General features: G+C 40.5%; 1 protein-coding gene and 1 long non-coding RNA gene across 2 annotated transcripts; both read right to left on the reverse strand.

The window, feature by feature from the left end:
* Positions 1-7,042: 7,042 nt before the first annotated feature.
* Positions 7,043-15,313, reverse strand: LOC122689160. The gene is made up of 3 exons (XR_006339731.1): positions 15,207-15,313; positions 11,194-11,230; positions 7,043-7,812 (listed from the first exon to the last, which is right to left on the reverse strand). It is a non-coding gene; the product is annotated as an uncharacterized LOC122689160 (long non-coding RNA).
* Positions 15,314-16,541: 1,228 nt separating this feature from the next.
* On the reverse strand, positions 16,542-49,391 carry LOC122690311 (fibrous sheath-interacting protein 2-like). Its single transcript, XM_043897370.1, has 12 exons — positions 49,293-49,391; positions 47,046-47,207; positions 46,259-46,348; positions 45,914-46,053; positions 44,698-44,839; positions 43,961-44,071; positions 43,396-43,543; positions 23,834-23,902; positions 21,014-21,114; positions 18,298-18,343; positions 17,118-17,203; positions 16,542-16,574 (listed from the first exon to the last, which is right to left on the reverse strand). Exons 1-12 carry the CDS (start codon positions 49,389-49,391, stop codon positions 16,542-16,544), a joined length of 1,227 nt encoding a protein of 408 aa, XP_043753305.1.
* Positions 49,392-72,089: the final 22,698 nt, after the last annotated feature.

The raw sequence follows: 72,089 nt of genomic DNA on the forward strand, positions 1-72,089 counted from the left end.
GCAAGTTCATGTTTATTTCGGTTTGAAGAGCTTTCAAAATAGTACTTGACACTTTCTTTGCATGCCTGTATAAAGTCGACTGCAATCGTTTTTCATGTGTGTTACCACAAATGTTGGTATTTTCACTTTCACAGTATGTCTTGTTCTTTTTATTTCCACCAAGATTTTCTAAATTTCTATTGGCAAACCCTTCCAACGTAGCAAAAACCATTTCAAAGATGTCCGAAGCTAAGGTTTTCAGTTTATTCAGATGCTTTTCTTTTGTGGTTACTATTTTGGGGGCAGTAGTTTTCCCCTTATTAGTTACCTCTTGGTTACCTGGCCAGGTCACACTGGATGCTATGCTTGAAATTACATCATAGCATCTGCTCATTTCCTCAAGAAGCAAAGCAAATGACAGGCTGTCAGTGTCAATATGCTCTGAGATAGCTTTAAATTCTGAATTTTTGAAAATGCCATGTGTGTCAACACCACATAGTTTTGAAACAATACCTTCTAGAATTGTATGAGAAATGAGCTTAATACTGGACCGCAGTGTACTGGTTGTTCTCAAATTCTTATTGATCCCCTCTGTATTTTGCTCATCAGATAGGGGAGAATGTGGGTGGTCTCCAGTGAGCTTGCATAACATATCATACAAGGCATCTCCAATTCTGTCTAACACTTGAAATCTAGTACACTGGTGAACTTCTTCCTGCATGCAAGGGCAATGAGAAGGCAAAAGTTTTTGTTGATCAATGCCATCAGTCCCATGTGAGATTTTAGACCTTAGCTTATCTGAAGGGACTAAAATATTACTTTTATCTGTATTTCCACTTAACACCTCACAAATGCAAGTAGCTAATGAACTTGTCATAATGTCATTATTTAGCTTTGTGACAACAGAGTCTAATTCATTTTCAGCGTCAGCAAAAAATCCTGTATCTCTAAAGTTCTTGGGAGGGCTATTCTTCCTAACATTTAGATTTTTCTTATTGTGTCGTAGTTCTTTATGGATAGCATCCAAAACAATTTTTACCACTTTAGTTGTGAAAGTACTAAGGTGAGATCGAAACGAAGATTTCTTGTCGGGAGCAGGCTTTGAATGGGTAGCATGGCTTTCTGGTTTGAAGCAGGTTTGTAATTTTGGACAAATAAATGAGTTCAACTTCTTAAAAACTGTGTTAATGATTTTATCAATAAGGTTATCTACAGATTCTGATGTTGAGCCACTTGTTCCAGATTCTACCCAGGGAAGTTTTGTAGGGTCCACGCTAAGTGCAGATAAAAATTTCATCTTCCTTTTACTGTCAAACCATATTTGTAATGACTCTTTGTTTGGTACGTCAGCATTATTTAGAGAAGTTTGATGTACTGATGAAGAATGTCCGATAATATGACAAGAAGTTATGTGAAGTATTTTTAATATATCATCTACAACATCTTGAGATACCGTATGGATTTCTGACACAGAGAACATCTGGTCCATCCATTCTTGATGTGATGGATCTTGTGGTTTTCTTGAGGTAAGAAGTGAAGCCTCTCTACCATCTTCATAATCTGAGTGATCAGATGGCCCAGAAGATAGATCTTTGAGTATCTCTGCTAAGATACTCCTAATTATATCTTCTGAGGCTTTTTGTATTTGATATGTTTCATCTTGGCTGAAAGGCAAAATGTCTTTATTCAAACCTGGCTTGTCCTTTAAAGGGTCCTTATTAAAAGTTGGAAGGTCAGTATTTAATCCCTGATCATGAAATGCTACTTTGCGTCGATAAGCAGGCTTTGTAGGTAAGTTCATATTTCTTTTGCGTTTAAAATCAGCATTTGCCCCAGTTAACCAGTAGTCAGGAACCTGTTCTTGTAATTTTGCTTTTTCGTCTTTGGTAGATGAAATCAATACATTTTCTACAATTCTGTCTATTTCTTCCTTTTCGTCTTCAGAATAAAGGACCATACCAGGAACATTAATAGGTGGAAACGGGCTCCTACACCTAGGAGCACTAGCTACTCCAGTGCTGGTGAGTCTGTTCCTTTCTTCTGTGCCAGAGGGACTGCTCATTCTGGAGTGTCTGCTCTTTCGGACATCTGTTTTCACTGGTTTCTGATGGAGCTGAGCCAAGAGAGCATCAAGTAGCTGTAGGATGACCACTGTTTCTTTGGTTGCAACTAGCCTTTCATTATTAAGTCCAACTTGTATATAACCTAGTATAGTGCTGATTGCTTCCTTTATATAACCAACCAGAGAGGACTGGGAACAAATATTTGACACTAAATTTTGTATTTCTTCTTTGCCAATCAAACTGGCAGCATCAGTCTTAGCACTGGATTTCCGTTTGCTGGCTCTTTGAAGGAACGTATACGTTGGATCTTCTCTGTGTTGCTGATAAGCTGGGTCAGTAGTGATTTTAAGATGAGCCAATTCACTTTGCTTAGAAGATGCAAGGACCGTCAGCTTTTCTAAAATCACACGAACCATATCCTCTGCAACATCATTCATGTTCTCCAAAGCATAAGGCAGCGAAACTTCTGAAGTTTTTTCTTTTGGAGAAATACAATGTTCTCCACTGACTAAATTTGATTTAAAGTGAACTGATACATTTTCTGGTGAAAATTCCTCAGTACATGTTTTCTTAACTGCAGACTGTAACTTTTCAAACACATTTTCCATAATTTCAGCAGCTGCTGAGGAAATATCAACATTGGAGAGCAAGTCTTCTTTGTCAGTGTCAGTTTGGGCAGGCAAAGCTTCGGTCGTAACAGAGGGAAGGGTGGGGATGGTCTGGGTTAGTTCAGACACCATTTCCTGAAAAATGTTTCCTAAAATCAACTCAACTTCCTCTTTTAGATGATGGTGAAAGTTAATAAAAACATTATTTAACTCCTGCATCTCACTGATAGCTTTTGCTTTTTCATCCGAAGATAGTGGGCATTCTAGGCCATCTGTTTCAGTGGTAGCATCTTTACATTTCCTAGTGCCTGTTTCAATCCGTACAACAAGGTGACTGTCGGATTTACAGGGTTTAAGGTTGGGGGATTCAGATACCTCATTATATTTAGGTTTGGGTGCGTTAGGTTTGGGGGCTTTAGGTTTGTTTTCCAAGTGTTCTTTCCTGTGATATGTTGTTTCTACATCTGTTCTTTCTTTACGGGCAAAAGATGATTCTGATGGCGCCACTCGTTGCTCTATTGACCTGTCAGCTGCCTCTGTACAGGGCCCTGCCTGAACCATCTTACTTGTTTGATACAGAGATGTCTCACAGCATGTGCTGCAGCAACTCTCACTATCAGAGGAGAGGGTGGAGTTATCAGGCATTGGGCATGTAATATTTTGCAATCTTTCTTCATATTTTGTGATGGCTGGGTATAATATACTGGTCACTGCAGCCACGACCCAGGTCATTATATTTTGAATTATACTGTTCAGTTCTTCAGAAGTTACCTAGAAAGGAGGTGAGTGGGGATAGAAGGGAAATCATGTATAAATTACTCTGTTTTAGGGATAGCAACTAACTTAATTCCTTATATCAAACAATGCATAGTTAGAATCCAGCCATGGTGTATAAAGAGAACATAGGAAATCTATTTAGAACACCGGATTAATTTCAAGTTTGTTTATTCTCTATGGCTGTGATCTATTTTTTGAATAAGATTTCCTTTGATTCAAAATCTCTTGGATGCTATACTTGTGCTCCTAAATGTATACTTATACCATCCCCTAGATTGTCTAATTGTTGAATATTTATTTTAAAGCTGTCTGTCCGTTTTATCTTTATTTCAAAAATCTGAACATATGCCTAGCATATACTTGAGCTCACTGTTGGTGAAATTTAAATGTTAATAAAGTAGTACACCCATTGAAAAATAAAGCAGAAAAAAACAAAAAAAATCCCTTGGAACTATATAATAGTTTATTACTGAAGGTAAATGGTTTCTTGGTTAGAAAAAAATAGCCAAGCTCATAGAAAACAAATGCTCTAGCAAGAGGTAAGACTATTTTATGATCCAAGCGATACTTAAAAAAAACCAGATTGCCTCTAACAAACTATCTCATGAAACAAATTTGCAGTTCAAACATGTATATGCCTTTGTGGACAGAGCCTCCTTTTACTTAGGCATCTGTTTAGCTAGGAGATGAGGGTGAAAAATAAAGCCTCACTGTGGAAAGGTCAGCCTGTGGGCTCCCTGGCTGGTCTGCTGCTGCCTTTCTTGGTCAATTGACTGTGTTGATTTGCATATGCAAATCACCACAGCTACTTAAGTTTAATCAATGGGCAACAATTAGCACTGATGATTTAAGGGAAATGAACAGGCTTAGGTCCAATAAAAGATTATCAGTGCAAACTGTCTTAGATTGGGAGGCAGAGGACAGCTCAAGAAACAAATACATTGTTGTGCAAAAGCTTTTAAGTTTAATTAGGTCCCATTTGTTTATTTTTGCTTTTATTTCCAATATTCTGGGAGGTGGGTCATAGAGGATCTTGCTGTGATTTATGTTGGAGAGTGTTTTGCCTATGTTCTCCTCTAGGAGTTTTATAGTTTCTGGTCTTACATTTAGATCTCTAATCCATTTTGAGTTTATTTTTGTGTATGGTGTTAGAAAGTGTTCTAGTTTCATTCTTTTAGAAGTGGTTGACCAGTTTTCCCAGCACCACTTGTTAAAGAGGTTGTCTTTTTTCCATTGTATATTCTTGCCTCCTTTGTCGAAGATAAGATGTCTGTAGGTACGTGGATTTATCTCTGGGCTTTCTATTTTGTTCCATTGATCTATATTTCATAAGGAAACTATAAGCAAGGTGAAAAGACAGCCTTCAGAATGGGAGAAAATAATAGCAAATGAAGAAACAGACAAAGGATTAATCTCAAAAATATACAAGCAACTCCTGCAGCTCAATTCCAGAAAAATAAATGACCCAATCAAAAAATGGGCCAAAGAACTAAACAGACATTTCTCCAAAGAAGACATACAGATGGCTAACAAACACATGAAAAGATGCTCAACATCACTCATTATCAGAGAAATGCAAATCAAAACCACAACGAGGTACCATTACACGCCAGTCAGAATGGCTGCTATCCAAAAGTCTACAAGCAATAAATGCTGGAGAGGGTGTGGAGAAAAGGGAACCCTCTTACACTGTTGGTGGGAATGCAAACTAGTACAGCCACTATGGAGAACAGTGTGGAGATTCCATAGAAAACTGGAAATAGAACTGCCATATGACCCAGCGATCCCACTGCTGGGCATACACACTGAGGAAACCAGATCTGAAAGAGACACATGCACCCCAATGTTCATCGCAGCACTGTTTATAATAGCCAGGACATGGAAGCAACCTAGATGCCCATCAGCAGATGAATGGATAAGGAAGCTGTGGTACATATACACCATGGAATATTACTCAGCCATTAAAAAGAATTCATTTGAATCAGTTCTAATGAGATGGATGAGACTGGAGCCCATTTTACAGAGTGAAGTAAGCCAGAAAGATAAAGACTGATACAGTATACTAACGCATATATATGGAATTTAGAAAGATGGTAACGATAACCCTATATGCAAAACAGAAAAAGACACACAGATGTACAGGACAGACTTTTAGACTCTGTGCGAGAAGGCGAGGGTGGGATGTTCTGAGAGAATAGCATTGAAACAAGTATACTATCAAGGGTGAAACGCATCACCAGCGCAGGTTGGATGCCTGAGACAAGTGCTCAGGGCTGGTGCACTGGGAAGACCCAGAGGGATGGGATGAAGAGGGAGGTGGGAGGGGGGATTGGGATGGGGAACACATGTAAATCCATGGCTGATTCATGTCAATGTATGGCAGAAACCACTACAATATTGTAAAGTAATTAGCCTCCAACTAATAAAAATAAATGGGAAAAAAAAAGAAACACATTAATATCAGAAGGAAAAAAGGCTGAGCCCAAACTTGGCTCAAACAGACAGAAGGTGGAGCACTTGAGGGAAGCTGGGGTCTCTTTCAGTAAGTGCTGAAGTAGAAACCCAGGGCCTGGACTTGAACAGCCATTTCCTCATGGTTAATTCTGTTTATTGTTACAGCATAGATAGGGGACCAGGGGCAGATAACAAGTGCACCTGCCAGACTCTATAACTGTTTGTGTACATTTACTTGTTGCAGATATATTTGGGGGTCATAAAAATCCTTTTTCCTATAATAAAATAGCATTCTTTTTAAAGTTGTTATTATCCTCAATAACAGCCAGACCAAGCATGTGTACCTTCCACAGGAACTGTTTCTCAATGCTATGGCTATAAGCCAGTGGCAGCAAAGGCTGGATGCCTGGCATTTTAGCTGTGCATTGTTTGATATCCTGGCATTTGGGCACCGGATTCCCTATCATGTGGTTGTTACTTCACAATTATCTCTGAAGTTAGCCTCAGATTGTTCAAGGTTAGGCCAACATTCAGAGAAAAGTTAACACCTTGCTGAATGCAGCATATTCTCTCCTGACCAGTTAGAGAAGGTTTGAAGGACACCTCCTGGAAAAGTCGTGTTATTAGAATCCATTTCCCAAATCTCTTAATGTATGTTTTATTGTGATAAAATGCACGTAACATAAAATTGACCATTTTAAATTATACAGTTGAGCAGCATTAAGTACATTCACAGTGTTATGCAAACATTACTACTATCTAGTTCTTGTAATGCATTTTTTTTTCACCTACCGTGCAGACCAGAAAATGGCTACTGAGTTTGAAGAACATATTAACAGTTTGAAATGACAGCATATGGTTGAAAAACACTTGTTTTACATAAACATGACCTAAATCAGACATTTCTAAGAATCACATTTAAACATTAATAAATAAGTTACTCACCTTCTTGGTCTAAATTGATCGAAATCTGTTCCAATACATATGAGCTAAGCATTTCAATACATATTATTTTCTTATTACCAGAGATAATGTACAGTAAGTAGACCTACATGATTGCTCTTAGGGTAGCTGAGAAGAAGTATGTCCAACTCTGACATATAAAATTGGGACATTTGTCAAGTTTTTAATGAAGTGAAATGTGATAAGTAGAATCTGATTTTTAGCTCATTTTCACTATACTATTAAATCAAGAAATATCTTCCTGGTGCCAGTATGTCTCAGCCTTTGTGTTTGTTGGACAGTCTATGAAACTCTCATGTACGTGTGAAAAAGTATGTGAATGTGCTACTCCCCTGAACCCCTTTCTAGTTCATGATCCCTCTGTCTAGCCCCAAAGTTGGGGCTTATCAGACTTACCTTATGCTCTTCGCCTGGTCCAAGTTGCAGCTCTCTTTGTGATCCCCTTCTTTTGATGGAGTAGCCATCCTAAGATTCTTCTTACTCCCAGGAGAATTATGAAATAGATCTAGGCATCCTGGTTCACTTACCTAAGGGGCAGGGTGCTCAGCCCTTGAGCCAGATCTGCAAGGGTCTGCAAAGGCATTTCCTGTAATGCCTTCCCATTATGGAGTGAGTGTGTAGTATTGGATATTTTCTTTGTGATGATTAAACCTCCCAAAGCTCCCCCAATCTACCCTCCTGAGGCCCCTGGGCAAAATGGCGATAACAGTAACTTTGTACCCCCCAATAACAATAACTCTTTGAACAATAATTTCAGACCTTGGCAAAATTCAAGATTAACAGAGAGTGAAAGTCAAGGAAGAGAAAAAGGCAAAGAGGAAAACTGACTACAATCAACAGATGATCTTGCTGGTTGTCTGATTCACAGATTTTTCTCTAATAACATATTAGAAAATATCCTTAATTGCTCTATAGTGAATTTCATCATACATACTTTTTCTTGACAGCGATTTGGATGGTAGTCTTGTCTGAAAAAGTAAAAAGAGATTGATTTTATTACTTATGGTTAATCATTTATGTAAGTTTCCTCCAAATTCCTAATCATCGAATCAGATTACCTGTTTTGTGCTTGGGAGTTTTGTTTTCTCCCCAGCAATTCACAAAGAAGAATAAGCTTTATTTTTTTAATCTAATCCCTCAATTTAGCCTCTTATTTAGATATTGGCCCCTGGGCATAGGACATGCTCTATTACCCAGAAGAATTATTATGCAGAATAATTGCTGCATAAACAGTAGAATAATAGGTTCTGTATAAACTAACACTTGATATTGCCACTCTTGATCCACCTTAGCCATGTTTGTTCTGTAGTGAGCTGAGAAGAGCATGGGGTTGGAAAGACAGGGAATGGGCTAGTTCTTTCCACTTGCCCTGCTTGATCAAAGCTTTCTGATAATTCACTTTCTACTCACCCCCTCAAAATTCCTAATCTCCTCTCCTCACCCCACAGTAGGAAAAGATCTATGTATGATTATGGACAATGACATTAAAATAATGGGTTTCAGATCACATGTAAAGCCAAATTAGATGGAGCCCCTTTCTGGTATCACAATATTCTCTTCTATGTTCTAATCAGGGTTATTTATTCTGATCTACTACATGGAACCAAAATTATATTTTATTAAATTGTAGCGAGAAGAACAAAATCATGTAGATTATAGGATAACAAATTAAAAAAAAACAAAGCTTAAGTCTGATTTACTTTCATATTTTACTGCTTCCATGGACCGCTTGCCATAACCTCTTGACCCTCTTAAAGGAAGCATAGTGCTCTATTTTCATTTTTACTTGGCCTGCCCTTATGTTATCAAATTTACTTTTTTCTATCAAGGCCTAACAATCCAATTTTGAGACATACAGTCAGACTGCGTAATGACAACTTAAACACTAGTAGGAAAAGGTCTCTCAGCTAGGGTTAGGCAGCAATAGCCCATCCTCAGATTAATACTTTTTTGCAATATGGAACCTGGAACATGAAGGCTCACCATCAGTGACATAGTTCCTATCCTTTGGCTTTATTAATTTTTCTGAGACCCAGTTTCTCAGGCCATCTCCAGCACAATTTCCTTTTTGTAGATCCTCTGCAATCTAACGCACCCAGATTCTTTTTTTTCCTGCTCTCCCTAACCTCATACCATAGGCAGCAAGTGGAGTCCTGTGTGTGTTTCTACCTGTTTCCACAGACTTTCTGTCCCAAAGGCATACTTTTAGATAAAAGGAAACAGCACAAACCTAAAAACAAAACTAACCATATAGATAAAAAAAAACCTTATATAAGACCACTAGAAACTAGTTGTAATATTGGATACAAATCTGCAGTTTGCCACTAATTATCAGTTTCTCATTGGAGTCAACTGAGCAGAAACATGCAAATGAACTCATTGTTATGTGGCAAGGTTCCACCACAATCCTAGGAGTGCCATGATATTACATCCACTTTTCTCTAGTCTTCGGTGGTTTTCCCTGATAGGTTGATACTACTAAAGTGTCAAAGGTTTAGGTCATTTGTGCTGCCAACTCTTTACTTCTTAAATAAAGAGGGCAGTGATATTAATGACAATTAGTTTAGAAGGCCCAAAGATAAGGCCCAGTTTTTCACAGTTTAACTTGCCATGTTATAAAACTATAAACATAACCTTTCTGTTCCTAGACTTTTCCTCCATACAACCTTACTTTAGTCCAGAAAATGACTGGCCAACCACCCCTTGGAGATTAATGTAACAAGACTAAATTTTAGTCCATCTGCCTAATCCTTCTGAATATCTAAGTTTTAATCTAATTGGTGACCCTCTATTGGTACCTCAGGCCCCTAGCTTGGGGTGATGCCTGATACCTGCTGATCATACATACGTGTGGTCCATTCTATCGCCAAATCCATTTAATTATTACTACTGTTTACCCCATCACTATCTTATAACATTGGCATCCTCTTGTCCTGATTTTTTTGGTTCCTAATTCTATTTTATTAAGTTTACTGTGTATGTCCTTTATGTTAGCATTAGAAAAAATAGAGAACTGAGGAGGTGGAGGAAGAGAAGAGAGAGGAGGTAGGTGATGGAACAGACATAATGCACCCACACTTGAGTCTTAGGGAGCAAGGAGCTGCATCAGATCAAGAGGACTAAGCCAAAGGCCTTGAACCCATATTTTTTTCTGTAAGGTAAAGAGGTGTGGCATGGGTGCAATGGGCAGAGCTATACCAGATGGTATTCTAGTTGTGTTTTCTTGTGTTCTGGCTTGGAATTGTCCTAGGCTCAGCTAAAGGTATCTTAACCTGTGTATATGTGAGGAATGAGAGAGCAGCTCTGGGTCCTGAGCACAGTTCTTCATCTTAGCTGATTTTTATAATAAAGGGCTATCCAGAACATTTGCTGTTGAAAAGACGCAAGTGATTCTGTAGTTCTGTAGTCTAGGATGATAGTGGGGACAGGAAGAAGAGGCAGGCAAGAATTAACACTCTATAATGCACACATTCTCTCACCTTTATTTCTTGAAACTACCTTGATACTGAGCTAGTCAGTTTCCTTCCTTCAGCATCCTTGTACCCCATGAGCTCTCCATAAATCAAACTGACTGCAATTACTCCTACCTCAAAATCCTTTTCTAAGAAGCCTGGTCTGAACATCAACACCATTTACCACCATACACTACTTCCCTTTACCTAACCAATTCATCAGAGTTTGGGATTTATAAAAATTATCCTGAACCTAATTTGGTTTTGTTGAGGGTTTATAAAAGATGATAGTATTAGGTATATGTGTTCCATCAGGAGATATATTATGTGCATATTATTCAAGTTTGAGGGGAACAGGACATCAGCAGAATGGGTGGCCATCGGTGTTTGAGAGCTGAAAGGCCCCAGGCCAAAAGAAAACTTCTCCACTGGCCTTTATTTTAGATCATGAGAGATTGATTTACTTTGGATGAAAATGCAAATATCCTTAGGGAGTAACAGATTACATCATTAATACTACATGGTAAACTAATTTATCATCATTTGAAAACCAATAACCTCAAATGGTACAAGTAATGCATTTTTGAGTGGGGACAGGGGAAAAGAACAGATCCAGATCCTAGAAGTAGTAGTGCTACGTGAAAGGGGAGTCAAAGTATTGCCTAGGAGGAGAGCCCAGGACTAAAGTGAGATCAGAGAAGGAACTGGAAGAGCATGAATGATTAACTTTGCCTACTTTACAATTTTAGCTTAGTCCTGAGAGGTTGCAAAAGGTGAGAGTTTTACTACAGACAAGTAAAACCACAAGAGTAGAGGATTCAAGCAGCACTCTTGTGTAATAATGTAAATATTACTTTAAAATAACACATTCCTTTATTAGCTTTCTTAGATACTTACCTAATTGGTGAGTCGTGAATAAAGGAGACTCCAGGAGCTGCAGATGAATTTTCAGAGAGAAAAAGAAAATTACCATTTGTTGGTATCCTTCACAGGCTACTTGTAAAATTGTAATTGACATATCTTAGTAGGTCTTTTTTTTTTAAAAAAAAAAATGCTTTATTTATTTGGCTGTGCTGGGTCTTAGTTGCAGCCTCAGGATCTTCCATCTTCGTTGTGGCATATGGGATTTTTTTGTTACAGCATGTGGGATCGCGTTCCCTAATCAGGTATCGAACCTGCATTGGGAGCTCGGAGTCTTACCCACTGGACCACCAGGGAAGTCCCTTAATAGGTCTTTCATTCCCTGCTGTCAACACTCTTTTTAAATCCTCCAGGGACTACCAGACAGGCATCAAATATACCTTAAGATCTGGGGTGACTGCCTACCTCATCAGCCTCATCTATAGTCACCATTCTACATATATTCTCTGCTCCAGAAGTACTGAACAACATACAGTTCCTCTGCCTTCACTATTTCCCTTGTAACTCGAGTGTCCCTTTTTAAAACTTCCCATCCTTTAGGACTCATTCAGCTTGTGTCACCTCCTTCAGAGAGTGTTCCTTTATATCTGCCCAGATGGACAGGTGTTCTCTGTCAAGCTCCTGAAGCGCCCTGTACATCCCTCTGTTATAGGACTTACTATGCTGTATTGTACTAGTTTACAGCGCCTGGCATATAGTAAGCACTCAAGAACATTTGTCTGTTCAGTTAATTCTTTAACATATGTGTTGGCTCAATGTTTGTTCATTAGTCTTTCTGTCACTAATCTCTTCCCACTTAAATACTAACATGCTTTGTATGCCATCTAGCAAAGTTCCATACGTGGATTTTAATAACTATTTCTGGATAATGATACTAAAGCAAGTCTTCATGTAGAGTATGTCCATAGGAATACTGGTATGGTGTATGTCAGTTATGCATGTGTGTGCGTGCTAAGTCACTTCAGTCGTGTCCAACTCTGTGCAACCCTATGGAATGTAGCCTGCCAGGCTCCTCTGTCCATGGGATTCTCCAGGCAACAATACTGGAGTGGGTTGCCGTGCCCTTCTCCAGGGGATCTTCCCAATTCAAGGACTGAACCTGTGTCCCCTGCATTGCAGGCCGATTCTTTACCTCTGAGTCATTGAGGAAGGCCATCAGTTATGCATATACATGACTAAACAGTCATAGACAAACAGAACACTTTGAATAATAAAAAGTAATGTTACCAATTAAAAGTCAGTTCAAAGTCAAGGTGAATAGATGTTTTTCTCCCAATAAGTATAACATGTATTTTGAATAATCAATGAATTCCAATGATCTGCATCAAAGTTTACTTCAGTTCTGTGTATGTTCTTAAGTTTCTTTGTGAGTGTATGTTTGAGTGTATACAGTTTTGAAAGGAAGGAGCTGGAATTAATAGTGCACAAACCTGAAAAAAATAAGTGTAAAGATGATACTGTTGTGGTGTTTTTTAAATATGTCTACAAATTCTTTGATAATACTCTCTCCAAGTGGTGGAGGTTAATTCTTTCCCCCCTTGAGTGTGGGTTGTACTTAGAGACTTGCTTCCAATGAAGAGAGTGGAAGTGATGAGTGGAAGTGAGAGTGTGCTGAGACTAAGCTATAAAATATAGTGTGGCTTCAGCCCCTCTCTCTTGGACCACCCACTCTGGGAGAAGCCAGATGCCATATCATGAGGATACTCAGTGATGTATGCAGATGCCCACATGGTGAGGAACTGAGAGCTCCTGCCAACAGCCATGTGAGTAAGCCACCTTGGAAGTGACTTCTTCAGTCCCAATCAAGATTTAGATGACTGCAGCAGCCCTGGATGGCATCTTGACTGTAACCTCATGAGAGCCCCTGAATCCAAACCATCCAGCTAAGTTGTTTCTGTATTCCTAACCACAGGAACTGTGAGATAATGTTTTTTTAAGCTGCCAGGTTTTAGGGTGATTTGTTATTCAGCAAATAGTAGACCAAAAGATCAGTAAAGACGTATAACAGTTGAATAATATAATCAATAAATAGAATTTAAAATTCATTTAGAGCCTGACAGCCTTTAAATAGAGAATATATATTTTTTGTATGTCTATAGAACACTTTCAAAATATCAATCACATATTTGGCCACAAAGAAAACATCAACAACTTCAATGTGTCAAATATTTACAGGCTACATTCTCTGAATCTAACCTTTAAAATGTGACTGAAAATATGAAGTTTTTTATAATTAAGAAACATAACCTAAGGATAACTCTTAGATCAAAGATGGAATAAAGAGAAGAAAGTATAATCTACCTTAAAAAGAACATTTATATCAAACCTATGGGAACAGCTTTTATTATTTCCCATAGGTTTTGACATAAGGTGTTCCTTTCATTTCTTCTCCCATGCATCCCAGACAAATATCTATAACTGCCCCCTTGACTGCTACACTTAGATGTCCCACTTGGATGCCCTCAGGCAGCTCAAACTCAATATATTCAAAGCTGAACTAAATATTTGTCTTCCAAACTTGTTCATCTTTCTGTATTGCCTATCTATTGAGTGGCACCACAATCCATTAAGTTGCCCGTACTAGAAATATGGGCATTGTCTTCAATTCATTCTTCTCCCATATTCCGTCAGTAGCCAGATCTCATCCATTTGACTTTCTTAGTCTGAGTCAAATCTGTGCCCAGCCCTTCATCTTTACTGCCACTGACTTTGTTCAGGACTCATTTCTAGCTTTGACTATTATAATAGCCTCTTAATTGTAATAAGGGGCAGTGTGGTATTGTGGTTAGGATTGGTTGAGTAAGATAGACCTGGCTTTTAAAACCTTGGCTTTGCCACATATTATGTAAAATCTTGGGCATGATAATTTACAACTCTGAGACTTAGTTTATTCATGTGTAAAATGGTAGGTAAAATAGTTTTGTTGTTCAGAGGGTTAAATGAGAGAATACAGTTTAGCATAGTACCTGGTACATAGTAAGTGTTCAATATGCTATTATTTTTATTGTCTCATTGTCTTAAGTCTCCTTACCTCCAATTCTGCTTTCCTTTTTTAGAAAAGGCAAATTCTTTCTTTCTTTTTTGGGTCATTTTTTGAAGTATAATTAATTTACAATGTTGTGTTAGTCTCAGGTGTACAACAAAGTAATTCAGATATATATGTGTATATATATATATATATATATATATATACACACATCCCTTTTCAGATTCTTTTCCATTATAGGTTATTACAAGATAGTGAATATAGTTCCCCACACTATGCAGTAGGTCCTTGTTGTATATCTACTTCATATATAGTAGTGTGTACCTGTTAATCCCAAACTCCTAATTTATTCATCCCCCCAACCCACTTTCCCCTTTGGTAACCAGAAGTTCATTTTCTATCTCTGTGGGTAGAAAACGCAAATTCGGACCATTTCAGGTTCCTGTCAATATTCTTCGATAGTTGCACTTCGATAATAGAATAAAAGGTAGATCTCCTAGCACAACTTACCAGAATCTTAATGATCAACCGATATCTACCAGTCAAGCTTCATCTTCTGTAATTCTCTGACTTGAACTTTTAGCTAAAACAATTCTGAAAAAAAAATCTGCATTTCCACAGACCCACTAGGCTCTAATGTATATATCTTGGTAAATGTATTCCTTTCTCCTGAAAGTTCTCTTTCCATTTGTTTGCTTAGAAAATTCTTTCTCATCCTTCATGTCTCAGCTCAATTGTGGCATCTTCTGTAAAAGCTTCCTTGTCTCCCCTATGCTTCCAGTGGACTTTGTATTTACTTCCTTTATTGCACTTATTATGTTGTGTTGTGATTACTGGCATGACTGTTCTATACTACACTGTAAAATCCAGGGTAGGAACCATGGTTTCTCTACTTTGTTCAATAATTAGTACAGTGCATGGCGTGTAGCAAAAGCTTAGTAAATGTTAGTCGAGTGTATTAATGGATTGCAGGATTTCCTTAATAGCTGTTGATAATGTTTACCTGGCTCATAGTTTAAGCTTGATTTCTTGGCCTTTTCCTCATTCAAATCAGCACGTGTCACCTATACATGCCACAAGAAAAATGAAAACAAAAAAAAATCCTTAAAGGCGTTTTCAAAGAATTTGAACACCACCTATGTCTCACAGAAATTTAATAAAGTGATTTTAGAAGTCTATTTATCATAAATATTCATATTTTATTTGGATTCCATTACTTACATAATTCAAAGGCTTACAGAATTCCTAGTATGCTAAAATTAATTAACTGAAGTGCACTGACCAGCATGGAAGGTAATCAGTTGAACAGCTAAAAAGAATATGTGTGGGTTTTAAAGGAAGTTAAGCACAGGGGGAATGCTGTGAGGGAGTTGGAAGGCAGAGAGCAGCATTTCTGCCTAGGTGGGATGTGGCTCTCTCAGCTGGCCAAGAGCTCTATCTGCTTAGGTAATCATACAGGAAGAGAAATCCAACAGAGTAGACTTTGTTTGTCCCTAGGCCTGAGAACTGAACACAAACCACCAGAAGTACATTTCTTGACACTGATGGATGGGTGAGATAAGCTGGAAAATAGTACTGGATTTTGTTGTGATAAAAGTGGTCATACTATTTATCAAAATGAATTAGGTATTTGTGACAATTTGACTTATATTGTCCAATGTATTTTAAAGCATTAAAAAACAAATGGTCTAAATTTGTTTATTGCTTATTTTGGGGGTAACATATGTACTGGTAGTATTAAGTTTGCCATCCATACTACACTCAGAAAATACTTTTTTTTTCTGACTCTATAGTGAGGCATGGAGAAAGAAATGGCAACCCACTCCACTATTCTTGCCTAGAAAATCCTGTATACAGAGGAGCCTGGTGGGCTGCTGTCCATAGGCTCGCATAGAGTTGGACACGACTAAAGCGACTTAGCATACATGCACAGTGAGGCAAGTGAGAAAAGTTATTAACTCCTGATGTGCAACTAATATACTGTCTTAAGGCAGTTAAGATTCTTTCTTCAGATACTGAGAATACAGATTATGGATGTTAATACAGTAGCACAGTACCCTGGACATAGCAGGTGTTTCATAAATATTTGTTTATATAGAAAAGCATATCGTGGCTAACATGTTACATTTGAAGAGTTACATATAATTGAGTCTGTCACTTACTATGCATTTAACATAGGATATAGGAAAATCTGTTAACTTTTTAGAACAGGTGAGTCATTTAATACAGTGCTAACGGAGCCAAGGATGTGGGTTTGAGTCTGAAAGTGAATGACCAATTGGTGACCCACAGAGATGACAGATGTTGTGACCAGAGGCTGTACCCTAAATGTTTGTTGTCAATTTCCCACCATCAACTGAGTGATCACTGACTACAAAGGGGAGAGGATGAGGCAGTATGGCTGTTTCTGTACAACCCATCAGCATGAGAAGAGAAATGATTCATGAAAGTCCAATATGTTGCTTCCTGTGTGAATGGACTTGAAGCTCATCTTTTAAGAAGCCTACATACCTAAGAGCTAAGTGAGAACACTCACGTTGTTTCTGGTAATTTCTATTAAGAATTGAGACAAATATTCAAATTTTGGATCTATTTAACACATTTAAAATCTCAAGCTCACCATTTTTCTTTTGTTAGCTTACTAGTTGTTATTGATATTCCCTACACTTAGAGTATGGCAACACTAACCCAACAGATAGCCATAAGCATTGGAAGTCTGAAGTAACAGATTATTACTGCGGATTTGCATTTCAATTTTTTAAAATAAAATCTTACTATAGGATGGTTAATTTCAGGGGATAAGACTGTTCTGAATTGTTATTTAATGAATGAAATTGTGTTATGTCAATCTTGATCCTCATTTTATACTTCATTGGTTCTATGTGTATCTGGGACAAAAGAAAAGTATACTTGCCTGTTGTTTTGAAGTATCCTGTAGAGAGTATCTATAGACACCTGGTGTTTTCGCAGAAACATCTGGACTCTGAAGTGTAGTAGTTTCTAGGGAAAAGAAGAGGTAACTTTAAATATGAAAAAATTATGTAGTTCTTCTTGCTGGGCTGCCATAAAGTCTAAAATTACCATAATCAAGAATATATTTATTTATGGAAGTTAAGGCAGTATCTCTAAGTATAAGATGCCTTTTTTTGAAGTCCCCTGCTTACCAGCTTCCAGGGGCCCACTGCTGCCATTAGGGACAAGCCTGAACTCCCTGACTACTGGCTCTAAGTTACTTTGCCAGCTAAACTTCCCACCACTCCCCTGCCCTAGAACAAACTGTTCTGCACTTCATTCAGTAAGCAAAGGGGAACCATAGAGGACTTTTGGGTAGAGGAATTATATGTCCAAAGCTGTATTTCAGGAAGGTTACATTCATAGCAAAATGTAGGACAGATCAACAAGAAAAAGAGATTGGAGACTGATTATTACAGTGCTTAATGGCACAGGAAGTATGAATGGAAAGGAAGGGAAAGTTATGAATTTAAGGAAGCAGACTAGACTGGAGCAAATAGCAAAGAGTCAAAAATGACTCAGGTTTTGTGCCTGAATAAAGTTAAGAGGAGCAGAGCGCTGGTTTGGGGATGAATTTGCTTTTGCACGTGTTGGATCTGAGGTACTCATGGGCCGCCCAGCTGAAGATGTCCCAGAGCTCTTAGTAAGTGTGGAGGGTATGCATGGGAATCTTTTACGGAGATGAATAGAGACTTAGCTAATCTCTAGCCCAGCCCTGGAGATGGGAAACAGGGTGGATTTTTATGTCTGGGGAGAAAAGATGGTGAAAGAGACCTTCCTGGGGAGAATTCTCTTCACTGGCACTCTCTAATGGCCACATTGTCGGGAACTTACAGGGGCAGGCACAGCAGACTCTAACTTCCTCACACCTTGTCGATTCCAGAAGGCCTATTCTCCCAGCAATCACTTATAAAGGTGATGCTTATATTTAGCACCGTGAATAATTCTTCTATCTTCCTTTATCAAATTAATCATGTATCTTATAATCAGGGAAAAAAGCACAACTTTGAAGACTATATGACAAAATGAATTATTTAACCAAAAGATATCAGAGCAATTATAAATACTGTTTATTTTCTTACCTCCATCATTTGAAGAATATGATGTCCTAATTGTTTCTCTATCTTTCTGTATGGTTTAACATTCAAGAAAAAAATTAATTAGTACTTATTCTTCTAAAAGACACTTTTGCTGATTCTAAAGCAATCAGAATAATACAATATCTTATCTCCCCCTTCCCCTCATCTCTACCTCTCTACTAGGTGCTGGTCTCAATGCTAATACACATTATTAACCTCTTGCTGGATATCTTTTACAGGTACCTCACTTTAACTAGTTTAAAATGAAGCTTATATTGTACCCAAGTACAAAGCCTTTGACTGTGTGGATCACAATAAACTGTAGAAAATTCTGAAAGAGATGGGAATACCAGACCACCTGACCTGCCTCTTGAGAAACCTATATGCAGGTCAAGAAGCAAGAGTTAGAACTGGACATGGAACAACAGACTGGTTCCAAATAGGAAAAGGAGTATGTCAAGGCTGTATATTGTCACCCTGCTTATTTAACTTATATGCAGAGTACACCATGAGAAACGCTGGGCTGGAAGAAGCACAAGCTGGAATCAAGATTGCCGGGAGAAATATCAATAACCTCAGATATGCAGATGGCACCACCCTTATGGCAGAAAGTGAAGAGGAACTAAAAAGCCTCTTGATGAAAGTGAAAGAGGAGAGTGAACAGTTGGCTTAAAGCTCAACATTCAGAAAACTAAGATCATGGCGTCTGGTCCCATCATTTCATGGGAAATAGATAGGGAAACAGTGGAAACAGTGTCAGATTTTATTTTTTTGGGCTCCAAAATCACTGCATATGGTGATTGCAGTCATGAAATTAAAAGACACTTACTCCTTGGAAGGAAAGTTATGACCAACCTAGATAGCATATTAAAAAGCAGAGACATTACTTTGCTAACAAAGGTCCGTCTAGTCAAGGCTATGGTTTTTCCAGTGGTCATGTATGGATGTGAGAGTTGGACTGTGAAGAAAGCTGAGCACCGAAGAACTGATGCTTTTGAACTGTGGTGTTGGAGAAGACTCTTGAGAGTCCCTTGGACTGCAAGGAGATCCAACCAGCCCATCCTAAAGGAAATCAGCCCTGGGTGTTCATGGAAGGACTGATGCTGAAGCTGAAACTCCAATACTTTGGCCACCTCATGTGAAGAGTTGACTCATTGGAAAAGACCCTGATGCTGGGAGGGATTGGGGGCAGGAGAAGGGGACGACAGAGGATGAGATGGCTGGATGGCATCACTGACTCGACGGACATGAGTTTGGGTAAACTCCGGGAGTTGGTGATGGACAGGGAGGCCTGGCGTGCTGCGATTCATGGGGTCTCAAAGAATCAGACACAACTGAGCGACTGAACTGAACTGACGCTATCTTTTCCTATCTTTTCAAACTTGCTACTTGTCTGTCTTCCACAATTTGGTTATAGGTATAATAATCCTATAACCAATAATAATAATCCACTGCTCCATTCCGGAAAGCATAGAATTGTTCTGTTTATTTCAGATAAGGCCAGTTTAATCCAGTCTAATATTTATGGAGTACACTGCCTGGAACTAAGATACATAATTCCTGACCTCAAGAAGTTTATCACCCAGTAGAAAAGACAGACAAATATGATGGAGGATAATGAGTTCTGAGATAGAAGTAGGCCTCAGCACTATGACAGCATACAAAACCTGCACACAAAAATTAAATCATCACCATCATTGTCATCTCCTTTTGTCTGGGTCCACACATTTGTTGAGTCACCAAATCCTGAAATACTCTGACTCTGAAATATCCTAAATCTGTGGCCTCTGGTTCACCCTCATTGTCACAGCCTTAGTTCAGGCCTTTATCATTTTTATCTGGACTATCCCAGTAGACTCATAACTATCCTGCCTCTAATCTCCTCTGTGTAGCTATCTCACACTGCAACTAGAGTATCTTTTAAAACCCAAATCATTCTTATTTCACATCCTACTCAAAAACAGGCAATGTTTTTCTACTACTGAGAGAATAAATTCATACTTCAGCAAGGGATACAAAGCTCTGGCTTCAACCTGCCATTTCAGTCTCTTCTGTTCCACTGCTCTGGTTTTGCTGGCTTGAACTTTCATGCTTTTACTTAACACTGTAAGCCTGTCTGCAATACTGCCTCACTACATCCTCACATCTACTCATCTGAAAATGTCCCACTCATGTTTCAAGACCTTATTCAATGAAGCCCTCCTTTTATAAAGCTTTTTTAGATTTCTCTAGGCAGGGCTATTTCTCCACACTTTCTGTGCTTCATATTTTATACAAAATGAAAGTCTCCTCTCATTTGACTGTAAGGACTTTTGTTTATGTGTCTGATCCTTGGACAGTGCATCCCCAAGAGCAGTGATGTCTTTTCTATCTTTGTATCCTATGTCACCTACTTTCCCCCCTTTCCCTTCCTTCCACCTTCCCCTACCTTCTACTAGGACCTGGCCCACAGCAGGTTGTCAATAAACATTAGCTATCGTCATCATCATCGTTATCATCATCAAATATTTGTTAGTTTCTGCTCAACTACATGGTACATTTAGCATGAAGCTGACTCAGAACCTTCTCTACCAGGAAGACAGTTCAGATCTGTGTAGAACTCCATTATTTCTAGCCAATCAGCACCATGCCCAGTGAATGGGGATATTCCCCTAGGAAGAAAAATTAACCAGATAAATGAGTGGCCAATACAAAGCACCTGAGACATACAGCTTTCTACCTTTTGTTCTGTTGTGTTACTCTGTATATCATGTGGAGAATGCAAGGAGGTTGATCTTCTTTCAGGAGTCTTTAGAGAACTATACAAATGCTGGGATGGTCCTATAGGCAAATGGAAGAGAAATCATTTAATTTTTAAACTTGAGTGAACTGTAACTGAAATACAATAAACTGAACATATTTTAAATATATACCATTTAGCTTTGGCATATATATACATATATATATAAACCCTTGAAACCATCACCATAATCAAGGTAAACATTTACATCATCCCCAAAAGTTTCCTTGTGTCCCCTTATAGTTCATCCCTTTCTCTACTCCTATCTCCCAGGCAATCACTGATCTGCTTCACTATAAATTAGTTTGCATTCTCTAGGGTTTGCTATAAATGGAATCAAACAGGGGTTGTACCACCCTTTTTTTGTCGGGGGAGGGTAGTGATCTGGCTTCCTTCATTCAGCATATTTTGATATTCATCAATATTGTTGCCTGTATTAACACTTTATTCCTTTTTATTTCTGAGTAGTATCCCATGGTATGGATACACTAGTTTATCCATTTGCCTGCTGAAGGGCATTTAGGTTGTCTCCAATTTGACTATAATGCTGCTATGGACACTGATGTACAAGTCTTTATCTGAACATACATTTTCATATCTTGTGGGCACCTACCTAGGAGTGAAATGACTGAATCACATGGCAGATGTAGTTTAACTTGAGCTGCCAAAATGTTTTCCACAGTGGTTGTACCATTTTACATTCCCATCTGCAATGTCAGACAGTTCTAGTTGCTTCAAGTCCTTGCAAATACTTGGTATGGTCAGTTACTTAAATTCTACTAGACATTCTACTGGGTGTGTAGTGGTATCTCATTGTGGTTTGATTTGTATTTCCCTAGGGACTAATGATATTAAGCAGTGTTTTGTGCGCTTATTTGCCATCTGTGTATCTTCAGTAAAATGTTTGTTCATGGCTTTTGCCCAAGTTTATTTCAGTGTCACATTACATATATTACATGTTTTTCTATATTTTACTTTTTTTTTATGGTGATCATGCCTTCTAGATGTAGGTCTGGAGACCACCTTTTGTTGTACTCACTTTTGGGGCTTGAGAAGTGAGAAAGAGCCATTATGCAACAGGGCTATATTTTAAATTTTATATTACTTTTTCATTTTTGACTCTCTAAGTACAAGATCTCTACCCTCAAGATCTCTACCCTCATCTTTCATAGGCTTTCACTTACTGGGGGTGGAGCTAGGGAAGGAAGGAGAGGTTAGAATTTTTAACAGGACAAATGCCATGATGAACATCCATGTAATATTCAGTATCTGTCATCCCCCAAAATGATGACACAACCAAGACATTATGCCTTGCAAGCCATGCAGTTGTCTCAATAATTTCCTTAAGTTTTATCTTCCTTTTTGTGTAGAAACATCCTGGAATACTTAGTTGAGAAAATTCTTCATAGTGTCCTGGAGATACCCTTAGCTTACCAAATAAGAGTTATCAGTGGCTCAGGAAGAAAAAGGATATAACTTTAGGAAAGTTAGGGGGAAAATGTCCACTCCTTTAGCATCTCAGAGGTGGTGGTAAAATGGGAAGGTGTGAGAGTGAGTGGAGACCAAAGAAATCAGACAGGGCTTCACATTTTACATACTTTGGGCCTTGGTGCTTCTGATAACTGAGGTTAATGGAGAGAAAAGAACTATTGCTCAGCTCTCTGTTTAAGACTCCAGAAAGAGATTTCCTTGGCTACCCCTACTCCGACTTCCTCCTCACCGGGGTCATGGACTCCAAACTTTGTAATACAGTGTGGTCAGGCAGAGCAAGGCTCTCGCTGAGGTTTTGCTTTCTTTTTCTTTCAGTTTTAAAACATTTCAGCTTTACTGACTTATATAATGGACACATAAAATTGTAAGATAGCTAAAGTGTACATTGTGGTGATTTGATATATATGTATACCGTGAAAGGATTTCTCCCCCCCATTTAGTTAATTAACACATCCATCACCTCACATATTTATCATGTTGTTGTTCTTAGCAAATTTCAATTATACAGTACAGTGTTTTCAACTATAGTCACCATGTTATACATAAGATCCTCAGACCTTATTCATCTTACAGCTGAAAATATGTACCATTTGACCCACTTCTCCCTATTTCCCCTTGAGTTTTTGCTTTCTTGTTTTTTTGTTTCAGATATTTTTTAAATAAGAATGTTACATACAGATTGAAGTTTTGCTTTCTTAAGCCATTCTTGGTTCCCATGTGGTATACACATGGCTGAGAAAGGGTTGAGGGTCTAGCTGGGAAGCTCGTCAAGAGGAGTCATTGGGCTGGGGGTAAGAAGGCTCCTCCCAGAGTGTTATGGAGCAGGCAGTCAGGACTCAGGTGGAGTGGGAAATCCAGACGGTTCTAGTAAGCCCAGCGAGAGCAGACCATGAGTCACTGCAGTGATAGCCAATTTAACTGTGAATGATGACAGGCCAAGCACTATCTCAGTGGAGATAGGGCATGTCTCTGAAGACCAGAGGAAGCAGAGGACAAATAGTCATCCAAGCACCCTTACTTTATTCTGCCTTCATGGAGCTATGGAAGCCTGTGTTCCCCAAAAGTCAATGTGCATGTCATGCACTGGGGTCTTGTGAAAATGCAGGTTCTGATTCAGTACTGGGGCAGTGCCTAGGACTGTGCCTCAGTGATGCCCATACTGCTGACACTTAGAGGAGTAAAAACATAAGCCACACCTCTTGCCCCAGACAACACCTTTGGGAAAGAAGCACAAATGACTATTTTAGTATTTCTAATTATTTCAATTACTTTTTTGTCCTTGGTGTGACGTCTGGTGACCGACAGTGACACTCATTTTCTTGATCTTTGGATAAGCAGCTTAAAATAAAAAAAAAAATAAATAGTGGTGATGACAAAGTTATTCAAGATAGATTCTATTTATCCTTTTATGCCCACTAGGGGGAGAACCATATCCTAATCTGTATATGGGGAGAAAATGGAGAGGGTACGTAGTAGGTCTCAGTGGGAGGCAAATTTGTATACCAGAGGACAATGGAATTGGGACATGTCTGGAGACATTTTTGGTTGTTACAAATCAGAGAGGGGGATTTCTCCTGGCATCTAGTGGATAGGGGCCACATATGATGCTACACATACTACAATGCATGGGATGGTCCCCATAATAAGCAATTATCTAGTGCAACATGCTAATAGTGGCAAGGTTAAGAAACCTTAGGATAGATGTGAAGGGGAGGCAGGACAATCACTTTTATAATATTATCTTGTATAGTTAAAGCTCTACTCGGGGGTGGGGGGCAGAACTGTCTTCTGGCAAAAGGGAAAAAACTCCATCCCTCTGTCCTGCTCAAGAAGCACATGGCTTTTTCTTTGTGTAGGGATGCAGACCAGTATAATACCTGTGCTAGAGACCCTGGAGGCCATGTGCTGGAGACCCCACAATGGCCATGACAATTCTTGGTTGTGCCTCAAAAATCTGGCTGAGGCAACCATACATATATATACCTGATTTGTGAAAAACATGACTGCTGTTCCTGTTTCTAATCATTCAGAAATAGACAAAAGGATTCTAAACTATATGTGTGCTAATTGGGTTTTCATTAGAGTTATGTGTATTCCTTGGTGTCGACGTGGTAGAACATGATGGCTTTGTTACAGTGATATGTCAATTTCACATGTGAAATAGACATCTTCATTCTCCTGTCGCCTCTGTAATACTGTGAACATCAAGTTCTTTTATGTTTTCTTTTTCAAAAAGCATTTGAGGTGGGCACTGTTTAAGGTGCCTACCTGAAACTTTCTTCCTACTGGAAGGGGAAGTTAACAGTTGAAGATGGAGGGAGAAAGCTGGCTGCTAAAGTGATGTACTGTCTCAGAGGCAGAAGGTTACAGCCTCATCTCACTGAACTGAACCGTGAGCTTTTGTTACTGACTCTTCCTTCACGAACTTTTCGTTCTTTCTTCCCTCTCACATTGTGTTTACTGACTGGTCCTTTTTAAAAGTTCTCTTGAACCCATTCTCTTGCTCATTTTTTTAAAAAGTGAAGTCTTTTCTGCTTTCCCTTAAAACTTCTTTTTATCTGGTTCTTTTTTCTTTCTCTTTTGTCCCTCCTAACACATCTTGTCTCCTGTCCTCTCTTTTCTCTTTCTTTTTACTATTTAGTGATCCACTTTTAATTTCATTTCTTCTCTTTCCAACTCTCTACCTTTCACATATTGACTTTTCACTGGTTTCTCCTTTTCCAAATCAGTTCTATGTGTGTATGTATGCATGTATGTATGTATGTATGTATGTATGTATGTATGTATGTTTCTACCTATCATCTACCTACCTATCTGCCATACCTACCCATCCCTCTACCTACCTAGCCGTCTATCCATCTATATTGTATTCTCTTTTTAAAAAAACTGACTTCTACTTTTTAAACCCATCTCCCTCCATCACACACAATTGTACTTGGCTTTATTGGTTCTCCCCCTCATTCTCACATTGTCTTTTTCTGCTTTTTCTCACTTTCCTCTACTGACTCATCATTTATAAACCTCTTTTCTTTCTTCATTATTTCCTACTTCTGTTCCACCATCCTTTCTTCCTATCTTCCTTCCTTCCTTCTTTATCTTTACCCTTCCCACCCTCCTGTCTTCCTTCCTCCCATCCTCCTTTTACTCTCTTTCTGCTGGCTCCCCTTTTATTTTTTCCTTCCTGATCTTCCTCATTCTCTTTTTCATGCATTCCTCCTTACTGGCTTCCACTTTAAAAATGATATACCTACCTCCCTACTTACCTATCATCTGTATAACTGCCTACCTACCTATTCAGCTCTCAACCATTTATCTTTGTCTTTATTTTTGTCTTTGCTTTCCTGACTCCTACTTTTACAATCTGTCCCCTGCCACACAACTGTTTTAGGTTTTTTGTAGGAAAATGGTTCCTACATTTTCACTCTTACATTCTCTTCCCTTCTTTAGCTGTCTTTCCTACTGACTCATCCTTTATTTTTAAATTTTTATTTATTTTTGGTTGTGCTGGGTCTTTGTTCCTGCTTGCAGGCTTTCTCTAGTTGCAGCAAACAGAGCCTACTCTCTAGTTCCGGTGGGCAGGCTTCTCATTGCAGAGCCAGACTCTAGGGCATGAGAGCTTCAGTAATTGTAGCACACAGGCTCGGTAGTTGCGGCTCACAGGCTCTAGAGTGTGGGCTCAGTAGTTGTAGCACGTGAGCTTGGTTGCTGCACCGCATGTGGGATCTTCCTGGACCAGGGACCGAACCTGTGTCCCCTGCATTGGCAGGTGGATTCTTATCCACTGAGCCAGCATGCAAGTCCCATCCTTTGTAAACTTATTGCCTGCCTGCCTTCCTCCTTCCCTCCCCATCTCCCCTACTTCCTGCCTTCCTGACCTCCTTCTTCCTTTCCTTCCTTCTCCTTTACTTCCTTCCCCCTCTCTTCCTCTTATATTCATTTTTTGGGTTTCCTCTTTTAAACCTGTTTCTCTTCTTCACTTATCTTTTTAATATTGACTTTTAAAAACTAGATCTTCCACATAAAATCCTGTCTACTTACCCGTCTGTCCATCAACCTACCAAACTACCTAGCTGTTCTCCATGAATCTTTATTTATTTGTTTTTAACTGAGTTCCTCTTTTTTAGAGCTTTCTCTCCTTGTTCCCTACATCCTCCCTTTCTTCTTTCCTCCTTCCTGCCTCCTCTCACTTTCTCCTCTTTGTCTTTTCCTCACTCCATTTCTTTCATGGTCTCTGCCTGTCTCTCTTCTTTCCCTGCCTGCATGCATGTCTTCCCCCTCCCCTCCCTCACTTCATTCCTTCCTCCCTGCTTGCTGTCCACTGCCCATTCACCCTTTCCTCATGTCTTTCTTCCTTCCCCCTGCCTCCTCCTTTCCTTTCTCCATGCATCCACCCATGCTCTCTCTCTCATCCTTTCATTTGCTTTTCTCTCCTTCTGTTCATTCCTGTCTCCTTCCTCTTCCCTCCCCCTTCTCTCTCCCATTTCCTTTTGTCTTCCCTTCCTCCTTCCTTCCATTCTTCTTTTGCTTTGTTTATACTACTTCTTTTTCAAAACATTTTCTTTGATTCCTTCTCCCTTTCTTTATACATTTTGCTATTATCTTTACTACTGCTTTCTCCTTTACAAACCTGTTCTTTCTACTTATCCATCTACCTAGCTGGCTGGCTCTGTATCCGGCTGTCACTCACTCTTAAATTGGCTCCTACTTTTAAAACTTTTTGGCCTGTGAGACATTCTTCCTTTCTGTCTCTGACTCTCCTTTTTTCTTTCCTTTCTGTCTCTCATTCTCGTATTTTTCTCTATTTTACATTTTCTTATAATTTATTCCATTTGAAACCTATTCTCTTTTTTGCTTTCATCTGTCTTCCTTTCTTCCTCCATTCTTTCCTTCTGTTATTCTATTTCTGTTCATTTTCTTGTTCTTTCTGTATTTCTCTCTTCTCTGTGCCTGTCTGCATGCAGCTTCCCTGCCTTCCTGTTTCTCTTTCCTATTTTACCCTATCCTATCCTGTCCTGCCCATCTTCCCTTTTTCTTTTATTCTCTATGTACTGGCCCCTTTGAAAAATATTTTTTAACTTCTTTCCCTTTCTCTTTTTCTATCTTTTATGCACTGACTTTTAAAAACTCGGTTCTTTTTAAAAATAAGACCTATCTATCCATCTAACCATTAATCATCTATCAATCACCTATTTATGGTTCTATCTATTTATATTTTATATACTTTCCTACTTATCAACCTACCCTCCTGTCAATTCATCTATGAATCTTATATCACTGAAATATTTTAACTAGCTTCTTTTCAGATTTCTTTCCCCACTGTCCACAATTGTGCTTAATTTTCTTATTAATGTGTCCTTTTCAAGCCCTTCACACTCTGTTTCATTTCTTTTATATTTTACACTTTCTACAGGCTCATCATTTTAGACTTGTCTTTCCTCCCACTTCCTCCTTTCTATCTTGCCTCTTCTTTTTGTCCTTCTTTAAAAGCTTTTTTTCTGTCCCTTCTAGCTCTGCTTCATTCATTGTCCTCGTCTCTTTGTCTTTCCTCCTCTATTTTTACCTCTTCCTTCTGTCATCCCTTTTCTCTCCTCTTTCCTTCTTCCATTCCTTCCCTAGTTCTCTCTTTCCACTCTTCTTCCATTCTTTTTGCATTGTCTCCTATTTTTAAAGATTTTTCTTTTCCTCACTATTTCTCTTTAAAGTGAAATTTATTTTATTATTATGGTTAAAATATTTGTGTATTTGGTTGGGTCTTAGTTATGGTATGTGGAATCTAGTTCCCTGATGAGGGATCAAACCCAGGCCCCCTGCGTTGGGAGTGCAGAGTCTTAGCCATTGGACCACCAGGGAAGTCCCTCTTCTTCCTTCTTAAGCTTTTATACTGGCTTCTTTTTAAACTTCTCTTTCTCCCTGCCCCTCGCTCCCCATTCCTCTCTCCTTTCTTTACACTGTCTGTACTGGATTGTCCTTTTAAGGTTCTACCTACCTAGAGGGATGGAACCCAGGCCCCCTGCATTGGGAGCTCGGAGTCTTAGCCACTGGACCACTAGGGAAGTCCCTCCTCTCTCTTTCCTTCCTGTCTCTCCTTCCTTTCCTCACGTCTTTATTCCTTCCTCCTACCTCCTTTCATCATCCACCCTACCACCCTTCCTCCCTCTTGTCTTCCTTCGTTTTTCCTCCTTAGCCTTTCCTTCCTCCCTGCCCCCTTCTTCTATTACTACTCTTAAAACTTTTTTCTTTCCTTTCCTCTCTTTCTTTATACATTCTTGTCCTTACAACTGCCTTCTCCTGTAAAAACTTCTTTCTACCTAAATTTCCTACCTATCTAGCTGGCTATCCTCATAGGCATCAATCATTTAGCTTTATGTTAAGTTTATTGCCTTCTGCTTTTAACTATTCGCACATCACACAGTTGTACTTGGTTTTCCTACTGATCCTCCATCACACTCTTACATTCCTTCTCCTTCTGTATGCCATTCTTTTCCCTGACTCATCCTTTATCTATAAATCGATTCTTCCTTTCTTCTTTTAACTTCTCCTTTGAAAAAAAAACTTTCTTTTCTTCTCTCATTTTCTGTATTCTTTGTCCTGTCTTACTACTACTGCTTTCTCCTTTATGAATATCCATCTATCAACCTGTCATCTGATAGTCATCAATGTACCATTATTTTACCATTTTAAACTGATTCCTTTCAGATCTCTCTCTCTCCATGCCTTCAATTATATTTAATTTTATCAGCATCTCTTTTTAATCTCCTCAGTGTCTCTCACTCACATTTTGTTTTTTATTTAATATTTTTTCCTAGCCTCATCCCTTTAAACAATTTTTACATGTTGGAGTAGGGTTGATTTACAATGTTGTGTCAGTGTCAAATGCACAGCAAAGTGAATCAGTTATACATATATCCACTCTTTTTGTGTGTGTGAAACTTGGACAAAGTCTACACTTTATTTAGTAACTGTATCACATGTTGATTTTCTTTTTTTTTTCTTTTTTTTTTACAACATAGTATTTCTTTATATCCTCAGAATTGGACTAGAAGTTTCAAGCCTCATTCAAATTTTTAAAAAATCACTAAGGTGATAAACTTTCTAGACTTTTAGCAGGAATACCAGATGCAAAATACATGGAACTATATCTAACTTCTGAGTGAATATATAAATTAGGAATCTAGCATTCTATTCATAGTAAGTGGAATGCCATAAATGTCATAATTTTTTTAGCTAGGCAAAAATTCATAAGCTTTCTAAAATATATGTATATATATTACCCATACTATATATCTCTCTCTATACGTATACAAAAGCTCTTCTACTACACTTGATAAAGGCTTGAGAAAGAACGTCAAAAAAAAAAAAAAGACATTGGAAAACATAAACTAAATGAAATGGGAGCACTAAATATGAAATAGGAAAAGTGAAACAAACTAGATAAAAGTAAAAGATCATCATATAGTCCAGTTGCTTTTAAACATAGCTGCTCATTAGAAACACATCTGAAGCTCTGGAGAAAAAAAGCAATACCTGGGCATTTGTATTTTTCAAAAAATTCCAAGATATTTCTGATATGCATCTGGTTTTTAAAAAGTGATTACAAGTTTTTCTATTAAATGGTAGTTTTAGTGATGTAGAACTTTATTATTTTCTGTTGACCAATCATAATACAATGGTATTAAGTGAATAACAGTTAGGTAACCACAATAGTAAAAGATGTTCATCAGTTTTCACAATCAATAGTCAGACAAAAAATAAAAGGTTAGCCTCCAACTAATAAAAATAAATGGAAAAAAACTCACCTCCATAAAAAAAAAATAAAAGATAATTACAATTGCAAGCCATAATGGAAACATGATTATCCTAACAATATAAAAAAATTACATACAATTTTGGGGTTCAGTAGAGTGATATGGTAAGTGGAAGTGCATATATGCACATGTTCTCATCCACCCAGCCAGTCTATGTCTTTTGTTTGGTGTACTTAATCCATTTACATTTAAGGTAATTATCAGTATATATGATACTATTGCCATTTCCTTAATTGTTTGGGGTTTATTTTGTGTAGGTCTTTTCCTTCTCGTGTGTTTCCTGCCTAGAGAAGTTCCTTTAGCATTTGTTGTAAAGCTGGTTTGGTGGTGCTGAATTCTCTTAACTTTGCTTGTCTGCAAATCTTTTGATTTCTCCATCAAATCTGAAGCAGAGTCTTGCCGGGTAGAGTTTTGGTTGTAGGTTCTTCCCTTTCATCACTTTAATATAATGCTGTTCCCTTCTGGCTTGTAGAGTTTCTGTTGAGAAATCAGCTGATAACCTTATGGGAGTTCCCTTGTATGTTATTTGTTGTTTTCCCCTTGTTTTTAATATTTATCTGTCTTTCATTTTTGTCAGTTTCATTATTATGTGTCTTGGTGTGCTCCTCCTTGGGTTTATCCTGCCTGGGACTCTATGTGCTTCCTGGACTTGGCTGACTATTTCCTTTCCCATGTTAGAGGAGCTTTCAGCTATTATCTCTTCAAATATTTTCTCAGGTCCTTTCTGTCTGTCTTCTTCTGGGACCCCTATAATGTGAATGTTGGTGTGTTTAATGTTGTTCCAGAGGTCTCCTAGGCTGTCTTCATTTTTTTTTTCCATTCTTTTTTCTATATTCTGTTTTGTGGCAGTGATTTCCACCATTCTGTCTTCCAGGTTACTTATCCATTCTGCCTCAGTTATTCTATTACTGATTGTTTCCAGTGTATTGTTCATCTGGTTTTTTGTTCTTTAGTTCTTCTGTGTCTTTGGTAAACATTTCTTGCATCTTCTCCATTCTTTTTCTGAGATCTTGGATCATCTTCACTATCATTATTCTGAATCCTTTATGTTGCCTATCTCCACTTCAGGTTTTATCTTGTCCCTTTATCTGGGACATAACTCTCTGCATTTTCATTTTGATTTAACTTTCTGTGATGTGGTTTTCATTCTGGCAGCTGCAGGATTGTTCTCTTCTTGCTTCTTCTGTCTGTATCCTGGTGGATGAGGCTAGGGGAGTTGTGCAAGTTTCCTGATGGGAGGGACTGGCAGTGGGAAAAACTGGGTCTTGCTCTGGTGGGCAGGGCCATATTCAGTAAAGCTTTAATCCAATTATCTGCTGATGGATGGACCTGCACTCCCTCCCTCCCCAGGGCTTCCCAGGTGGCCCGAGTGGTAAAGAACCTGCCTGCCAATGCAGGAGACATAAGAGATACAGGTTCAGTCCCAGGGTCGGGAAGATCCCCTAGAGGAGAGCATGGCAACCCACTTCAGTATTCTTGCCTAGAGAATCCCATGGACAGAGTCTGGTGGGCTACAATCCATAGGGTCTCAAAGAGTTGGACACGACTGAAGTGACTTAGTGTGCAAGACCCAGCCCTGGGGTCTACAGGCTCTATGGTAGGGTTAATGGCGATCTGCAAGAAGACTTACGCCAAGGTGTACCTTCCAGGATTGCTGCTGCTAGCACCCCCATCTCTGCAGTGAACCACTGCTGACCCATGCCTCCACAGGAGACTCTCAATACTAGCAGAGAGGTCTGGTTCAACCTCCTGTGGGATCACTGTTCTTTTCTCCTGGGTCTTGGCGTGTGCAAGATTTTGTTCATGTCCTCCTAGAGTGGAGTCTCTGTTTCCCCCAGTCCTGTGGAAGTACTGTAATCAAATCCCACTGGCCTTCAAGGTTAGATTCCCTGGGGAGTCTCAGTCCCTTTGCGGGATCCCCAGGCTAGGAAGCCTGATGTGGGGCTCAGAACCTTCACAACAGTGGGAGAACTTCTTTGGTATTGTTCTCCAGTTTGTGGGCTGCCCACTTGGCAGGTATGGGATTTGATTTTATCGTGACTGCACCCCTCCTACCATATCATTGCAATTTCTTGTCTTTGGAAGTAGGGTATCTTTTTTTGATGGGTTCCAGCATCCTCCTGTCAATGGTTGTTCAACAGCTAGTTGTGATTTTGGTGCTCTTGCAGGAGAAGATGACTGCATGTCCTCTACTCTGCCATCTTGAACTGGAAGCTCCCTCATCCTTTCAAAAATCTTGATTTTCTTTTCTCCCTCTTTCCCTCCATTCTCTTTACTTCCATTATATTTTATTGTCATTCTTGCTCTATGCATTCTTTATTGGTTCCTCCTTTTAGAACTTATTTTATTCTCTTAAATTTTTTGTAATGATATTTGTTATTATCTTTTTAAAACAACTTCTTTCTCTCTCTTCCCCTTTCTTCTCTTCTCTCTTTTCAAAAAAATTTTTTTATGTATTTATTTTTGGTTGTGCTGGGTCTTCATTGCTGTGTGGGCTTTTCTCTAGTTGTGACAAGTGAAGGCTACTATCTAGTTGCGGTGTGCAGGCTTCTCATTGTGGTGGCTTCTCTTATTGTGGAGCATGAGCTCTTGGGCACGCGGCCTTCAGCAGCTGCAGCTCGTGGGCTCTAGATCACAGGCTCAGTAGTTGTGGCAAACAGGCTCAGTTGCTCCACAACGTGTGGGATCTTCCCAGATCAGGGATAGAACCCATGTATCACTCTCATCTCACACTCACATTTTTTCTCTTTTGATTTTACTCTTTTTCTAGGGACTCTATAACCTCTGTTTCTTTCCTGTCTCGGTCTTCTTTTTATCTGTCCCCTTCCCTTCTTTGATTCTTTCTTCCGTCCCCACTCTCTTGCCCCCTTCATATTTCCTTTCTTCTCTCATCTCTTTCTTGTTCATTAATGTTCTTTTCCCATCCTCTCCCTCAATGCTTCACCCTCTACCTTCCTTAATTCCTTCTTTACTCTTTCTCCATCTTTCCTTTCCTCCTCTGTCTCTAACTTTTCCCCTTCCATTCTTTTATTCTCTTTTAGTATCCTCTTTTTAAATCATTCTTTGCATCCATTTCTAAGTTTTTCTTTCTTTTTTATTGGCTTCTGCCTATTAATGCCCTTTCCATATGTGTGCATGTTTGGATTAATCTATCTCTGTCTTTTCTTTCCATCAATCATATATTTATCTTCCTTTGTACATACCTACATACCTAGCTGTCCATCTAGCTATCAATCATCTATGTATGTTTACTGTCTCTTTACTGACTTGTACTTTTAAATCTCTCCCATACCACACACAATTGTACTTGATATTCTTACTCACACAGTCTCTCTTTTTTTAACTTTAAGACTTTACAAATATTATGACAGTCATTAGTGACACAAGTTGTAAAATACTTTTCCATACTTTTGAGTTTTGCATATGATGATTCTGCATCACTGTGGATAAATTACGTGAGCTTTGTTTTTACGTTTTTTTTAAACATGCATTCAACTAGATATGATTCAGAATAGATTAATACTCCCTTTGTTTAATTACAGTTAGCTAAAAAATTGCCTGACAGCCCACCAAACAGGATTTGCTTTAAGACCAACCCACAGAGTCAGGTGGAGACTGAGTGCGCTGGGACCTGCTGGGTCAGCCGTGGTAGTGTTTAGCTAATTGTCTAGAGCATTAACCCCTGGAGAAGGGAATGGCAACCCACTCCAGTATTCTTACTTGGAGAATCCCACGGACAGAGGAGCCTGGTTGGCTACAGTCCATGGGGCTGCCAAGAGTCGGACACGACTGAGTGACTAAGCGTACATACTAGAGCATAAAGAAGAAAGTCCTGGTTGGAGACACGAGGCCTGCAGCACCAGCTGTGGACCCTCCGTGATGTGACTACACAGCTCTATCTGCAAATGTTTGTGGGGTGACCACGGAGGGGGCACAGAGCTGTAAGCAGGCATTCTTGGGGCTGCATACATTGGCACAGTGGTCGGGGCGGGGGGCGACAGGAGTTGGAAGTGGGCAGTCAGCAGGGTACCTGTTTGGAAGGTAGGATGTGCTCCAAGATATAGGTTGAGGGAAAAGGCTCATGGGGAAACCAGCTAGATAACCAATTCCTTTGGAATTTGCATAGGGAACCCCAGAAGAACCCAGGCTATAAACAGGAGTGGTGACTTCAGGCCCCCGGGCTGGCGGCTGGGCTTGGCAAGGGCCTGCCATGGAGGCCTGCTCCCATGAGAGGCTGAGTCACAAGGCCCATGCCCTGCCTTGCCTGGGCTCCCCGCCCACTCTCTCTATCTTTAACTTTTTCCTGCAGTCTCATCTCTAAACCTTTGCTTTTATCCCTCCTCTCCCTCCCTCCCCTCTTATAGTTTTAAATTTTTATTTATTTATGCTTTATTGCATATAGTTGGTTAACAAGGTTGTGTTAGTTTTAGGTGTAAAGTGATTCAGTTTCTATGAATCACACTTTTCAGATTCTTTTCCCTCATGTTATCACAAAATATTGAATATAGTTCTCTGTGCTATACAGTAGGTCCTTGTTGGTTATCTATTTTAATTTCTTATACCTTTTAAGTGACTCCCCTTAAAATTTTTTCTTCTGTCTTCTGCAGCTCTTTTATACTGCCATTCTTATTGGCTTCTATTTTTAAAATCTGTTTATCTTTCTATCCAATCTTCCTATCTATTTTAATGTATTTTTAGATCTCTTTCTCCTGTCCATGACTTTATTTTCTCACTAGTTCCTCCTTTTCAGCATTCTCTTGCTGCCTCTCACGATCACACTCTTTATGTTAGCCCTTTTCCCACAGATTCTTCCCTTATAAACTTTCTTTCCCTCCCCTTTCTTCCTTTTATTCACCCCTCCCTCCCTCCATTCTTACCTCCCCCCTCTTTCTTCTCTCTTTTTATATCCATAGACCTACCTACATACATAAATACCTACTTACCTAGCTATCTATCCAGCTATTAATGATCTATGTTCATTGTACTCTTTCTGTATTGACTTCTACCTTTTAGAGCTCTTCCCCCCCCTGCACAGTTATACTTAATTTTCTTACTGTATCCTTCTCTCTCATTCTATTTATTCATGTAATTGTCTTCTGACACATCCTTTCTAAACTGATTTCCTTCCTCCCTCCCTGCTCCCCCTCCCTGCCTTCCTTATTTCCTTCCCTCCCTCTCTCCCTTCTTCCATTTTTTAAAATAATGTTTTGACTTATTTATTTGGCTGCACTGGATCTTAGTTGTGGCATGTGGGATCTAGTTCCTTGACCAGGGATCAAACCCAGGCCCCCTGCATTGGGAGTGCAATGTCTTAGCCCCTGGACCACCAGGAAAGTCCCTCTCCTTCCTTCTTAAGTTTTTACTGGCTCCTTTGTAAACTTCTCTTTCTCCCCACCCGCTCCCCTCCTCTCCTTCCTTTATACTGTCTTTACTGGATTGCCCTTTTACAGTTCCACCTACCTAAACCTGTGTACTTACCTATCTTCCTTGCTATGTACCTGTCGATCATCTTCATTTTACTGTATTTTTATTGACTTAAAAAATCTGTCATTCTCCCCTTTCCCAACTGTACCTGAGTCTCTTCCTTTTAAACCTCTTCTTTCCTAATTCCTTTCCTTCCTCTATTCCTGGCTGTGTCTCTCTAGCTCTCCCTTTCACTGCGTCTCTGTTCTCTGTCTGCTGGCTGCCTGCCTCCCTCCTTTCCTTTCTGTCTCCCTCCCTGACCATGCATCCTCCCTTACCCCTTCTTCTCTCCTTCCCCCCTCCCTCTCTCCTTCCTTCTGCTTTTCCTGTTCAGTTTTCTGACTTGCTGTTTTCATTTTAAAAATGTCTATTAATTATCTCTGTATACACATATTTATTTAATTTTCTTTTGTGACTGACTTCTTTTTGAATTCCCCTTCCCCACCTACTGTGCTAATTTTCTCACTGGGTCCTCTTTTTCAATCTCCTCTCCCTATTTCAATCATTCTTTTGTTCTCTTTGTCTCCTTTATTTTACTCTTCTTTTCTACTTATTCCTAGCATCCTCTTTATTTTCTTTTGTTCCCTCCCTTCTTTCTTTCCCATGTCTCTTTCTCATTCCCTTTCTTTCCCACTCTGTATTTGTTTCCTTTGCCTCCATGTATGGATGCATTCTTTTCTTTTTTCTTGCTTGATTTTACTGTATTTTTACAGGGACCTGTTTTTACACTTTTTTGTTTCCTTCTCATCTTTCTCTTTTCAACACTGTCTTTATTATCTTTCTTACTTGGCTTCTTTTAAAATTATAATCTGTTTTTTGTTTATCTATCTTTTACTGTCTTCTTCAACAACTTCTCTTTATTATTTTTTTCCATTTATTTTTATTAGTTGGAGGCTAATTACTTTACAATATTGTAGTGGTTTCCGCCATACATTGACATGAATCAGCCATGGATTTACATGTGTTCCCCATCCCGATCCCCCCTCCCACCTCCCTCCCCATCACATCCCTCTGGGTCTCCCCAGTGCACCAGCCCTGAGCACTTGTCTCATGCATCCAACCCTACTTCGCTTTAAATCTCTCATCCCCACAGTCCTATTTGAGTTTCTTACTGAGTCCATCTTTTCAAGCTTCTCTTTCTTTTTTTTCTTTTTTATTTTTAGCTTCTCTCACTTTCAAACTCTTTCTCCTTTTACTTTCTCCTATCAATTCATTCTATTTCAAGTTGCCTGCCTGCTCTCCTCCCCTCCATCCCTTCTTCCCACCTTCTTTTACTCCGTTTTTCTTCCTGCCTGCTGCTTTTCATTTTTTGCTCAATTTTTCTTAATGCTTTTTTTTTAATACCTCTTTTTTTACTGGTACTTCCTATTTATAGTCTGTTCTGACCATCTGACTGCCTGCTACCGAACTATAAATTGTCTATTTTTTGATCTATATATTAGGGTCTTTAAAAAATTATTCCTTCTCATCTTTAAATCTCTTTCACTTGTACAGACCATGGTACTTGATTTTTTTCTTACTGGCTACTCCTTTTCAAACACTTTCATGCGCATCTTTAATCTCTTACCTTTTCCTTTTTGAATGACTTGTCCTTTTCTTATTTTTCCTCTCATTCCTCTTTTCCTTCCATTTTCCATCCTTTCCTTCCCCCCTTTCCTTCTTTCCTTCGGTCCTCTCTCCCTCCAGTCCTTCTTTCCTGTGTATCTGTTGCTCCCTTTTTTCACTGTGTCTCTCTTCTCTTTTCCTGTCTTCCTTCCCTCCCTCCCCCTTCTCTATGTCTCTTGATGACTTTCTCTCACCCTCTCTGGCTTTTCTGTCTTCTTCGCCTGCTGGCCTGCAAGCCCTTTTTCTCCCTCCTTCCCTCTCCTTCCTCTTCGCTTTTCCCCACTGCTTCTCTCCCCCTCTTTCTTCCTATATTCCTCTCACTCTCCCTCCACCCTCTTCTCCTTTGTCCTTCATTACTTTTCTCCGTATCTTTCTCCCGCTAACAGCCTGTTCCCTCTGCAACAACAGCCTCTCCACTCCTTCTCTTCCTTCCTTCTCCTCTCAGTGTCTCCACTGTTTAAACACTCTTCTTTACTTCTTCTCTCTTTTCTTTTCTGTATTGTCTTTTTTATTGGCTTCTTGTTACAGTCCTACGTATAGCTATGTGCTTACCTAGGTATCAAGTCATCTATCTTCATTTTACTGTATTTTTTATTGGTTTTTACACTTTAGCTGTACCTCAGCAACACACCACATAAAATTTTACTTGGTTTTCTTACTGGCTTCATTTAAAAAACTGTTCTTTCTTCTCTTTTTCACCCCCAAAGTTCCTTCTATTCTTTTTGCACTGGGGCTCAGATCATGAACTCCTTATTGCCAAATTCAGACTTAAATTGAAGATACTAGAGAAAACCACTAGATCATTCAGGTATAACATAAATCTAATCACTTACGATTATACAGTGGAAGAGAGAAATAGATTTAAGGGACTAGATCTGATAGACAGAGAGCCTGATGGACTATGGACAGAGGTTAATGACATTGTACAGGAGACAGGGATCAAGACCATCCCCCAGAAAAAGAATGCAAAAAAGCAAAATGGCTGTCGGAGGAGGCCTTACAAATAGCTGTGAAAAGAACAGAAGCAAAAAGAAAAGGAGGAAGGGAAAGATATACCCATGAATGCAGAGTTCCAAAGAATAGCAAGGAGAGATAAGAAAGCCTTCCTCAGTGATCAGTGCAAAGAAATAGAAGAAAACAATATAATGGGAAAGACTAGAGATCTCGTCAAGAAAATTAGAGATACCAAGAGAACATTTCATGCAAAGATGGGCTCCATAAAGGACAGAAATGGTATGGACCTAACAGAAGCAGAAGATATTAAGATGAGGTGGCAAGAATACACAGAACTATACAAAAAAGATCTTCATGACTCAGATAACCACGATGGTGTGATTGCTCACCTAGAGCCAGACATCCTGGAGTGCAAAGTTAAGTGGGCCTTAAGAAGCATCACTATGAACAAAGCTAGTGGAGGTGATGGAATTCCAACTGAGCTATTTCAAATCCTATGAGATGATGCTGTGCAAGTGCTGCACTCAATATGCCAGCCAGTTTGGAAAACTCAACAGTGGCCACAGGACTGGAAAAGGTCACTTTTCATTCCAATCCCAAAGAAAGGCAATGCCAAAGAATGCTCAAACTGTTACACAACTGCACTCATCTCACACACTAGCAAAGTAATGCTCAAAATTCTCCAAGCCAGGCTTCAACAGTATGTGAACCGTGAACTTCCAGATGTTCAAGCTGGATTTAGAAAAGGCAAAGGAACAAGAGATTAAATTGCCAATGTGCTGAATCATCGAAAAAAGCAAGAGAGTTCCAGAAAAACATCTATTTCTGCTTTATTGACTATGCCAAAGCCTTTGACTGTGTGGATCACAATAAAGTGTGGAACATTCTTAAAGAGATGGGAATACCAGACCACCTGACCTGCCTCCTGAGAAATCTGTATGCAGGTCAGGAAGCAACAGTTAGAACTGGACATGGAACAACAGACTGGTTCCAAATAGGAAAAGGAGTATGTCAAAGCTGTATATTGTCACCCTGCTTATTTAACTTATATTCAGAGTACATCATGAGAAACACTGCGCTGGATGAAGCACAAGCTGGAATCAAGATTGCTGGAAGAAATATCAATAACCTCAGATATGCAGATGTCACCACCCTTATGGCAGAAAGTGAAGAAGAACTAAAGAGCCTCTTGGTGAAAGTGAAAGAGGAGAGTGAAAAAGTTGGCTTAAAAGTAAACATTCAGAAAACTAAGATCATGGCATCTGGTCCTATGACTTCATGGCAAATAGATGGGGAAACAATGGAAACAGTGACAGACTTTATTTTGGGGGGCTCCAAAATCACTGCAGATGGTGACTGTAGCCATGAAATTAAAAGACACTTGCTCCTTGGAAGAAAAGTTATGATCAATCTAGACAACATATTAAAAAGCAGAGACATTACCTCGCCAAGAAAGGTCCGTCTAGTCAAAACTATGGTTTTTCCAGTAGTCATGTATGGATGTGAGAGGTGGACTCTAAAGAAAGCTGAGTGCCAAAGAATTGATGCTTTTGAACTGTGGTGTTGGAGAAGACTCTTGAGATTCCCTTGGACTGCAAGGAGATCCAACCAGTCCATCCTAAAGGAAATCAGTCCTGTATTCATTGGAAGGACTGATGTTTAAGCTGAAACTCCAATACTTTGGCCACCTGATGCAAAGAACTGACTCACTGCTAAAAACCCTGATGCTGGGAAAGATTGAAGGCGGGAGAAGAAGGGGACGACAGACAATAAGATGGTTGGATGGCATCACTGACTCAATGGACATGAGTTTGAGTAAACTCTGGGAGTTGGTGATGGACAGGGAGGTCTGGAGTGCTGCAGTCCATGGGGTCCCAAAGAGTCAGACACGACTGAGTGACTGAACTGAACTGAAGCCACCAGGAAAGCCCCCTTGGAAGTCTTCTTTTTAAACAGCCCTCTTCCCCAAATTGTACTTGAATTTTTTACTTGCTCTTTCTTTTCAAGCCTCTTATGTGATCACATTCCCTCTTTTTATTTTACTTTTCCCTTACTGTCCCATCCTTTAACCACTTACCTTCTTTTTCTTTGTTTTTCTGATTTAATTCTCTTTGTCTTTTACTTGCTGCCTTTCATCCTTTTGCTTTACATTTTTGTTTTCCCTCCTCCCTCCTAACCCTTCCCACCCCCCCACACTTTCCCCATCCATCCCGTTCCTTTTAAACTCACTTTTAAGGGCTCCTCTTCTGAAACATTTCTTTCTTTCTCTCATCTGCTCTCTTGTTTTGTACCTTCATTTATTTCTGGGTTACTCTTTTAAAAAGTATTTTTTTATTTGGCTGTACCAGGTCTTAGTTGTAGCATGTGGTATCTTTGATCTTTGTCACAGCGTGTGAAATCTTTAGTTGTGGTATGCAAACTCTTAGTTGTGGCACGTGCATCTACTTCCCTGACCAGGGACTGAACTGGGCCTCTTGTATTTGAAGCACAGGGTCCTAACCACTGGACCACCAGGAAAGCCCTCTGGGTTATTCTTTTAAAAGTTGGTTCTACCTATCTATTATCTATCATGTTTATTTTACAGGTTTTTTTTTTTAATTCCTCTGACTCCTTTCGAAGTCTCTCTCTCACACAGTCACATTCTCCATTTTATTTTTTCCTATAACTTATTCATTAAATTTTTTTCTTTCCTTCCTTCCTTTTCCCCTTTATTCCCATTTTTTTTCTTTTTTTTTTCATTTATTTTTATTAGTTGGAGGCTAATTACTTTACAATATTGTAGTGGTTTTTGCCATACATTGACATGAATCAGCCATGGATTTACATGTGTTCCCCATCCTGAACCCCCCTCCCACCTCCCTCTCCATCCCATCCCTCTGGGTCATCCCAGTGCACCAGCCCTGAGCACTTGTCTCATGCATCCAACCTGGGCTGGTGATCTGTTTCACACTTGATAATATACATGTTTCGATGCTGTTCTCTCAGATCATCCCACCCTCGCCTTCTCCCATAGAGTCCAAAAGTCTGTTCTATACATCTGTGTCTCTTTTTCTGTCTTGCATATAGGGTTATCGTTACCATCTTTCTAAATCCCATATATATGTGTTAGTATACTTTATTCCCATTTTTAATAGCTCCTTTTCATGCCTTTTCTTTTGCTTTCTGTTTTCTTTGCCTGCCTGCATGCCTGCCTTCTTCCTTTTCTTTCTTCCTATTTTATTCTTTTTACAGGCTTCTCTTTTCAAACTGTCTTCTTTCCTTCTCCCTTTCTCTCTCCTTTCCTTCTATTTTTTTTTGTCCTGCCTTTTTACTGACTCCTATTTTATAAACTTATCTTATTTACCTCTTTTCTATATTTCTTTCCTCTCTCTTTCTCTGTCCCTTCTCTCTTTCTTCCATGGTTTCTCTATTTTCCTGTACTGCTTTTCTTACTGGCTATTGGCTCTTCCTTTTTGAAGTATGTTCATATTTTCTGCCTTCCATCTATCCATCTTCTCTCCCTTCCACCTCCCGCTCCCCCCTTATTTAATGTTAGTCTTCGGTAACTGTTGAAATCCTTCTCTTTCCTTATTGTACTATACTTTTTCTCTCCCTTTTGCTCTGTGTCTCTATTTCTTCTCCTTTCATTTCCTTCTTTGCCTTTTTTATCTTTTCTTCATTTTTTATTTTCATATTGTCTTTTACTGACTTTTAAACTTCCTCCTTTTTAATATTAATCTTTTCCTTTTCTCCTATTCTCCCTCTCCTACTGGATCCTTTTATTCCATTCAGTCTATCTTCAATGTACTGCTTTTTCATATTGGCATCTCCTTTTTAAGTCTCTCTCTTTCCGTTTGTCTTCTTTTACTAACTTCTCATTTTTTCCCCTAATTACTCCCTGCCCAAATTGTATTAGATTTTCCTACTGGCTCCTTTTCAAATTTTTTTTCTCACTCTCACATTCTGGTTTTTTTTTTTTCTTTACTTTTTTCTATTCACATATCCTTTTTAAACTTCTTTATTCTCTCTCTCTCCCTCCTACTTCTTTCTCTATTTTTGTCTGTATGTCTTTTTCTTGCTCCCTTTCTTTCATTCTCTGTTTTCTTTGTTTGCCTTTCTTCCTCATACTTGTCTTTTTCTCTTGTTTCTTTGCCTTTGTCTCCTTCCACTCCCTTTGGGGGGTGTGTGTGTGTGTGTGTGTGTGTGTGTGTGTGTGTGTGTGTGTGTGTGTGTGTGTGTGTGTGTGTGTGTGTGTGTGTGTGTGTGTGTGTGTGTGTGTGTGTGTGTGTGTGTGTGTGTGTGTAAGCATGCACGTGTGTATTTTCTTACTAGCTTCTTCTGCTCAATATTCTTATTCATTCATTCACTTTCCTCCTCTTTGTATCTCCATTTCATTCTTTCTTTTTGTATCATATTTTCTCCTTTTTAACCTTTTTGTTCTTTCTATTTCTTGCTTAGGATATTTTAAACGTCTCTTCTTTTTTTCTACTTAAATTTTTTTTCTCTTTCTCTTTCTAGCTTACTCTTTTGTATAATCTTTTCTTAGTGGACCTCAGTTAAAATTTTCCTTCTATTTTTCATTCATTGTCTCCCTCTTTGTTTCAGTCTGTTTGGGGGGTAATGTTTTATCTTACTGGCACATTTTCTCTATCTGTATATAACTGTCTTTCCCTTTTGTTGTTTTTTTTTTTGTTTGTTGTTTTTGTTTCCTCTTTCCCTTTTTGTTGTTGTTCTGTGTCCTCTACTGGCTCTTTTTTAAACTCCTAGTAAAGGCAGTCTTGTCTGCTGAGCCACTTTACAGAAGTGTGTAATTTGTTCTAATGTCTGTAACATAACAATATTGTGTGAATGTGTGTGGGTGTCTGTACATTCTCTACAACTTGACCTGTAACTGGGAAGTGCCTGTAAGTGTGAGCTTCTAGAATTTCTCTTTGCAAGGGCTTTGTCACCTCACTATATTAGCACATGGAGGGGTTTTTACAAAGCCACTGATAATTAATAAATATTTAAGCATATTCTACTTACCTTTGCCTTTTATTGTTTCTCTCTCACCTTCTGTTTCATCTTGACTTTTGTTTTGAAATACACTTGCTTCTGACCCTTCTCTCTGAAGGTCACTCCTTTGCATTTTTTGTAAATGATAAGTGATTTTTTTCTCGAGTAGTGCTTTTTTCTAAATATTAAAAAAGGCATATTCAGTGTTTAAAATTTAATATCAACTTGCCACTGGAAATGCATAACAGATACTTCAAATATGATGTACATTTTAAGGAAGCCCTCATTCTTGAGATTTCTAAAGTCACAAAGAGTACAGAGCTAGGAAGGTAATAAGGGTAAGTTTCCTTTTGCTGTCCAGCTTGAAGGATATATTTTAATAACTAGGTCCAACTGAACTCACTGCCTACTTTCTGGAGACTGGTCCCATTTTAGACCAGCCCTTAAAGTCCAGGTTCAGACCAGACTGGCTCTTTCCATCAATAGTTATCCTTGTGAATTTAAGTCACTTCTGAAAATCCACACTTTAAAGTATCAAAATTAGCAAAACCCTTTCCTCAAAACAGCTCAAGTTATTGTTCAAAGGTCACTCTACCTTATGGTAAGCATCTGCTTTAACTTTTTTACGTTGTTCTTCAACCCTTGCTTCTCTCTTTACTTCTTCTCCAATCTTTGACAGAAGTAACATTTCTTTTGTTTTCCATTCCTAAGGAGCACAATGTCATGGTAGTCAGCAGGGCTTCTCTTTTATAATCTTTTTTTTTTTTTTGCTTTTTTTTTTTTTTGGTCAATAAGCAAATTAGGTCAAATTTTAAGGCCCTTATAGGAACTTGGACAACTATAATGAAAATCTTACATTGGCTTTAGAATGGGCTTATGCTTCAAAGGTAGATCTAAAAAGATGCTGGAAAGGTGATTTTTTCTTATAGATTCGAGGAATTAGCATATGTAATATGTTGCCCTTAAATGTATTCTGACAGAGAGCCTGAACAAATAGCCTTGTCTGAGCGTTGAGGAGAATACAGACATGATTATTTTTCACTAGAGTTAAATTCTAAAACTTTAGGAGCAGATGAAGTGTGTCTATACTATGATGGATATGTCATTTGTGGTATCAGTCTCACTATGTTAGGTAAAAGCTTGTCTGTTATAATGGTGATACAAGATTAATAGCAGTTTATTATTTTAAAATAATTATGATTTTTTAAGCAGTGGTTTATTTCTTAGACCTGAGATAACTTCAGGTAATATGGTGGGACAGCTAAAGATGTTTATAAATAAAACAATCACACATAATTTCCCCATCAATATTTATAATTTGGTGTTTCTCACCTCTTCAATTTGTCTCTGGAGACTAAGTTTTCTTCTAATGTGGTCCCGATGTCGTCTTTCTTCTTCCTTTATCCGGAGTACATTCTGATTTTCTGCCGTGTGTTCAAGCTTGTTTAATTCCAAGCTGATCATGTCTAAATATCTAAGTAAAAGTGAAAATTTAAGGGAAGATAAATTGGGTGTTTCCCTTATGATGAGTATTATCTACTCTGATATCTCAAACCACCTTCTGGGTTGCTTTTTATTTCTTAAACTATAGGAATGTAGAGTTCTTTAAGCTAGCCTGATCCACCAACTCACCATGATGTACTCATCAGACTGTTACTGTGGTTGGGACAATGGCAAAATGTAGAACAGACTGATTTAAAGCATCTTATACAGAGATAAGTCATAATTCAGGAGCTCTGTAACATGAGTTTCCAAAGACGGCTGAAGTCAACTTAAGGACTGACTTCAAAAAACAAGTATATTTGAATTTTCTTTAAAAAAGAAGTGGCTATTGGCCTCTCTGTCATTCTCAAGTCCTTGAACAATCTCTCACGTATAGACAGGTCTGCAGACTACCAGTCTGCCACTTTGGTGAATCAGTATATATTCTGGCATATCATGACATGAATCCGCGGACTGTAAGAGCTAGGTGATGGGGAACTGGCCCTCACCCCTGATAAAGGAAAAAGAGAAGGAACTATAACTCATCCCTTTGCCTCCTAGGGCATGGGCTCAGCTGCTGAATGATAAGATTGAATGTGTGTGAGTAACAGCTAAATGAACATACATGGTTGGTTGGGGGATAACACCTGTTTATATTAGCATCAGATGAAGTTAGAGCAACTCTCTCTGTTTCATCCTGCAGTAATTTCCTTAAACTTAAGTTTGAAATGTACTAATCACACCTTTCCCTCTACTACTATGAACTTGGGTTTCCCAAGCTCAGGGAGCTGTACTTCGGCATTGTTCTTCAAATATCCATTGGTCTTACCTCTTGGCTTCCTCATGACTCCATTTTCTCACGTAGAAACTCTTTCCTAGCTATGGTACCAAAGTTTCCAACCCCTGCTCTCTCTTAATCTCCTTTCTCTTCCGTCCACATTGAAGACTAGGAAGTTAAATTGTGTCTAATACTTTTAAAATTCTGCTTTCAATTATTTCTAGTACTTTTACAGCTTTCTGGGGTCCACAATATGTCCACAGAAATATGCATTAACTTTGGTCATACCTTTGCTTTATCAACAGCTTTTGGTCTGGAGTTGTTTGTTTATTTTCTTGTAACAGCCAATCTTGGAACTGTGTATTGCCATAACTGTCACAGGCTCTCTTGGTTTTATACAATTTATTTACTTGTTTTTCAATCATTTTCTGGGAGGGAAAAAAAAAGAATTACAGTGTTTATATTGGCCAGAAATAACCTTGTCCTTTGATATGACTTCTTCTGTTTCGGGCTTGGTAAACGTCCTGTAGTTTACAAATGGTTAATTAACCTGCATTTAAGTCTTTCTTCCACAACCTACATAGAGACTTTCTTACAGGCCTCAAATAAAACAAATTCAAGTATTTAACTTACTTGTTCTCTGACATAGTTTCTTTCAAAGTCTAACTTCAAACTGGTGAGATACTGCCTGTACTTATTCAATTCCTTCAAGGTGCAAACAACCTATAAAAACAAATATATAAACAGAAAGTTGTAATAATCATGAAACTTTCCAGAGAAAAGAGTCACAAGAACATTCATTTTAGTAACAATTTTGGGATCAAGGGTAGTGATAGCACATTTCGGTAATAATTTAGAAGGTGGTATCTCTCTACAGTGGCTGTATCACCAGGAAATGTCTACCTAAATAATATTATTTCAATAATATGGTTCACACAAAATAAATGTTATTAAAATGTCAGTATAATAATGATGTTTAACTTTCAGAAGAATTTATTCTATCAAGCTGTATTCTGTTAGGTTTCCATTTTGTCTCTAGTCTTCTCAAAGGGTATTGGAAATATCCCTTGATGGGTATACAGTGCCATTAATACTTTTAGAGCCAAAGGAAAGGCACTAATAATACAGCTGAGAGAAAATGCATACATAAATGTGTATGTATATGTCTTTACATATTCAAATCATTTGGTGTTTATCTTTTGCTTTTATCAAAGAAAAATGATCAAGTGGGAACAATTTTATTTAGAAGCAGCCACCTGATTTCTCTTTACTCAAATACTGAGTAATTCACTGAGTTTTCTGTCAGGTATTCTTTATTGCTCAATTAAAAGTTGACACAGGTTCCCAGTGAAGCACAGAAGCAAGCTTCTATCAAGACCATGGGTTTATGCTGGTGAACCGGAAGCAAACTTCAACCCACCTTATTATTGCTGGTGACATAGCCATCTTTCTTTAATCTCCTCAGGATATCTTTTCGCCTATAGTATGATTTTAAATGTGGATCGTGCAGGCTTTTATAGCCGGTTCCCAAAAGCCGACAATAAGGATCAGACAGGTTAAAGTCATAAGAAGGTTGATAAAGCTGCAAACACATAGATTGAAAAGTGTTACATATGTAAAATGAATGAAATCACACTGTTAAACCTCAATTTGTTAAGGTGATTAGGCTGTTCATTGAAAATAAAACATGCAAGAAGAATCTGAAGTGAGAGAATACTGACAGTGGGCTGATCTGAAAAGAAGACAGTAGAATACTATAATTTTCCTTCCACTTGCATTTAAATCAACATGAAAGACCTTTAAATTCTGTTTCCGTGGTACTCTGCTAAAATGATTTGTAGTTCACGAAGCAGCAAGGTCAGGTGAAGAAATTGGGAGACTGTGGTTCTAGTCTAAACTCTGCTACCATCTACCTGTCATAGCTTCACCTTACAAGGTGGTCAAGGGTAGAGTTAAAAAAAAAACCAACTAAATGTGCAAAATATAATGTTACTTCCTTGAGGAGATATTGTTAAAAGATAAAGAAGGATCCCACTAAGTTAGTATTTAGGGTAGTTGAATATAGTACCTGATCATAATTAAATACATGTATTTGGGGGGAATCAATATAATAAAGTGTAGAGCAAATCAGTATAAGTATGGGGAAAAAATGAGGAAATAAGTAGCTAACAAGTGAATAAAAGAGTAACACAATGTAAATATGGGAAATAGAAGATAGTGGAGAAAGAAACCAATGAAGAGAGCTATATTTACAAACTGAAAAGGAGTGTTATCCCTTGTAGTCAAATAGGCTTTGAGTATGTTTTAGGAATGCTAATTTGTGGGAAGGGGTAGAATGTATTGGTTTTGAAAATAGAAATTATACTGCTTTCCAGCAATAAAACTTAAAAAAAATCATATATATTTGACAAGTATCAGAAATACCAGGGGGCCCCCTATGCACCCTTGATGACACCATAGAGAGGAGAATGGTAAGGATGTCATAATCACTCCTTTAGAACCTTTTGCTATTGTGATCAAAGCACACAGGGAACTCTGGGACTCAGAGAGTTCCGAACCCCCTCCAGGCTTGGCCTAAAGCTAAGGGCAGGGTGGGGAGTGTTAGGCAGAGGACTTAAACAGTGCATGCAGCACTCTGAACCAGAAACAGTACTTTAGTGCTGAGTGAGAGAATGCAGATCAAGGGCAATGTAAATTCTAAGGAAAGATGAAACCGCTGGGGTTTGGGACACTGGGGAAAGGCTTCATATAGTAGCTCTTGAAAGATGGCTCCAGTTGAAGGTCAGGAAGGAGAGGAGAGCGTGCCAGGTTTCAGGACCCAGATGGACAAAGGCACAGAAGTAGAAATTATCATACTATGTGTGGACAGGGAGAAAAGACCCAGACCTTTCACAGCTGAGGTCTGGGTTGGAGATAAGGCTGAACTGGGTGGTGGAGGCCTATCACGAGGCCTTCTATCATTAAAGTGAGGTTCAGACACTGAATATGTCAACTCATTTTAACTTCACTTGGTGTGTGAAACTGAAGTTGACTCAAAGCAAAATAATAGCAGTGTTTCATGTTTAATAGCAAGCAGAAAACAGTCAATAAAATCACTTAAGCACCATTAAAAGTTAGTTTACCTTTTCAAAAAAAAAAAGTTAGTTTACCTTTTCACTTAAATTTGTAGTATAGAATACATTATTACTTCCTGGAATAACGGGAAGTTTGACCCCAGGAGGAAGATCCAATAGATTAGCGGCTCCGACCTCTGGAGTGGGGTCTTTTTGCGAGTCCTGTCAGATATAAAGTGGAAACCTTGTTTTTTGTTTCTAGTACTGTTATTTTAGTTTAGACCAATCTACTTAAACTTCAATGGGCTAATACCTCCAAATAAACCAAAGACACACACTCAGGGTTGAAAGAAACCGCCCTGTTGATAACCCGAAGGCCTCCCAGCTTACCCCTGTTACCAACCCAATCTCTGAGCTCCATTCAAAGCTAATCTCGGCCAGAGGGAGCTCTAGTCACTGCAGAAGGTCTGGGAGCCGGAAACCTAGCTTCAGGGACCCACCCGCCTCTGCTGAGTCCTCCCCTGTAGTCTTTCGTCTGCCTGCCCTCTTTCCCTCCCAAAACCCAGCCCTGGAGCCAGAAACAGGAGGAGGATGACCGACTAGCCCCCACTCACAGAGTCACACCGTTCCCTCTCGGCAGTTAGGCTGCTGGCGGCCGCCTTAGAGGCGGCGGCCTGAGCAGCCTTGTAGGAGTTATTGAGATACAGGTCCATGGCCACCCATCAGCCCCCAGGGAGCCGGGGGCTGGGGTGCCACAAGCCGTCTCGGTTTCTTCTCTGCGCGCACACCTTTCCAGCTCTACGCCCGCATCTAGTCTGGGCAACCTAGACAGTGGTCACGAGGGTAACACCTCCTCCAGGCCGCGCCCCTCACAATGCTGGGTTCCACGCAGCAGCGCTGACGTCCTAAAAGGGCGCCTCCCCAAAGGGCGTCGCCCTCAAGTGAGGGGATGGGGCCTTGTGACCTCTCTAGCTGCCACCTGGGACTTCCGGCGCATGCGCAGGACACAAGCCTCAAGGGCCAAGCGAGATGGGGAAGTGGTCCAAAAGACTTGGTGTAGGAGGACCACAGTTGAGATTACCTTTCAACCTGAAATCAATAGCCCTAATTTAAATTAAACCAGAATGTATCAGTCTTTGTCAGTGTATTGTTCTTGTTTATTCGCTAAATCGTGTCCTACTCTTTTGACCATAGCCCACCAGGCTCCTCTGTCTGTGGAATTTCCCAGGCAGGAACACTGGTGTGGGCTGCCATTTCCTTCTCCAGGGGATCTTCACAACTCAGGGATCGAACTCACATCTCCTGCATTGGCAGGCGGATTCTTTACCACTGAGCCACTAGGAAAGCTCTTGTCTCTGGGTTCAGTTCAGGTCAGTTGAGTCACTCAGTCGTGTCCAACTCTTTGCGACCCCATGAATCGCAGCACGCCAGGCCTCCCTGTCCATCACCAACTCCCGGAGTTTACTCAAACTCATGCCCATCGAGTCGGTGATGCCATCCAGCCATCTCATCCTCTGTCGGCCCCTTCTCCTCCTGCCCCCAATCCCTCCCAGCATCAGGGTCTTTTCCAATGAGTCAACTCTTTGCATGAGGTGGCCAAAGTATTGGAGTTTCGGCTTCAGCATCAGTCCTTCCAATGAACACCCAGGACTGATCTCCTTCAGGATGAACTGGTTGGATCTCCTTGCAGTCCAAGGGACTCTCAAGAGTCTCCAACATCATAGTTCAAAAGCATCAATTTTTCAGCACTCAGCTTTCTTCATAGTCCAACTCATATCCATACATGACTACTGGAAAAACCATAGCTTTGACTAGATGGACCTTTGTTGACAAAGTAATGTCTTTTCTTTTTAATATGCTGTTTAGGTTGGTCATAGCTTTTCTTCCAAGGAGTAAGTGTCTTTTAATTTCATGGCTGCAGTCACCATCTGCAGTGATTTTGGAGCACAAGAAAATAAAGTCTGTCACTGTTTCCATTGTTTCCCCATCTATTTGCCATGAAGTGATGGTACTGGATGCCATGATCTTAGTTTTTTGAATGTTGAGCTTTAAGTCAACTTTTTCACTTTCCTCTTTCACTTTCATCAAGAGGCTCTTCAGTTCCTGTTCACTTTCTGCCATAATGGTGGTGTCATCTGCATATCTGAGGTTATTGATATTTCACCTGGTAATCTTGATTCTAGCCTGAGCTTCATCCAGCCCAGTATTTCACATAATGTACTCTGCATTTAAGTTAAATAAGCAGGGTGACAATATACAGCCTTGTACTTCTTTCCTGATTTGGAACCAGTTTGTTGTTCCATGTCCAGTTCTAACTGTTGCTTCTTGACCTGCATGCAGATTTCTCAGGAGGCAGGTAAGATGGTCTGGTATTCCCATCTCTTGAAGAATGTTCCACAGTTTGTTGTGATCCACACAGTCAAAGGCTTTGACATCGTCAATAAAGCAGAAGTAGATGTTTTTCTGGAACTCTCTTGCTTTTTCTATGATCCAGTGGATGTTGGCAATTTGATCTCTGGTTCCTCTGCCTTTTCTAATCCAGCTTGAACATCTGGAAGTTCTCGGTTCATACACCGTTTTTTTTTTTTTTTTTTTTTTAGTGTTTCTTTTTTTAAAAAATTCATTAATTTATTTTAATTGGAGGCTAATTACTTTACAATATTGTAGTGGTTTTTGCCATACATTGACATGAATTAACCATGGGTGTACATGTGTTCCCCATACTGAACCCCCTCCCACCTCCCGCCCCATCCCATCCCTCAGGGTCATCCCAGTGCACCAGCCCTGAGCACCCTGTCTCATGCATAGAACCTAGACTGGCGATCTATTTCACATATGGTAATATACATATTTCAATGCTATTCTCTCAAATCATCCCACCCTCGCCTTCTCCCACAAAGTCTAAAGTCTGTTCTTTACATCTGTGTCTCTTTTGCTGTCTCACATATAGGGTCATTGTTACCATCTTTCTAAATTCCATATACATGCATTAATATACTATATTGGTGTTTTTCTTTCTGACTTACTTCACTCTGTATAATAGTCTCCAGTTTCATCCACCTCATTAGAACTGATTCAAATGCACTCTTTTTAATAGCTGAGTAATATTCCATTGTGTATACATACCATAGCTTTCTTATCCATTATTCTGCCGATGGGCATCTAGGTTGCTTCCATGTCCTAGGTATTGTAAACAGTGCTGCGATGAACATTGGGGTACATGTCGGTTCACATACTGTTGAAGCCTGGCTTGGAGAATTTGAGCATTACATTGCTAATGTGTGAGATGAGTGTAATTGTGCAGTAGTTTGAGTATTCTTTGGCATTGCCTTTCTTTGGGATTGGAATGAAAACTGACCTTTTCCAGACCTGTGGCCACTGCTGAGTTTTCCAAATTTGCTGGCATATTGGGTGTAGCACTTTCACAGCATTGCCGGGGTCCAGCCTCGGCAGGATCCAGGGGGTACCCTCAGGATGAACGGCATAGGCGAGAGAGAGAGAAGACACATGAGACCAGCCTTGATAGGGCCAAGTCTGTGTTTTACTTTTTGACAACCGGTTTTTTTTTTTTTTGCTTTCTAATTCTATAGTAATTCTTAGCACATGATCTTCTGGCCTTGGGGCTATTAGCATTTTATGCAGGTCAGGTGATTGTAAACCTATTTTCCGTTTTTATGGTGACCTTAACTGAAAGGTAACAGTGTCATAGGGAAATAGTACAGAGTAGAATTATATTCTTGTTAATACAAAAATCAATCTTTCTGCAAAAGTTGTCAGTTGCATTTATCTAAGAAGTTTACCCCATACTGACTCTGCGACTTTGGTGAGGCAGCTTCTGCCTAGCACTCCTGACTGACAATTAACAACCATCTCATTGTTACCACACTAGGGCTAAGTCCTTATATCTCTAGATCTTAAACTATATTAACAGTGGTTTCTATAACACAACCTTAGCACATTAAAGGCAAAAATACAGTAAGCAAAAACACAGCAAGCAAATCACAACCCAATAACCACCTATAGAATATTTTTTCTTATGTTTTCTAATAGGACTCCTTTACCCCTTAAAAGGGCTCTATATTTATTAGGGCTTTTATATAATCAGGTTCTTTATGCTATTTTATGATTAGGATATTATAAGCAATCATGCATATTAGTACCAAGGGCATAAATGCATTTGACTAACAAACTACGAGCAAAGGAGTTTAAATTAAAACACTCCTTTCACCCTGAATAATCTCATAAAATACCACCACCTGGGAAACTTATTGATTAAAGTTCTAAATTGATTCTTATTTGGGAAGAGATCGGGGAAGGCCTTCTGCCTGTGTCACAGAAATTAGGGAGTAGTCCATTGAGGCAGGCATCAGAAAGACAGATATCATCTTTAAGGTGAGCGCTGGGGGCAGCTTTTCGAAATCCCTGAAAACCTGATCTGCCTTGCCTGTCAGGCTTTCTCCTCATGACCTTGTCATGGGTGGGATCTCGTGAGCTGGCCTTTTCGAAAACCCCTGTAAACCTGATCCGCCTTGTCTGTCAGGTTTTATCCCCTATGGCCTTTTTAGGGGTAGGGTCTCATGTGTTGGCTCCCAGCACAGCATCATCTTTTAGGACTTGAAATAGCTCAGCTGGAATTCCATCACCTCCACTAGCTTTGTAGTGATGTTTTGTAAGACCCACTTGACTTTGGACTCCATGATGTCTGGCTCTAGGTGAGTGACCACACCATTGTGGTTATCTCAGTCATGAAGATCATTTTTGTACAGTTCTTCTGTGTATTCTTGCCTCCTCTTCTTAATATCTTCTGCTTCTGTCAGGTCCGTACTGTTTCTGTCCTTTATTGTGTCCATCTTTGCTTGAAATGTTCCTTTGGTATCTTTAATTTTCTTGGAGAGATCTCTAGTCTTTCCCAGTCTATTGTTTTCCTCTATTTCTTTGCATTGATCACTTAGAAAGGCTTTCTTTTCTCTCCTTGCTATTTGTTGGAACTCTGCCTTCAGATGGGTATATCTTTCCTTTTCTCCTTTGCCTTTTGCTTCTCTTCTTTTCTCAGCTATTTGTAAGGCCTCCTCAGACAACCTATTGTGAATAGTACTCCTATGAACATGGATGTGCAAATGTCTTTTTGAGACCCTATTTCAAAAATTTTGGATATACACCTAGAAGTGGGGTTGCTGGATCATATGGTGATTGTATTTTAAATTTCTTGAGGATCTTTACTGTTTTCCATGGTGGTTATTCTATTTTACAATCCCCTCAACAGTACACAAGAGTTTCAATTTCTCCACATTGTTGCCAACACTTGTTATTTCCTTCCTTCCTTCTTCTCTTCTTTCCTCCCTCTTTCCCTCCCTCCTTTTCTCTCTCTCTCTCTTTCCTTCTTATACTAGCTCTCCTAATGGATGTGGGGTGATATCTTATTGTACTTTTGCTTTGCATTTCTCTGATGATTAGTGATGTTGAGCATCTTTTCAAGTGCCCTTCGGCCACTTCTTGTCTCCATGGTTTTGGTCTACTTCTTTGTTATTTCTTGGTCATTTAGTAACAATATCTACCACTTATTGAGAATTTATTAATTTTAGATTCTATGCTAAATCTTGCCTCGTTTAATCCTCACAACAACCTTGTCGATATTTACTCCGTCTCTGTAGATGAAGACATTTTTCTCAATGACTGTGGTTAATATGTGATGAAGCTGAGATTTGAATCCAAGTTAAATTAACCCAAAAGCTATACTCTTAATCAATACACTGTATGTGTTCTTGTTTTATTTTCACATATATGACTACAACTCCTGCATTTAAAACTCTAGCCTGGTTATATACACTACTGCCAGCCAAACATCTCTATATGGATGTCGGACAGACAACTGAAACTGACATACTCAAGACTCAACCCAGCCCCCCCTCACTAGGACAGAACTAGGAAAGGCCTTATTATGCTTCCTATATCTCCTCTCAGTGACTGGTACCAGTTCTACTGAAGCCAGACACCAGAGAATGCTCCTAGATGCCTCCCTTTCCTCCACGATCTTGACATTCAATCCATCCTTAAGCCCTAGTGTATTTACCTCCTAAATATTTCCCATATTTTTCCTCTCCTTGCCACTTTTTCTACCACTGCTCCAATTAGGCCACTCATCACTTCTTGACCACACCATTATCACAACCTCTGAATATCTCCCACGTTTCACCCATCTTTCGTTCTGCCACCAAAATTATCTTTCTAAATTGCTAACTGATCATGTCTCTCCCTTACTTAAAACCCCTAATGATCCTAAGGAAGAAAGTATGAAAACAAAGCATAAAACATTTTTGTGACCTGGTCCCTATCTAGCCCTACAAGACCCTATTGCAATACTACCTCTCAAACCTGACCTTACAGAAATATAGAACAGCACACAACCAGCCCGTTTGTGACTCTGTGCCTCTGCCTTGCATGACTGTGCCCTGTCTTTGCCTGGCTAATTCTGGGGCCTCAACTGGAATGACTTGTATAATTGGGCTCTCACTCCATGAGTTTTTTAATCCTCTAGGAGCTAAGGCTATGCTGCTTCACATGGTGGTCTTAGATTCCCCAGCAGTAAGAAAGGGCAAACCCCAAAGTGCCACTAGTTTCAAGATTTTGCTTTCATCATCTCGGCCAAAGCAAGTCACACAGTCAAGCCGGTGGTCAATACAGCAGAGGATTAACCATTGTTGGTGATTAATATGACAATACAGCACTGTCCTCTCTCTGGTACCTGTGATTTGTGTTCCTCCTACAGGCAAAATATACTTACCTCTCCTAAGACCTCAGATATTTCATCCAATTATAGCCTCAGCTCAATGTCCAGGATTTTGTCATCTACAATCACACCCAGAGGTAACTTCTTGTAAAACACTTTGCATTCGTTATCTACTGCCACATAACAAGCTACCCCTATACTTAGTGGCTTAAAACAATGCAAAATAATTTATTACCTTCTTGGCTTCTTTTTCAGAGAGGGCACCAGAGGGTATAGTTTGTCTCTGTTCCATGATGTCTGGGGCTTCAGTTGGAAGACCCTTTCAGTCAAGGCTAGTGTCATCGTAAGGCTCTTTTTACTCACATGTGTGCTTGTAGCTGTTGGCTAGGAGCCTGTCTGTGGTTGTCAGCTAGAACAGCCACACTAATCTCTTCATATTGACTGGGCTTCCTCACAACACAGCACTGCATTTCCAGGGCAAGGGGAGAGAGAGAGTGAGAGCGAGAGCATGTGAGAGAGGGTGCCAGGCAAAAGCTGTTACCTTTCGTGACCCAGCTTCAGAAGTCATACGGCATCACTTTCACCACATTTTATTTGGCTGAGGCAGTTACAGAAGTCCACCCAAGCTCAAAGGCAAGGAACATGGATGCCACCATCTTGAGGGGAGCTATCAACGTCACATTGTGAGAACAGCATATAGGATAATCTATATATTAATGTGCCCATATATGGAAAAATGCAATCTGCCACACAAGTTATCTGCACCGCCCTCCAACCACAATGGTGATTTGGGGACAATATAACTATGGTAAACACTCCCACTTGAAAAGAGACGTACAAAGGAGTCATTGACCCATAGCAACCATAGAACCACCTGGGTATGTGCTGCCAGGTCCCCCTTTTCTTGGAGCAGAGAAATCCTTGACTCAATCCTCATTCTATTCCCTTGGAGTGGCTGCCTAGTTTACTGTTATTCATAGTTCTTATTTTCATCCTCTGGGCTCTTGACATGGCCCCATGGGTCATACTTTTATGAAAAAAAAAATGGCCTATGTTTGCAGCTTAGTGGCTTTCTCAGCCTGCTCCCTCCCTACCCACAGAAAGTTGGGGGCACAGTTGGAATTTGCAAATGGAGCAATCTCAAGCCCTCTTAGATCTATTTGAAGGGGTTTTGCTAGTTCATTTCTCTTAAGAATGTGGGTTCAGCATTTTTGTCAGTTCTAGTGAGATGGTTAAACTAGAGCCTGTTATACAGAGTGAAGTAAGTCAGAAGGGGAAAGCAAATACTGTATATTAACACATACATATGGAGTCTAGGAAAATGGTACTGATGAACCTATTTGCAGGGCAGGAATAGAGATGCAGACGTACAGAACAGACTTGTGGGCACAGCGGGGGAAGGAGAGGGTGGGATGAATTGAGAAAGTAGCATGGAAAGATATACATTGAAAGTGAAAGTGAAGTTGCTCAGTCGTGTTCGACTCTTTGGGACCCCTGCCAGGCTCCTCTGTCCATGGATTTCTCCAGGCCAGAGTACTGGAGTGGGTAGTGGTTCCCTTCTCCAGGGGATCTTCCCAACTCAGGGACTGAACCCAGGTCTCCTGCTTTGCAGCCAGATTCATTACCAGGGAAACCAGGTTTCTGAGCTACCAGGGAAACCCTAACATATACATTACCATGTGAGCACACACACACATACTTTTTTAAATTATTATATTGTAATGTATTTTTACAGAGCTTATAATGACTTTTAAATTTATTTTTAATTGGAGGATAATTGCTTTGCAATGTTGTGTTAGCTTCTGCCATACAACAACATGAATCAGCCATGAGTATACATACGTTCCCTCCCTCTTACCATGCCCCCCATCCCACCCTGTAGGTTGTCACAGAGCACCGGGCTGAATTCCCTGTGTTATATAGTAACTTCAGTTGGGGGCTCAGTAAGAGGGAGGGAACATATGTATACTCATGGCTTATTTATGTTGTTGTATGGCAGAAGCTAACACAATATTGTAAAGCTATTATCGTCCAATTAAAAATAAATTTTAAGAAGTCATTATAAGTTCTGTAAAAAATATATTACAACATAATTTTTTAAAAAGTATGTGTGTGTGTGCGCTCAGGTGTGTCTGACTCTCTGCGACCCCAGGGACCACCAGGCTCCTCTGTGTATGGAATTTTTCCAGGCAAGAGTAATGGAGTGGGCTGCCATTTCTTACTCCAAGGGATCTTCCCCACTCAGGAATCAAACCTGTGTCTCTTGTGTTTCCTACACTGGCTGGAGGATTCTTTACCACTGCACCACCTAGGAAGCCTAATTTTTAAAGAGTGTAATTTTATAGATTCAAAGGAATAAAGTATGGGGTTCATATGAATCTGAGTGCATAGAATGGAAGTTATACCCACACATTTTTTGAGATAGGCTTCTTTCTACTTTGGATAGCATGTTAAGGGCTGTGAGACAATGCCTTTTTTCTTTTTAAATTGAAGTGTAGTTGATTTACAGTGTTTTATTAGTTTCAAGTGTACAGCATGGTGATTCAATATGTTTATAGATTACACTCCATTTAAAATTATTATAAAATATTGGCTATATCCCCTGTGCTATACAATATATTCTTGTAGATTATTTTATGCATAATCGTTTATACCTCTTAATCCCCTACCTCTGTATTGCTCCTCTCCTCTTCCCTCTCCCCACTGGTAACCACTAATTTGTTATCTATATCTGCAAGTCTGTTTCTGTTTTGTTATATTAGTAATTTGCTTTATTTTTTAGATTCCACTAATAAGCGATAACATATGTATATGTCTTTCTGTATTTGACTTAAGATTCAGTAAGAATAATACCCTCTGGGTCCATCCATGCTGTTGCAAATGGCAAAATCTCATTCTATTTTTATGACTAATATTCCATTGCATCTTCTTTATCTGTTCATCTGTTGAATGGGCACTTAGATTGCTTCCATATAAGTGCTGCTATGAGCATTGAAGTGCATGTATCTTATTGAGTTAGTATTTTTTATTTATTTATTTTTGGCTCTGCTGGGTTGCTGCTCAAGCTTTTCTCTAGTTGTGCGTGGCGGGGGCGGGGGGGTGGGGGTTACTGTCTAGTTGTGATGTTCAGGCTTCTCATTGCGGTGGCTTTTCTTGTCGTGGAGCATAGGCTCTAGGGTGTGTGGGCTACAGTAGTTGTGTTATGAGGGCTCAGTAGTTGTGGCTCCCGGGCTCTAGAGCGCAGGCGCAATAGCTGTGGTGCAGGGGCTTAGTTGCCCCGCAGCATGTGGGATCTTCCTGGATCAGGGATTGAACCCTTGTCTCCTGATTGGCAATCAGATTCTTTATCACTGAGCTGCCAGGGGAGCCCTGAAATAGTGTTTTTTATTTCACTGGATATGTATCCATGAGTGGATCATGTGGTATTTCTATATTCAGGTTTTTTAAGAACCTCCATACTGTTTTCCATAGTAACTACACCAATTTATATTCCTACCAACAATGTACTAGGGTTCCCTTTTCTCCACATCCTTGTTAACATTGGTCATCTGTAGTCTTTCTTGATGAAAACTATTCTGACAGGTGTGAGGTGATATCCCATTGTGCTTTTGACTTGCATTTCTCTGATGATTGGCTGTGTTGAGTAACTTTTCATTTGCCTGTTGGCCATCTGTATGTCTTCTTTGGAAAAAGTCTATTCAGTTCTGCCCATTTTTAAATTGGATTGCTTGGTTTTTTGATGTTGATTTTGATTTTGATGTTGATGTATGAGCTGTTTATATATTTTGGATATTAACCCCTTAAAGGTCATATCATCTGTCAGTATTTTCTCCCATTCAGTATATTATCTTTTCATTTTGTTGATGGTTTCTTTTACTGCATAAAGCTTTTAAGTCCCATTTGCTTATTTTTGCTTTTGTTTCTTTTCTCTTAGGAGACAGATCCAAAAAACATATAGGTATGATTTATGTCAGTGTTCTGCCTATATACAATGCCTTTTCTTCTATTTGAAAAGGTTTCTTAAGCACCAACTTATATCTTTCTGGGGTCTTCACAAAGGATCTTATGTTACACTCTTACTCTTTGCTGGCTCGGAAAACTAGAAATGCAAAAGTTTTATTTCCTGACCCAGAAAATCCTGACTCTTCTATATTTCCTCTAAAATTCTGTTTGCAAATGCTGCTCGGCTCACCTCTCTCTTTGTGTACATTATCACATTCAGCTAAATGTCAAATGGCACTATCAGCATTCTGCTTGACTGGACATTCTGCTTAGGTAGATACACAAGTTCATTAGGTACATATTTTCCATCTTCCATTTACTGCAGGTGACAGTTTTGCCAATTGTTTTTTACCCGTATGACATGAGATGTCATTTTCCAACCTCCTATTACAGTTTCCTCACTACTCTTAGAGATTGTACTTTGTTCACCCATTTCCAGCCTTTAGTAACATTTTCCTAGCTGTTTTTCTAGCCTCTCCCCACAACTCAGTCCCAAAGTTAATACACCTGTTTCAGTTTTTTTTCTTTCTTCTTCTTCTTTTCTTTCTTGCAAAAGCATGTTATTTTTAAGTACCAATTTCGGTGGTCTAAGATGGCTCTACTCATGTATCTGGGGCCTTGGCTCTGAAGGTTGGAATAGCTGGACTGTCTGGGCCCTTCTCTCCACATGCCCTCTTATCCTCTCTCAGGATTCAGTTGGGGGAGTGGCAGAGCCACTATATGTTTTATGAAATAACATTGGATCTTACACAACTTTCGAAGAGTTGGAGAGAAAGAAGATCTGAGAAACGGTCACTAAGCATCTATGCTGAAGTGCTGGCAAGAGTGGACAAATAGGAGATTACAGGGCCATCTGAGAAGCTAAGCATGTTTAGTCAATGAAGTGAGACAGTGAAGGGGGAATTAGTGGAGATGAGGAAAACTGGGACCTCATTATTACTCTTTTTGTGGCTTCACAGCTAAAAAGATGTTGGGGGTCCTGGTTAACAAACAAAAACCTGGTGGAACCTAAAAATAAATCAAGATGGAATCCTAAAATCATGTGCAGGTAACCCACAGAAAGGCAAAAAAAAAAAGAAAGAAAGAAATGAAGTAACAAGAAGCAAAGCTTTAAAATACATGAAGCAGAAACTGATAGATATGAGAAAAGCAATAGATAGGTTATTCCCTGGTGGCTCAGTGGTAAAGAATATACTTTCCAATGCGAGAGATGCAGGTTCAATCCCTGGGTCAGGAAGATCCCCTGGAGAAGGAAATGGCAGCCCACTCTAGTATTCTTGCCTGGGCAATCCCATGGACAGAGGATCCTGGCAGGTTACAGTCCATGGGGTCGCAAAATAGTCAGACACGACTGAGTGACTAAACAATAACAACAACGTGGAAATAGTTCAACACTCCACTCTCAGTAACTGATGATCAAATAGACAGAAAATCAGTAAAGGACATAGGAGACCTGAACTGAACTGTCAACAAGCACATCCCAAGTGACATTTATACCACACTTCACCCAACAACCCCCAAACACACATTCTTTTCAAGTGCCAAGACAGACAGAACATATTCTGGGCCATAAAACAAGTCTTAAGTTCAAAAGCATTTAAATGATGAAAGTATAGTCTTTGACAATGTTTTTGGTTAAATTGTATTCTCCCAAGATATATGTTGTAGTCATACCTTAGAATGTAACAGAATTTGGAAATAGGATCATTGCAGATGTAATTAGTTAAGATGAGGTCATCCTGGAGTTGGGTGCCCTTAATCAAATATGACTGGTATCCCTCTAAGGAGACACATGAAGGTAGATTGCCATGTGACAACAGAAGCTGAGACTGAAGTGCTGCAGCTACAAGCCAAGGAATGTCAAGGATTACCAGCAACCACCAGGAGCCAGGAAGAAGAAAGGAAGCACTTACCCCTATAAGTTTTACAAGGGGCATGGCCCTGCTGGCACCTTGATTTCAGGCTTCAAACCTCCAGAACCGTAATATGATAAATTTCTGTTGTTTTAAACCACCCAGTTTTTGGTACAATGTTATGGCAGCCCTGGGGACCTAATACAGACCATAATAGAAATAAGCTACAAATCAATAACAGAGAGGAAGATTTCCACTTCTGGAAAGGTAGAACAGATATACTTTTCCCTATTCTTCCCACTAAGTGTAGTTAAAAACCTTGTACATTGCATATAAAAAAAAACACAGGAAGACTCTAAATGATCTTCTCTGAAATAGAAGAGGAAGACCCGCTTGAGACCTTAAAACCTGAGATGCATTTCCTGGGTTTCTCTTCATATGTCCCAGACTGAAGACTGGAGAAACTAGCAACCCAGAAAAGCCAATGAGTGCAAACAAAGAGTCCCAAGAAAATCCTGCTCTCTTCAGCCAAAGAGCAGGAAGGGGACAGCCTAGCAAGACAGAAAATTTTAGACAACTGTGTAACATGCGAACACCGCAGACAAAAGCTCTGGTTCCATCCGTACCCTCAGCAGATAAGGCTGAGTAGAACACCTTGCCACCCCACCTTGACAGACTGTAATATGGTGTCCCAGCTGTTGCTGCTGGGGTAATGTCAGAGAAGCTGACTCAGGAGGTGGGACTTTTAGACTCACTGGTCAGTAACAATCTCCTTTCCTTCTACCACTTAACCTCCTCTACCTCCACACAGAAAATGTAGAGTTCCACCACCACTTAGCAGTAACGAGGTACCTTTACCACTTTCTGCTAGAGTGGTGGCAAGGTAGCCTAGTGGACATTAGAACACCCCCCTCCACCCAACTCTGATATGAATGAGGCAGCACCCCTCCCCCATTCCCTTGCTAGAACAGTGTCAGGGGAGGCTTCCTAAAGCAAAATTTATAAACAAGATCCAGACCTTATAATACTTAAAATATCCAGGTTTAGACAGCAAGTTTTTCATCATCCTGAGAACCAGGAAAATCACAACTTGAATATGATGCCAACAGTCAGATGAATCAGATGTCGGAATTATCTGACAAGGATTTTAAAACATTCATCAAAAAAATGCTTCAATAAGCAATTACATACTTTCTTGAAATAAAAAATAGAAAAATCGCAGCAAAGAAATAGAAACTTTAAAAAGGACTAAGTGGAAATTATAGTACTGACTGAAAAATACAATAACAGGAAATTAAAAAAACCCCACTCATTGGATGGGCTCAATAGCAGAGTGAAAAAGACAAAGGATAAACTCAATGAGTTGAAAGATCAATAGAATTCACCCAATCTGAACCAGAGAGAGAAAAGAAATTATAAGAAGACTTAGAACTTCAGAAAGGAGAGAAGAACATCAAAGTGGGTAAAAATAGGGATAAGAATAATGGACTATCTTATTTTTTTGTGTTTCTTAAATCATATTTTATGGTTAAAGCAAAAATTATAACACCATCTGATGTGGTGTTTGTATATGTAAAGTAAATGTTTAAGACAATTATATTTTAAAAATGGGCAGTGTAAAGGGACATAAATGGAAGTAAGTTTCCTATGTGTCACTCAAAGTAGATTTTGGTAAGTTACCTATGTATATTGCAGTTTCTAGAGCAATCATTAAAAAAATTATTCAAATGACTTTAAAAACATGATACATAAATCAAGATGGATTCCTGAAAATTTTCAAGTAACCCACAAGAAGGCAATAGAAGACAGAGTAACGAGAAACAGAGGAAACGAACAGAAACCAAAAAATAGCAGACTTAAACCCTAACCTAGCAATGATTACCTTAAATGTAAATAATCTAAACACAGTATTTAGGGGAAAAGACAGTCTCTTCAATAGATGGTGTTAAGAAAACCAGACAGCTATAAAAAATGAAACTAGACCACTTTCTACACTATTACACAAAAATAAACTCAAAATGGATTAAAGACTTAAATGTAACACCTGAAACCACAAAATTCTCAGAAAAAAAAACACAGGCAGTATAGTATGCCCTTTGACACTGGTCTTAGCAATATTTCTTTGGAAATGTCTCGTCAGGCAAGGGAAATAAAAGCAAAAATAAACAAATGGATTACATTTTAAAAAGCTTTTGCATGGTGAAGCAAACCATCAACAAAACAAATAGGCAACCTCTTGAATGCGGGAAGATACTTGCAAATGAAATATCTGATAAGAGGTTAGTATCCAAAATATGTAAAGAACTCACACAACTCAATATTTTAAAAGCCTCGTCATATTAAAAAAATGGGCAGAGGACCTGAATACACATTTTTCTGAGAAAGACAGCCAAAAGACACACGAAAAGATGCTCAACATCAGTAATCGTCAGGGAAATGCAAATCAAAACCACAATGAGTTATCATCTCACACCTGTCAGAGTCACTGTCACCACGATAACAAGATCAAGTGTTTGAGAGGGTGTGCAGAAAAGGAGACCTTCATGCACTGTTGGAGGAAATGTAAAATTGGTACAGCCACTGTGAAAAACAATTAGGAGGTTTCCTCAGAAAATTAAAACTAGAACTACCATGTGTGTGTGCTAAGTTTCAGTCGTGTCCGACTCTTTGCGACCCCATGGACTGGAGCCCACCAGACTCCTCTGTCCATGGAGATTCTCCGGGCAAGAATACTGGAGTGGGTTGCCATGCCCTCCTCCAGGCGATCTTCCCGACCCAGGGCTTGAAACCAGGTCTCCCGCATTGCAGGTGAATTCTTTACTGTTTGAGCTACCAGGGAAGCCCATAATGGAGTATCACTCAACCACAAAAAAAGAATGAAATCTTGCCATCTGTGACAATATGCATGGACTTAGAAGGTCTTATGCTAACTGAAATGTTAGAGAAAGCTAAATACTGTGTGACATGTATATATAGTGTGAAATCTATAAAATGAAACAAATGAACAAATGAAACAAAGCAGAAACAGACTCATAGATAGCAGAGAACAAATTAGTGGTCTCCTGAGGGGAGGGGAGTAGGATGTTGGGTGAAATAGGTTAAGGGGATTAAGAGGCACAAACTTCCAATCGTGAAATAATCACAGGGATGTAATATGCAGCACAATAATATTGCAATAACTTTGTATGGTGAGAGATGGTTACTAGGATTATTGTGGTAATCAATTTTTAATGTATATAATGTTGACTCACTATGTGGTACACCTGAAACTAGTATATCAACTATACTTTAGTAAAAAAAACTAAAAAAAAAACCCCAAACCTATTAAAAGACAGAGATTAGCAGAGTGGATTAAAAATATTCTCCAACTATGTATGATGTCTATAAGAGATGCACTCACTTCATATATAATGACATATGTAAATTAAATGTAATATAATGGGACAAAGTATTCAAAGCATATATTAATTTTTTAAAAAAGCAAGAGCAACCATATTTATATCAGATGTAGTAGACTTTACTCGGTAGACACAAAGAGGCACATTACATAATGCTAAAAGGATCAATCCACCAGGAAACAAAATGATTCTAAAATGTACATGCACAAAAACACAGAGTCTCTAAATACATGAAACAAAAATGATGTAGAGAATGGAAATATGACAAACCCACAGTTATAATGTGGGACTTACTGCTGCTGCTGCTGCTAAGTCACTTCAGTCGTGTCCGACTCTGTGCGACCCCACAGACGGCAGCCCACCAGGCTCCCCTGTCCCTGGGATTCTCCAGGCAAGAATGGCAACTGGAGTGAGTTGCCATTTCCTTCTCCTATGCTTGAATATGAAAAGTGAAAGTGAAGTCACTCAGTCGTGTCCGACTCTTGGCGACCCTGTGGACTGCAGCCTACCAGGCTCCTCCGTCCATGGGATTTTCCAGTGGGACTTACTAAATGCCTATCAACAGGAGATTGGGTAAATAAAAATTATGCTACACTCATGTTTATGCAGTAATTTATGCTTATGCAGTAACAAGTGAAAGACTTGGAGCTATGTAGTAACAACGAGTACTTTAAAAACATAATATTGAGCAAAACCCAATAAACTGCAGAATGATATAATTTATTTGAAATTTGAATCATGTTTATGGATAACCATTTATGTAGTAGTAGCAGTACAATGTCCTGCATGAAAGAGCAAAACATTTAGGATAGTAGTACCCCTGGGGGGAAAGGGAGGTGAATGAGATCATGAAAGAATATGAAAGAGGCTTTGACTTCATCTTTCATATTTTATTTCTTAAAGCCAAGTCTGCCTCTTCTTTTACCCCTTCCTTTCCTTCGCTTCCCATCTCTTCTATAAAAATTTAGTCCTAAAGTCAATAGTTGGGACAGAGCAAGATAGCTGTCCAAGCAGAGGAGTGGTGCTGGGTCAGGCTGCTCAGTTGTGGTAAGGGGGAAAACCATAGATGAAGGCAGCCTGGGGTGGAGTCAAAGCCTGAGAAGGATGTTTTTCTATGGGGGTTGATATGGGGAAGGAAACGGCAACCCACTCCAGTATTCTTGCCTAGAAAATCCCATGGATGGAGGAGCCTGGTGGGCTACAGTCCACAGGGTCGCAAAGAGTTAGACATGACTGAGCGACTTCACTCTTTCTTTCTTTGATCTGGTGTAAAGAATCAGAATCTAGGAGGAGAGAGGAAGGCATCACATTTATGGGCAGTTTATGAGCAGCTCAATATGGAGTGTCAGAGCCCAAGCAGGTCAACGAGGGTATTTTCACAGAAGGGTGGTCTAGTCTGGGGATTCAGAGCATGAGTAGGATGGAGCATTAGCAATGTGTGGGATAGCATGGAGTATCAGAGTCTGTATTAGTTTTCTCCAGCTGCTGTAACAAAGTATCACAAACTAGATGGTTTAAAACTACAGAAATTTGCTGTCTCAGAGTCTTGGGGGCTACAAGCCTAAAAATTTGGTGTTCGTGGGGCCATGGTCCCACATGTGACCTTATTTTAACTAATTATATTGGAATGACTCTATTTCCACATAAGGTCACATCCTGAAACACTGGGGGTGAAGACTTCAACATATCCTTTTCTGGGGACATAATTCAACCAATAACAATCTGCCCTTTGTCTCCCCCACCAAATTCATGTCTTCTCCACATGAAAAATACAATTACCACATTCTAATCACCCCCAAAGTCTTAACGCATTTTAGGATCAACTTAAGTCCAAAATAATGTCTAAATATCATCTAAATTAGGTATGGGTCGATCCTGGGGTAAAGTTCCTCTCCAGCTGTGAATCTGTGAAACCTAGAAAACAGTTACCTGCTTTCAAGATACAACAGTGGGACAGGCATAGGACAAACATTTCCATTCCCAAACAGGGAAATTGGAAGGGAAAAAAGCTGTCGCTGCTTTAAAACAGTTTGTAACACAACAGGGCAAATTCCATTAGGAATAACGGGTTTAGAATAATTCTCTGTGGCTCTAGCCACTGGCCCACCTCAGCTCTAGGTGGCAGCCCACCATCTGGAAAGAAGAGGTGGCCAGGCCCCCTGGCTCTCGGTGGTGTCCCCAAGCCCTGCGTGGAGGTTCCTCCCCTCAGACCTGGGCAGCTATGCTGCCCTCTGCATCTGAGGACTTAGCCCTGCTCTCTGGAACCCGGAGGAGGCCCTGCCCTCAGGAAAGGAGGAGGTCTGAACCTCTTAGCCTTGTGGAGAGACTCCCGGTGGGAGCTCTGGGGGTCCCTCCCTGGACCCAGGAGGGAGCCCCACTCTCTGGAACCCAGAACATGGACACTCCCCAGTGGCCACCTGCCTCCATCATGGGCAGGAGCCCTGCCCTCTGCAAAACTGAGGGAGCGGCTCTGCCTTCAGACAAACAGGAGGCAGCTTGGCCCCCTGCACCCTAGGTGGTAACTTTGCCCTCTGATCTTTGGGCAGTGACCCATCTGTCTGATCTCTGGGCAGTGATAAATTCTCTGGTCTTTAGACAGAGATCCCACAATATCAGGCCTGGACAGTGACCCCACACTCTGATCACTAGGCAGTGACCTCACCCTCTGATCTCAGGGCAGTGACCTCTCCCACTGTTCTCTTTGGAGTGACCACACTCTCAGGCCTGGACTGTGGCCTCAACTTTTGATCTCTGGGCAATGACCCTATACTCTGATCGCTGGGCAGGGACCCCACCCTCTCAGGCCTGGGCAGTGACCCCACCTTCTCAGGACAGAGCAGTGACCCCAACTCTAATCACTGAGCGGTGGCAACACACTTCAGACCTGGAGAGTGACACCAACTTGTTCTCTCTGGACAGTGCCCTCACCTTCTGATCTCTGGGCGGTGACCTCACCCTCTGTTCTCTTAGGAGTGACCACACTCTCAGGCCTGGACTGTGACCTCACCCTTTGATCTCTGGGCAGTTACCCCACCCTCTGATCTGTGTAGAGTGACCCTGCCATCTCAGGCCTGTACAGTGACCACAACCTCTGATCTCTGGGCAGTGACCCCACTATCTCAGGCCTGCCCAGTGACCTCACATTCTCTATCTAGTTAGTGATCCCTCCCGGGTGGCCTGGAGAGTGACCACACCCTCTATCTTTGGGAAGTGACCTCACCCTCTCATATCAAGGAACTGACCTTACCCTGTCGTCTCTGGGCAGTGACCCTACCCTCTGATCTCTGGATAGTGACATCAACCTCTGATCTCTGAACAGTGACTTCCCCCATAATTTCTGGGCAGAGAATGATCTCTGGGCAGATATCCCGCCCTAGATCTCTAGATATTGACAACACCATCTATCTCTGGGCAGTGACCCTACCCTCTGATCTCTGGGCAATGACCCTACCCTGTTATCTCTGGGCAGTGACTCTACCCTCTGAACTCTTGGCAATGACCCCACTTTCTGATCTCTGGGCAGTGAGCCTAGTCTCTGACCTCTGGGCACTGACCCTAGCTGCTACCTGTGGACAGTGACATCATCATCTGATCTCTGGACAGGGACTCTACCCTCTGATCTCTGGGAAGATCTCACCTCTGATCTCTGGGCAGTGAACCCATGCTCTGATCTCTGAGTACTGACATCACCCTCTGATCTCTGGGCAGTGACCTCACCCTCTGGTCTCTGGCCAGTGACACCACCATCTGACCTCTCTGCACTGACCCCGCCCTCTCGTCTCTGGCCAGTGACCTCATACTCAGAACTCTGAGGAGTGACCCAACCCTCTGATCCCTGGACAGTGACATCACTATCCAGTGATGGATAGTGATAGATTACTATCACTGATCTCAGTGCAGTGACCCCACCCTATCAGGCCTGGACAGTGACCCCAGCAGTGACGTCACCCTCTGTCTCTGGTTAGTGATGCCTTCCCTCTGGCTTGGAGAGTGACCACACCCTCTGATCTTTGGGAAGTGACCTCACCCTCTCATATCAAGGCACTGACATTACCCTGTGGTCTCTGGGCAGTGACCCCACCCTCTGAACTCTGGGCAATGACCTCAGCCTCTGATCTCTGAACATTGACCCCACCCTCTGATCTCTTGATAGTGACATCACCCTCTGATCTCTTGATAGTGACATCACCCTCTGATCTCTGAACAGTGACTTCCCCTGATGATTTCTGGGCAGAGACTGATGTCTGGGCAGATATCCCACCCTCTGATTTCTGGATAATGACAACACCATCTGATCTCCGAGCAGTGACCTCACCATCTCTGGCCTGAACAATAACCCACCTACTTGGGCCAGGGAAGTGACCCCATCTCTGATCTCTGGGCAGTAACCCCATCCTCTCAGGCCTCTGCAGTGACCACACTCTCTTATTTCTGGGCAGGATCCCACCCTCTGGTCTCTGAGCAGTGACCCATGCTCTGATATCTGGGCAATGACCTAAGCCTCTGATCTCTGAGCATTGACCCCACCCTCTGATCTAAGGATAGTGACCCCACTCTCTGATCTCTTGATAGTGACATCACCCTCTGATCTCTTGATATTGACCCAACCATCTGATCTCTGGATAGTGACCCCAGCCTCTGATCTCTGGGCATTTACCCCACCCTCTCTGGCCTGGACAGTGACCCCAGCCTCTGATCTCTGGGGAGTCACCTGAATCTCTGACCTCTGGGCACAGATACCACCCTCTGTTCTCTGGACACTGACCCCGCCCTCTCTGGGCTGGACAGTAACCCCACCCTCTCAGGCCAGGGCAATGACCCCATCTCTGATTTCTGGGCAGTAACCCCACCGTCTCAGGGCTGTGCAGTGACCTCACCCTCTGACTTTGGTTAGCGAACCCCCACCGCATGCCTGGAGAGGAACACACCCTCTGGTCTTTGGGAAGTGACCTCACCCTCTGATATCTAGGCAGTTACCTTACCCTCTGATCTCTGGTCATGATCCCACACGCTGATCTCTAGACAGTGACCCCACCCTCTCAGGCCTGGATAGTGTCCTCACCCTCGGATGTGTTAGCAGTGATCCCATACTCTCAGGACTAGACAGTGACGCCACCCTTTGATCTCTGGGCAGACAGCTCATCCTTTGATCTCTGTGCAGTGACCTCACCATCTGGTCTATATCTGATGTCTGGGCAGTAACCGCAGCACCCTCTCAGGCCTGTGCAGTGACGTAACGCGCTGATCTCTGGGAAAAGATCCCACCCTCTGATCTCTGGAGAGTGACTGCATCCTCTTAGGCCTGGACTATGCTCCCACATTCTGGTCTTTCAGAAGTGAGCCCGAACTCTCAGGCATGAACTGTGACCCCGCCCTTTGATATCTGGGCAGGTATCTCACCTTCTGATCTCCAGATAGTGGCATCATCCTGTGACTGGGCTCTGACCTCACCCTCTCAGGCCTGGAGAGTGCCCACACCCTCTGATCTTTGGGAATTGAGCTCACCCTCCCATATCAAGGCACTGAGCTTACCCTGTGGTCTGGGCAGTGACCCCACCCTCTGATCTCTGGGCACTGACCCTACCCTCTGCTCTGTGGACAGTGATATCACCTTGTGATCTCTGGACAGTGACTCTACCCTCTGATCTCTGGGAAGATCCCACTTCTGATCTCTGGGCAGCAAACCCATGCTCTGATCTCTGGGTACTGACATCACCCTCTGAACTCTGGGCAGTGACCCCCACCCCTTTCTCATCTCTGGGCAGGGACCCTATCCTCTGATCTCAGGACACTGACCCTACCCTCTGATCTGTGGAGGGTGACATCACCTTCTGATCTCTGGACAGTGACTCTACACTCTGATCTCTGGGAAGATCCTACCTCTGATCTCTGGGCAGTGAACCCGTGCTCTGATCTCTGGGTACTGATTTCACCCTCTGATCTCTGAGTACTGACATCACCCTATGACTTCTGGGCAGTGACCCCAGCCTCTGGTCTCTGGCCAGTGACACCACCATCTGACCTCTCTGCACTGACCCCGCCCTCTCGTCTCTGGCCAGTGACCTCATACTCAGAACTCTGAGGAGTGACCCCACCCTCTGGTCTCTGGCCAGTGACCCTGCCCTCTCAGACATGGACAGTGGCCTTACCCTCCAATGTTTTAACAGTGCTCCCATACTCTCAGGACAGGACAGTGACCCAACCCTCTGATCCCTGGATAGTGACATCACTATCCAGTGATGGATAGTGATAGATCACTATCACTGATCTCAGTACAGTGACCCCACCCTATCAGGCCTGGACAGTAACCCCAGCCTCTGAGCCCTGGGCAGTGACCCCACCCTCTCAGGCCTGGACAGTGACCCCAGCAGTGACATCACCCTCTGTCTCTGGTTAGTGACGCTTTCCCTCTGGCTTGGAGAGTGACCACACCCTCTGATCTTTGGGAAGTGACCTCACCCTCTCATATCAAGGCACTGACCTTACCCTGTGGTCTCTGGGCAGTGACCCCACCCTCTGAACTCTGGGCAATGACCTCAGCCTCTGATCTCTGAGCATTGACCCCACCCTCTGATCTCTTGATAGTGACATCACCCTCTGATCTCTTGATAGTGACATCACCCTCTGATCTCTGAACAGTGACTTCCCCCGATGGTTTCTGGGCAGAGACTGATCTCTGGGCAGATATCCCGCCCTCTGAGCTCAAGATAATGACAACACCATCTGATCTCCGAGCAGTGACCTCACCATCTCTGGCCTGAACAATAACTCACCTACTTGGGCCAGGGAAGTGACCCCATCTCTGATCTCTGGGCAGTAACCCCATCCTCTCAGGCCTCTGCAGTGACCACACCCTCTGATTTCTGGGCAGGAATCCCACCCTCTGATCTCTGAGCAATGACCCTACCCTCTGATCTCTGGGCAATGACCCTACCCTGTTATCTCTGGGCAGTGACTCTACCCTCTGAACTCTTGGCAATGACCCCACTTTCTGATCTCTGGGCAGTGAGCCTAGTCTCTGACCTCTGGGCACTGACCCTAGCTGCTACCTGTGGACAGTGACATCACCATCTGATCTCTGGACAGTGACTCTACCCTCTATCTCTGGAAGATCTCACCTCTGATCTCTGGGCAGTGAACCCATGCTCTGATCTCTGGGTACTGATTTCACCCTCTGATCTCTGAGTACTGACATCACCCTCTGATCTCTGGGCAGTGACCTCACCCTCTGGTCTCTGGCCAGTGACACCACCATCTGACCTCTCTGCACTGACCCCGCCCTCTCATCTCTGGCCAGTGACCTCATACTCAGAACTCTGAGGAGTGACCCCACCCTCTGGTCTCTGGCCAGTGACCCTGCCCTCTCAGACATGGACAGTGGCCTTACCCTCCAATGTTTTAACAGTGCTCCCATACTCTCGGGACAGGACA

Source organism: Cervus elaphus, chromosome X (assembly GCF_910594005.1).
Source record: "Cervus elaphus chromosome X, mCerEla1.1, whole genome shotgun sequence".
Taxonomy (NCBI): Eukaryota; Metazoa; Chordata; class Mammalia; order Artiodactyla; family Cervidae; genus Cervus; species Cervus elaphus.

What these genes read in the sequence shown, in the direction of transcription:
- LOC122690311 (XM_043897370.1), bottom strand. Translation starts at nt 49,391, where the DNA reads ATGGACCTGTATCTCAATAACTCCTACAAGGCTGCTCAGGCCGCCGCC. An exon ending in ATGTCACCAGCAATAATAAG is followed by an intron (nt 46,349 to 47,045) that starts GTGGGTTGAAGT and finishes TTGTTTTTATAG; the next exon opens with GTTGTTTGCACCTTGAAGGA. An exon ending in AGGATACTTCAAAACAACAG is followed by an intron (nt 16,575 to 17,117) that starts GCAAGTATACTT and finishes TCCCCTTTGTAG; the next exon opens with TCAGTGATCACTCAGTTGAT.